General features: G+C 34.9%; 13 protein-coding genes across 18 annotated transcripts; 5 read left to right on the top strand and 8 right to left on the bottom strand.

The window, feature by feature from the left end:
* Positions 1-681: 681 nt before the first annotated feature.
* Positions 682-2,373, bottom strand: LOC147287073 (glyoxylase I 4-like). Its single transcript, XM_086240299.1, has 3 exons — positions 2,082-2,373; positions 1,863-1,968; positions 682-1,138 (listed from the first exon to the last, which is right to left on the bottom strand). The coding sequence occupies exons 1-3, from the start codon at positions 2,234-2,236 to the stop codon at positions 884-886; spliced, it is 516 nt and encodes a 171-aa protein (XP_086096425.1). The 5' UTR covers positions 2,237-2,373; the 3' UTR covers positions 682-883.
* A 12,999-nt stretch (positions 2,374-15,372) lies between these two features.
* On the top strand, positions 15,373-18,186 carry LOC147287072 (uncharacterized protein At2g34160-like). Its single transcript, XM_086240049.1, has 5 exons — positions 15,373-15,589; positions 15,889-15,937; positions 16,843-16,905; positions 16,990-17,054; positions 17,852-18,186. Exons 1-5 carry the CDS (start codon positions 15,467-15,469, stop codon positions 17,945-17,947), a joined length of 396 nt encoding a protein of 131 aa, XP_086096175.1. The 5' UTR covers positions 15,373-15,466; the 3' UTR covers positions 17,948-18,186.
* A 466-nt stretch (positions 18,187-18,652) lies between these two features.
* On the top strand, positions 18,653-20,512 carry LOC147287071 (Pentatricopeptide repeat (PPR) superfamily protein). Its single transcript, XM_086242219.1, has one exon. The coding sequence runs from the start codon at positions 18,676-18,678 to the stop codon at positions 20,254-20,256; it is 1,581 nt and encodes a 526-aa protein (XP_086098345.1). The 5' UTR covers positions 18,653-18,675; the 3' UTR covers positions 20,257-20,512.
* A 1,204-nt stretch (positions 20,513-21,716) lies between these two features.
* LOC147287070 (O-fucosyltransferase family protein) lies at positions 21,717-24,974 on the top strand. 2 transcript variants are annotated; one of them, XM_086241332.1, is made up of 6 exons: positions 21,717-21,978; positions 22,342-22,421; positions 22,824-22,894; positions 22,991-23,079; positions 23,380-23,601; positions 24,133-24,974. In XM_086241332.1, the coding sequence occupies exons 1-6, from the start codon at positions 21,851-21,853 to the stop codon at positions 24,863-24,865; spliced, it is 1,323 nt and encodes a 440-aa protein (XP_086097458.1). In that variant the 5' UTR covers positions 21,717-21,850; the 3' UTR covers positions 24,866-24,974. The 2 variants fall into 2 exon arrangements, with proteins under 2 accessions (XP_086097458.1, XP_086097459.1); XM_086241333.1 differs by lacking the exon at positions 21,717-21,978 and having other exon boundaries at positions 22,790-22,894.
* Positions 24,975-25,181: 207 nt separating this feature from the next.
* LOC147287069 (putative disease resistance protein RGA4) lies at positions 25,182-29,992 on the bottom strand. The gene is made up of 3 exons (XM_086241331.1): positions 27,635-29,992; positions 26,259-27,474; positions 25,182-25,771 (listed from the first exon to the last, which is right to left on the bottom strand). Exons 1-3 carry the CDS (start codon positions 29,876-29,878, stop codon positions 25,764-25,766), a joined length of 3,468 nt encoding a protein of 1,155 aa, XP_086097457.1. The 5' UTR covers positions 29,879-29,992; the 3' UTR covers positions 25,182-25,763.
* Positions 29,993-31,639: 1,647 nt separating this feature from the next.
* Positions 31,640-33,188, top strand: LOC147287068 (protein PHLOEM PROTEIN 2-LIKE A1-like). Its single transcript, XM_086242348.1, has 3 exons — positions 31,640-31,789; positions 32,298-32,422; positions 32,512-33,188. The coding sequence occupies exons 1-3, from the start codon at positions 31,745-31,747 to the stop codon at positions 32,876-32,878; spliced, it is 537 nt and encodes a 178-aa protein (XP_086098474.1). The 5' UTR covers positions 31,640-31,744; the 3' UTR covers positions 32,879-33,188.
* Positions 33,189-33,461: 273 nt separating this feature from the next.
* On the bottom strand, positions 33,462-36,766 carry LOC147287067 (Pentatricopeptide repeat (PPR) superfamily protein). Its single transcript, XM_086242410.1, has 3 exons — positions 34,016-36,766; positions 33,799-33,916; positions 33,462-33,644 (listed from the first exon to the last, which is right to left on the bottom strand). Exon 1 carries the CDS (start codon positions 36,643-36,645, stop codon positions 34,189-34,191), a length of 2,457 nt encoding a protein of 818 aa, XP_086098536.1. The 5' UTR covers positions 36,646-36,766; the 3' UTR covers positions 33,462-33,644; positions 33,799-33,916; positions 34,016-34,188.
* A 1,550-nt stretch (positions 36,767-38,316) lies between these two features.
* On the bottom strand, positions 38,317-41,863 carry LOC147287066 (Tetratricopeptide repeat (TPR)-like superfamily protein). Of its 5 annotated transcripts, none has more exons than XM_086241176.1 (4): positions 39,956-41,863; positions 39,772-39,858; positions 39,055-39,165; positions 38,317-38,901 (listed from the first exon to the last, which is right to left on the bottom strand). In XM_086241176.1, exon 1 carries the CDS (start codon positions 41,386-41,388, stop codon positions 40,189-40,191), a length of 1,200 nt encoding a protein of 399 aa, XP_086097302.1. In that variant the 5' UTR covers positions 41,389-41,863; the 3' UTR covers positions 38,317-38,901; positions 39,055-39,165; positions 39,772-39,858; positions 39,956-40,188. The 5 variants fall into 5 exon arrangements, with proteins under 5 accessions (XP_086097302.1, XP_086097303.1, XP_086097304.1 ...); XM_086241177.1 differs by having other exon boundaries at positions 38,317-38,833; XM_086241178.1 differs by having other exon boundaries at positions 38,317-39,165; positions 39,956-40,919; positions 41,043-41,863.
* Positions 41,864-46,034: 4,171 nt separating this feature from the next.
* LOC147287065 (Peptidase S24/S26A/S26B/S26C family protein) lies at positions 46,035-50,428 on the bottom strand. Its single transcript, XM_086240006.1, has 8 exons — positions 50,245-50,428; positions 49,641-49,753; positions 48,566-48,637; positions 48,024-48,059; positions 47,425-47,470; positions 47,100-47,187; positions 46,614-46,671; positions 46,035-46,515 (listed from the first exon to the last, which is right to left on the bottom strand). The coding sequence occupies exons 1-8, from the start codon at positions 50,321-50,323 to the stop codon at positions 46,465-46,467; spliced, it is 543 nt and encodes a 180-aa protein (XP_086096132.1). The 5' UTR covers positions 50,324-50,428; the 3' UTR covers positions 46,035-46,464.
* A 2,909-nt stretch (positions 50,429-53,337) lies between these two features.
* Positions 53,338-55,663, top strand: LOC147287064 (Putative thiol-disulfide oxidoreductase DCC). The gene is made up of 5 exons (XM_086241845.1): positions 53,338-53,597; positions 54,157-54,214; positions 54,823-54,930; positions 55,227-55,319; positions 55,431-55,663. Exons 1-5 carry the CDS (start codon positions 53,420-53,422, stop codon positions 55,510-55,512), a joined length of 519 nt encoding a protein of 172 aa, XP_086097971.1. The 5' UTR covers positions 53,338-53,419; the 3' UTR covers positions 55,513-55,663.
* Positions 55,664-56,588: 925 nt separating this feature from the next.
* Positions 56,589-59,010, bottom strand: LOC147287063 (RHOMBOID-like protein 5). The gene is made up of 5 exons (XM_086240070.1): positions 58,618-59,010; positions 57,998-58,158; positions 57,721-57,896; positions 57,158-57,414; positions 56,589-57,041 (listed from the first exon to the last, which is right to left on the bottom strand). The coding sequence occupies exons 1-5, from the start codon at positions 58,896-58,898 to the stop codon at positions 56,981-56,983; spliced, it is 936 nt and encodes a 311-aa protein (XP_086096196.1). The 5' UTR covers positions 58,899-59,010; the 3' UTR covers positions 56,589-56,980.
* Positions 59,011-60,871: 1,861 nt separating this feature from the next.
* On the bottom strand, positions 60,872-62,701 carry LOC147287062 (RHOMBOID-like protein 5). The gene is made up of 5 exons (XM_086240875.1): positions 62,490-62,701; positions 62,246-62,409; positions 61,806-61,990; positions 61,134-61,390; positions 60,872-61,011 (listed from the first exon to the last, which is right to left on the bottom strand). The coding sequence occupies exons 1-5, from the start codon at positions 62,699-62,701 to the stop codon at positions 60,933-60,935; spliced, it is 897 nt and encodes a 298-aa protein (XP_086097001.1). The 3' UTR covers positions 60,872-60,932.
* Positions 62,702-64,298: 1,597 nt separating this feature from the next.
* LOC147287061 (RHOMBOID-like protein 5) lies at positions 64,299-66,225 on the bottom strand. Its single transcript, XM_086242394.1, has 5 exons — positions 65,874-66,225; positions 65,291-65,451; positions 64,992-65,179; positions 64,529-64,785; positions 64,299-64,445 (listed from the first exon to the last, which is right to left on the bottom strand). The coding sequence occupies exons 1-5, from the start codon at positions 66,137-66,139 to the stop codon at positions 64,367-64,369; spliced, it is 951 nt and encodes a 316-aa protein (XP_086098520.1). The 5' UTR covers positions 66,140-66,225; the 3' UTR covers positions 64,299-64,366.
* Between the last annotated feature and the right edge of the window lie 1,566 nt (positions 66,226-67,791).

Genomic DNA, 67,791 nt, shown 5'->3' with positions numbered 1-67,791 from the left:
GACTAGGAGTCTAGAAATATTGATGGGTAAATGCTTGAGCTCTCTTACTTTTTGAGTTGGGGAGATTTTTTTTTTCTTTTTTGCCACTAGGGAGCTTTTTCTTACTTTTTGTAACATATGAAAAATGGATATAAAAAAAAAAAAAAAAAATTAGTTAGTAGGTATCAATAACATCACCTTTTTGGTACCCCTTTGAATCATTGTTTTTAATTTCTTTTTTTAAGAAAAGAAGTCTGAAGAATCAACTTGATTGGAATCCTTTTCATTTCTTCTAGCTGAACAAGAGTGTTGGAGTTGCAGTGATCAAGACCAAATTGAGCACCCGAAACTTACTATAAAAAATAATATAAACCAAGTACAAAACCTCAATCAAGTGCTAGCTACTACAAAAAAACAACATATGCGCGCCTTGATCAGCTCATGATGTAATCATCATCAAATATAAATATATAAGTATGCACTTCCAAACAACCTATATCCATCTGTAACACAACACATAATAAAAAGGACAAAATAAGACAAAGAAACAAAACAAGCAAAGAAACAAACAATGATTTCACAATCTATGTAGGCCAGCTCAGAAGATTCCCACACATAGAGTGCTACTAAAAGAACCATTTCCTTTTGAGTAATGCTTATAAATTAATGTGCAATGGCCACATCATCATGTGACAGCTCATGTGATAAAAAAAATTGTGATTCATTTGACATTTTCCTTTTGGATTTGGATGAAGATGATTTCTCTACATTATATATCAATGTCTTATTACAAAGCCTCACAATCACATAATGACACACAACACAAGTACTAGATCGAGCAGGTAGTAGTAGTAGTAGCAATTCTTCTTTCCTCACGATCATCTTATTGACACACACAATCCAACTACTGCTGGAGCACTCGTATCTGCGGCTGCGGATGCTGCAAAATCGGCAGGTTTATACGCGCACATGACCGAGCCATTTCGCCGGCGAGAGGGACAACAGGGAGGTTGTCGCAGTCGCATATTTCGATCATGAAGCCATCCGGGTCGTGAAAGAACAACTGATCCACGTGGATGCCGCCTTCCTCCACCATTGACCGTGCGTACTTCAGTCCCATCTCCTTCAGCTTCTTCTCCACAGCTCCCATGCTCTCACACTAGCCATCATGACCCATGAAAGAAAATAGTAGTCTTTAATTAGCAACCATATATCACAGGCTGATTAAGTAGTAGTAAAATGGAACACTACTAGAAATGCAAGCAACCAATTTGTCTTTTTCTTTCTCCCATTATACCCATCAAATCAAATGCAAGACAAAATCGTATGATTTAATTGTTAAAATAAAGCTAACAGTATGATGATTAATATTATCAAACTTTCAATTTAGACCCTATTATGATATGTGACATTGACAACGTGAGCATGTTATGCCCATTAAGTGTCAAATAAACTTTAACCAATCTATTTATTGATGAATTAGCATTCAAACATATTTCACACGTTAAATTATCATACTATCTCATATCCTTTTGTCTTTATTTATATATATTATCACAAAAGTAAAAAATAAAAAAATAAAAACTTGAGTGATTCATAAGGTACCATAGATTTTGGGCCCGTTTAACACTGTTTTGTTTTTACTTAATAGAAAAGTAGTTAGCAGTGCTAAGAAGAACATACAAATTTTTATAAAAATTTGTAGTGATTCGTTCAAAAACACTTGGAGTACTTTTCAAAACACTCTTTAAAAATACTTTTACAATCCAAAATCACTTTTGTTAAAAACAGTGTCAAACGGACTGTCAATCTCCACATTCAACATATCCAGAAGAAGGAGAGCATATTAAAAATATAACTGAAAATTAATTAAAATGAATTACCTGGAAAGAAATATGATTATCCTTGGGATTAATCTCACTTTTCTTGGGCATGTTCTCAGGGTCCTCCGATTGCAAAAGATGAATTCCAATTCCAAACCCAAATAGCCTAAAAAAAGCATTCAAACAAAATATAAAAAAAAATTAAGAATTCCCATCATTATATTCAAGTTGTGAATTTTCGGAGTTCATAAAAATTTTCCGGGAAAATTAATCAATTACCATGCCCCATCAAAATTAAAAGAACCAGGCCTCCTTATTGGGAAAAACCCAAGAACATTCTGGTAAAAATCAATGGATTCCTCAACTGATCTGCAGATAAGTGAGATGTGGTTCAGAGATTTCAGATGCAGAGGGTTTCCCATGATTTCCTTCATGATGATGAAATTATGATGAACTACGTTATGATCTTTAACACTCTCTCAAACAAAAAATGATGATAAGAAAATAAAACAGAGGCAAAGCCAAAGAAAAAAGGGGACGAATTCGGAGAAATAATAGAAAGTGGTTGAGGTTGTCACGGCAGAGGACGAAGTTTACCGAGTGAAATGGCAAGCTCTATATAGACGCCGTGACTGCGCTTCATGGCCGCCAAGTGTCCCTCCATGCAACGTGTCGGATAGCCATGACTGTGGCACGTAGATTCTACGTTGCTGATGAGCTGGATTGCGGGAGCACTGGGTAGCCACCAACAAGGTGGGCCCCGCACACGGAAGCAGCCTGCGTATTTTCTTATTTTTAGTGAAATATTGGGTGGGTTACTTTTTTATAAATTGAAAGTATCGGATTTATTTATTGCAATATCTGACTGATGTGAAAAATCTCAAAGAGTATCTAGAACTCCTGGCCAAAAAAAAAAGAAAAAAGAAAAAAGTATCTAGAGGTTAGAGCTTTCGATGATTTTTTTATTTTTTGGGGGTGAATTTTGAAGTGTGACAAAAGTTCACGTGAACAGGATAGTGCATATGCCAAACATGATCTTGTGGGGTTTGTTGGTCTGCCACTTTTTATCTTTTAATTTATTTTTTTTATATATAATTATTTATTTTCCTTGTTAGTGGAAGAGAAAGAGATTAGATTAAAACTATTAAAAAGTGGTGTTATTGCCATTCCCTTTTTTAACTCTCCTTATCATCTTTTCTCTAAAATTTGTATTTAAAAATTTATTCTTCTGTCAAATTACATGGGAGATCAAACATTAAAAAGTTGGGTTGTAATTCAAATTAAAGAGTAAAATTTCGGTTTCGATGAAAACTTCGACAGTAATTTCGATTAAAACTTTGATTTTGACAAAATTAGACAAAAAAAATGAAAATTGTTATTAAAATAGGAAAATTTTGAATGAAACTTGACCATATATTTATTTAACATATTATTTACTGCATTCATAAAAAAACATTGAAGAAACCAAATTATATAATATATAGGTTTCATGTGATATAAGGTGAATATAATACGTGTTGGAGACAAATACTGTTAAATAAAATTAGCATAATGAATATATGAAATTAGTATATTCTATAATCTATACATTAAACTCTAATACTAAACCCTATATATTCTATAATCTATACTCTATATTCTTTACGATATTGTATAAAATATTAGGGTTTATGCCCTTAAGGATATTTTTAATTATTTTTTATATAAAAATGTATTAGGATTTAGGGTTTAAAAACAACTAAACAAAATTCCAAAAGAGCCAAAGCAAACCCCAAACAAAACCTCAAACCCTTTATTTTCTTTCCAATTGTCCAAAGGCCCAAAACCCCGATCAACTCTAAACCCTTTTTTTTTCTCTTTTTTCTTTTCTTTTCTTTTCTTTTCTTTTTTTTTTCTTTCCTCCTTTTTTTTTTTTTTCTTTCCTTCCTTTTTCCTCCCGTGACCGTGACTCTCTCTTTTCTTTTTCTTTTTTTATTTCCTTCCTTTTTTTTTTCTTTCCTTCTTTTTTCCTCCTATGACTCCCTGCTCTTCGCCTCTTCTAGACTGCCCTCTTATTTCTCTCTCCCAATCCCACTGTCATCTCTTCTCTCTCCTCAATTTCCCTCCCTGATCTCTTCCTTCTTCCTCCTTCCCCGATCTCCCTCTCTTCCTCCTTTCCCTCCCCGATCTCTTCTCTCTCCTCCCTCCCCAATCACCCTCTGACTCTCTCTTCGATCTGCCGCCTCCGGCGACGGCTGGAGACGAGGCCAGCTCGCCTCTTCCTCCACTTTCCTTTTGGTCTCGGCCTCCCCGCCGAAAATTTCACTGAAATTTCAAGAATTTATGTAAATTTTTAAAATTTCTAGCGAAATTGTCGAATATGAACGAAAATTTGTTGGTTGTGTATTAAAATTTTCATACCCCTAAAAAACGAAATTTTACTCCTTGGTTCAAACCAAGGAATTAAATTTCGGATTTTGAGGATTCAAAAATATAGAAATTTGGATTTCATTGGAAATTTAAACTAAAACAATTGAAACTTTTAAGATAATTTTGTTTCGGTAATATTTCGAAATCTCAAAAAAATGGAAATTTTGAAGAAATTTTCAAAATTGAATTCCATGGTTCAAACATGGTGTTTGTCATGACGATTATCCTAAAAACAAAGAAGAGAAGAAAGAAGAAAAGCAGCTACAAAATAGCCATTCAAAACTTCGACAAAAAGAAAAATGTATGATAAAATTTTGGGGTATTTAAGGAATATGAATGAGTGTTTAACAAAAAATAAAAAAATGAATATGAACGAGTGAGTTGTCTGAAATGGGTTTTCCCTACAAATGTTTTGGGTGATAATATTGACATGTTTGCTAACCTGAAATGGATAGTATTAACTATTAAACGAACAATCTAATTGACCACATGATAGGGTGTGTGTTTGGTGTGTTAATTAGAAGTTTATCATATATATAAAGAAAATACATATATTAAGTAAAATATTCAAAATTTTAGGGTTCTTTTTTCTTTTTTTTTAAGTCGAGTTCATAAATAAGGCCGATAACTCAGCCCACTTGCTATAGAAAATCTCAACCTGGTCCACTTTAATAAAATGCACGCGACACGGAACCCACCAAGCGCTCGGCAATTGTCACTGTAGGACATAACTATTTGAAACTGCATAAAAATGATACTTGTTGATATTCTTTATGTCTTTTCTAACATAAACATGTCAAAAACTAATGAAACCAACATAAAACACAGAAAAGTTATAACGTGAATTTTATTTGTACAAAATGGGTCTATTTATCATTGCAACATTTTAAGTGAGTTTGTTTATCATTAACGGCTGTAAAATGGACTTTAGAGTAATTTACTTAAAATTTTATAAATTGTCCATAATTGATGAAAATATCAAATATAAAAAAAGGTAAATTTGTAACCAACTAATATGTAAAATAAAAAAAATTTGAAATAAAATAACAGCACCATTAAAAAAAAGTATATGCGCAAGAATAAAAAGCTAATTAGTGCGTGCGAAGTAGGGGTAGGCATATTGAACCGAAAAATCAACCGAACCAAACAAATCAATTCGAATTGATTTAGTTTGATTTTAATATTTTCATATTTCGGTCAGCATACCAACTAAAAAGGTCAAATTTGGTTTGGTTTCAGTTTGGCAGTGGTTTATGGGTATCAACATAAGTTACCGACCAGTGCCCACCTTTAGTGCGAAACCTGTGCCAAAAGGCTAGTAATAATTCTTGTAATACTATTCACACCACATTATTTAACCACATTTTGCTCATAGGGGTTTTTTTTTTCTCATTGAAAGGAGAAGGAGGTGAAAGGCTAAGAAAAAGTAAGTTAAATTCACTTTTGGAGATAGCCCAAGTGGTAAGAAATGGTGGGAAAATGAGAATAGGATATAGATGAAGGATTTATTCTCTTCAATGTAATAAAAATAAGAGATAATTAGGCTTTGGTTTTTCAGAAAAACAATTTTTAGATGGAGACCGAGGGTGTTTTAAAATTTATAAGAAAATTATTTTATTTCATAATAAAGTCCTTTAATTTATAATAATTTTTTTAATTCATAATAAACTCATTTTAATTTATAAGAAAATCTTTTTAATTCATAATAAAGTCATTCCCCGATTTGAAGGGTATTTCCCTTCCTAGGATGTAGAGTAGGCTTTGTAGAGGCTGCATGTTAGGTTTTAACTTCGGAATTTTGGGCAGAGCCCAAAATTTCGGAGTTAAAAGTAACATAAAGTCGTCAAAGAAGAAAAATAAAAGAACTTGATTAAAAACCGGTTTTAGCCTAAGAAAGACTCATGAAATGGACTAAACTTTAAGTCTCCCTAAAAATAATAATTAGGTATAGCTGACCACATTAATTGACATGTAATGCTATCACATAATGTAATTAGCTAAACATGGTCAAATAATGTGGTATGTATAATATTATTACTTTGAAGAAAAACAAATAGCATTACTCAATAAGCACGTCATCACCAACTAACTATTGGTTTACTAGTATTTCCCAAGTTCAAATTTCCCTACTATAGATAAAAAAAAAATAATAAAGTGAAGGAATCTAGACATCTATTCCAAAACCAATTAGCAATGGGAGAAGTAGCCCAAACCCTTATAAATCACTAGCAAGGCTCTCACATCTTCAATGTGAGATTTCTCTCAACACGCCCCCGCACGTGTGGCCTCATTTAAGCTTAACACATGGACAATTTATATTGGGTGACGTGGGTGCACGTGTGGCCGTTAGGCGCATCACATGGATAACATGCTCTGATACCATGAAGGAATCTAGACATCCATCCCAAAACCAATTGGCAATGGGAAGAGTAGCCCAAACCCTTATAAGTCATTAGCAAGGCCCTTACATCTTCAATGTGAGATTTCTCTCAACATAAAGCTCACTATCAATTGTAGCATTATGTGATTAGTTAACAAGATAAGAAAATATGATCTCGGGAAAACGTTATTCAAACTTGAGACCTCATTTAACAAAGTGGAGATTGAAAAATACTACTAAACTAGCTAATAATTTGTTGAACTCTAAATAGCTTTTCGCACATGAAAGGAATTCAACCTACAGTCAACAATATCATGTTTGGTGTACTGCAAAAACTTTATTGCTAATTAATCAAGACTCCTGCTAACTTGTAAACATGTCACATTCATTTCATTTGGATGTTAACTGGAATTAGATTCAGAACCTGATCATGAACACAGTCTCTTACTTGCGTTATTGCGTATATCCATTCCTTTTTGATACAACTATGAATGAAGTGTCAAAAATTTGACCAATAACTAGGTTTTCAGGATTTGTCCAAAAAAGAAAAACCTATGTTTTTAGGTTGAATTTTGATCGATCTTGGACATGTCGCTGAAACTTCCTAATAAGAGGGGTCCATGCCACCATAGAACTTTCACAATGAGTAAATTGATTGATAATAGGTACCAACCTAGCACGAAATAATTGTACGTATTGCCAACTTAATTAATGGAAATGTACATAACAATTTAATTTATTTATATCCAATGGAAGAAGAATAACTTATAATTATATAACAAAATATTAGGCATACACATTTTTAGCTCAAATGGTATTATTTGCAGGACTTGTCCAGTGACATAATAAAAATAGGGTTTTTTTTTTTTTTTTAAAGTCCATTATAGAAAATAGGTTTTTTTTAGGCCCACTATTAAAATGCAAATCTCAATGCAGTCTACTTTAATGAAAATTAATTGGAAAAATGTGTTGGGCACAGAGCCCAGCCCCGCCAGCCTTTTTTTTTTTTTTTCACGTCAGGAGCTAGAATTGCCATTGTCTAACAGTGGCAATTCCCAGCATGCCCAACCTTTTTGTTTTCATGTCAGGACAGTGGCAATTCTCACTGTGCAACAATACCCCAATAATTTTCATTGTCCAACAGTAACTATCTGAGATAGTTACAGATAGTTACTGTTTGACAGTAACAATCGCCCAACACTTCCAGATCGCACTCAAAACTTTCAAATCACACCCAACACTTTTTGATTGAAGGTCGCCTGGCCTCTTTCAAGGCTCCGATGGTGGGATATGGTGAAGAACAGAGAGAGAGAGAGAGAGATGGGAGTAGAGATGAGAGAGAGAGAGAGAGATTGGCGCAGAGATGAGAGAGAGCAGAGAGAGAACATAGAAAGAGATCATGAGGGGGAGGGGAGAGAGATCGCAAGGGAGAGGAGAGAGAGATCGCAGGGGGAAGGGGAGAGAGTGAGAATTTTTTTTTAATGTGGGTTTAAAACTAATTAAGTGGATCTTTTTATCATTTGGATAAAGTAGATGTGTTAGCTTATCATTAAGAGTCCAAAAGCAGATTTTATAATCATTATCTGATAAAAATAAGAGTCCATTTGATAACATTTTTCTTTGTAAGAAGAGATTCTGAATTTAAATATATTAATTGTTAATAATAACAACAATAATAATAATAAAAAAAACTCTAGGCTAAGATTAGTTTACAATGCATCCGCTAATGCATTTTTGTCTTTGTTAAGCTTTCTGCATAACATTCGTGAAATGTGATTAAAGTTTATTTATCAGCTCATAGAAAAAAAATAGTCTATTTATCCATTTCTTATTTCATGGTTTATATGAATTATTAATACATGTATAAATGACCTGTCCACCGTGGATTATTATTGCTTGAACCATTAAATCTCCAAATTATCACTTGTAATGTTTCTAGTTAAATTAATATGATTTTTTTTTTATCATGAGAGCTAGTAGGATGTTTTTTTTTATAAATAATTTCTTTATTTAAAAAATAATTTGATGTTCCTTTTTTTATTTTTTATCGTCAAAACAAGATTCTTTTAAAGAAAAAAGGATGATTATTACATTAAAAAATTAGGATTAAATACCAAATATCAATAGTTTTTCAGTAAAGCAGCAAGACACTAATTTTTTTTAGTTTAGATACTAACTTAGAGTAAGACATTTTGGATTAGGTCACAAATCAGTTTGTTATACAGTTGTGACTGTCGAACAGTTACAGTTGTAATTGTCGAACAGTCACAGTTGTGATTGTTTAAAATTTATAAAAAAATCAAAATTTTTAAGGGTTTCATACATTTGATTTAGGTTTGAGGGATGAAGTCCTATAACCCAAAGACTAAACATTAAAGTTTAAGCCTTGCAAATATTGAAAAAACAACAAATCAATAAAAAAGTTATGACTGTTAGATAGTCATAGCTCCATATAACCATGTTTTTTAAAGTTAGTACTTAAACTGAAATTTAGTACCTAAAGTGAAATTTCATAAATGTTTTTGTAGTTAAAATGAAAAAATATTACAATTTGATACCTAAAGTCAATAGACCTTTATTACATAGTATCATGGAGGAGTTAGAGGTTGCAAACAAGACGGAATTTGTCCTGTCAATAAAGATTATTGTTACAATTCAAAGCAAAACTAGCGGATGCAAGCACAACCTAATTATAATTGCAAGAAATATAACCAAATTGGTTCCTTATAATTAAACTATTTAGATTTTACTATTTTAGAGTGTATTGATATACTACGTCATAATTAATGAATCTTTCTCTAGCTAGCTAGGGCACACAAATTAAAGATACATATATAAGGCATGATGACATAATATAACCACTTAAACAGGAGATTTCACATTGAAAAGAATGTTAAAATTGATTTCAGCGCATATATGTTAAATTCTAATAAAATCATAAATACATATTGAATCACTTTACTTAATAACTTAAATTTTTAGGGTATGTATTGAATATATAATGAGTTAGAGAACCAATCTATTTTAAACGTGAAGAATGCTTTTAATATATGGCATGGACCCAAGGATGGGTCAAGTTGATTATAAAGACAACACTTTTCATCTACAAAGCTTTGGCTTGAATCATTACGACGAAATTTATGTGATTCATGTATCTTTGGTGGGCTTATATAGAGTATCTTGAGCCTATCCACTACACGTACACGATGTTCGACCCAATTCCATGTCAATATAAATATATTAATTTTTTTTTTGGTCAAATATAAATATATTAATTAGGTAACATGTGAAAGTGACTAACATGAATATTGTTACTGAAGAAAAAACATGTATAATGTTTTAGTGATTGAAGACATGGATTCGGTCCAGTAGAATGAGTCCTAACACTATCTTTTTAAAGTCTATCTCTGAGAAAAGTTTTCTCGTTATTTTAAAAATATTATATTTTTAAGGAAATTTCGTGTTACTAATTTAATTTTTAATAGACAATTCTACATTTTTTGTTTTGTTAGTGACAATTCTGCATTTTAAATTAAGTAAGCAATAATATGATGTTAAGAGAAAGATCTCAATATTAATATCTTGGGCTACTTATTTTATTGTCAATTAATTTTATACTAAATGCCTGAATTCTTTTTGATGCACGGTATTAAAACAAACTATCACAAATGTCACTGTAGAGAATATTTATATATATATAAATTAATTTCAAGAGGTCGCCACATGTCCAAAATACTCTAGTGCAGCAGGTGCGATGTCGAAAACCAACCAACATTATTCATGGTCAAGCTGTCCTTGGACTTTGTTAAGGTTTTTAAATCATCTAATTAATCACGGTTCGTACACATGATGAATCGATTTCTTTTTTCTTGAGCTATTTGGATTGTCTTTATTACTTTTATAAATTATAACATCCCTAATTTAAAAAAATTGGTTAGCACTGGTTTTTAAATTTGATGTGAACCCCCCCAATCCTTGTCAACCTCCACCGGTACTACTGAAGTGAAGTGATTGGAAGTACAAACTAAATTTTATAAGCAGCCAAACAAGCTACAAGATATTGCACCAACTGCATGCGCATACAATTATAAAAAAGAATTATAGAAGTGCGATCACTTAAAGAATTTAAATTAAAGTGAAATTTAGCGTTTAAATGTATTATTTTTCACTTATTTATTAAACTAATTAAATTTCTTACGTGAGCACAAACTTAAAAGAGCCATCTTTAATTCTTTGGTGCAAAACAGCTGCTAGATCAGTTCTCTTAAAATAATATATCAAATCAAAAAGACATAAAGAAAGATTGAAAGAAAAATCACAAACAAAAAGGTGTTTGGTATATGGTTGACAGTATGATTTTCACTATCAGGTGGTGCTCTCAAACTCAAAGGTACTTCTCTCTTTACACATAAGAAGGTAAGAGACATGCATGCATATAAATCACACTTTTTTTTTTTGGTCAAAAAAAATCACACTTGCCTAATGTGGTCAGCTATTTGTAAATGGACAAGCCAATGAAAGCAATGTGTTAAAAGCCTCAAATTTTCATATTAGAAGAAGAGTGATTGAGGCCCTTTCAGTCTTTGACAGCAACTTGAATTCAACCTAATTGGCCTACTAGCTGTCCATTAATTGGACATGAACTTACGCTGTACATTTGTTAGTGGCTTGGCTATGTTTCATAATCAAAATTTGTAGTGTTGTGCACAAAAATGTGCCAGAGAAAGTCTTACAAGCATGCATGTAGTGCTTTTTTTTCTTTCTCAGCGCATTAAGAATTCGATCACTTGGATTGGTCCCCGATAAGAAGTTCTGAGGTGGCAGCAGTGGTGGATTCAGTCATTTTTTATTATTAGCTAGTGAGATTAAAAATAAAAAAAACTCTCAAATATCCACACTTACGTGCTCTACTGCTTGCATTTTAATAATTTAGTTTATTAACTTTTTTGAGACATTTTATCAAATTGATTGCTTGAGTACTTCAAAAACAAAACTAAAAATTAAAGAGGGAAACATTTAAAGTCTATGCGGAGTTGCAGATTCAGAAATTTATCACTATAAGGATGCGATAAAAGAAAATTATGAAATTAAACCTGAACAACATGTACGTGTGCTTCAACCTTCCCTAGCTAGCTTATCAAATATCTCTGAGGCATTTCCTCAGACTTCATTGGGGTGAAACTGCATATTCACCTAAAACTAATGGAAGAAAAAATGTTAGGTTTAATTGACCCCATTAGACCCCTAAGGTTAAAGGAAGAAAATTGATTTCTTGGTGTCAATTGACCCCCTTTGCTCCTTAGTGGATCTGTCATTAAGCTTTATATAAACTCCACTCGGTTGCTCACAACTTACTGTAAATGAAAGGCGTATACTGCATTAAAGACTTCATTTGAGCTAACATAATAAGAAAGTGAAGAGATTAAAAGAATTGGCTGGTGTAGTTACCAAGTCTTATCCTTTGTCAATGTGTAGCTTTCAAGATATATTATTTTCAGAAAAACATATGAAAATTGGAAATGTCATTAGAAATTTAGAACTAAATATGGTTTATGATTGATATTTGCTATCAATAGAGAATAGAGAACAATGTTTGCGGATGAGTTACTAGCCTCTATTTAAGAGATATATAATTATCCATTGCATTTTTTGCAATGGTAAATAAACTTACTTTTATTGACTGAAAATGTGGTCAAGGTCAATAATGTTCGCATAAGTCTCACATTCATTAATGGAAAATGTGGTACATATTTAATTTAATATGGTACAAAAAGTTTTACTCAAATATAAAGTATAGTTCATGCATTCTTTGGCTAGCTTATCAACTACTCAACTACACCATTTCCTTGCAGCTTGATGGCAAGAAAGTTCTATGAGACATTGAGAGCCTCCCTATTTTGTGAGAACTGGAACAGTGGAACCTATTGGACCATTGGTGATTGGAGTTTTCAGTGATTTCAGAGCAAGCATATTGGATGGGTTGGAGTAACACATGACCAGTCCACATGCTGTCAGGACAAGCCCATTACCTAACTGTAAGAACAATCTTGTTTACAAGCCAACCCATGGGACATAAGCCAATGGGCCTTTGGTGGGCTATCCTTTGGATTGGTGGGTCATGCGTTGGCTCATCAATCCACTAATTTTTATAGTAATAAGATAAATAAATTCTTAACAAAAAATTAAAATAACTATATAGATTCAAAGTACTAAATGATTTAGCTTATGTCACGTCATGTAAATAGAGTGACAGAACAGTACAGGAGCTGAAAAACATGATATCAGTACATAGAGTGGCAAAACAGTATCGGTGATATCTTGATGTTAAAGATTAGGGCAATAACTTAAGTAATGTTATCAGCCACTTACAAATTAAAAGACTCAAAGTAAAAGAAATTTATAAGGATAAGAGATATAATTAAGGTGCTTATATTCTCTGTCTTATTTTCTCACCCACATTTTTATTAAAATAATAATGACAAATTTATCATTTTGTTAAAAGACTTTTAAGGACATGACTTAAAATAAATAAAAATAATAATCCTACTCTACCCACCAACTCCATACTCACCCACCTTCTACTAGGACTTAAACTCCATAAACCCCTAATATCATTTTCAATTCTTCTATTTCAATGAATGAAGAAAACAACTATAAATAAACTAGTGTTGTTGTTTTGGGCATTCAAATTTTCTTCAAAATTCACAATCATGCCTTGTATATACACCTCAAAACTGATGAAGATAGCTGCAACTATATTAATATAGCTGCAATATTATTGATGTTCTCAAGGAAATCTTGCCTTAGCTTCACGCAAATAAATAATTTGCAGCAGTGAATGAAAACTTATATATATATATATATATGCTATTCGGTCTTAATTACAAGCATACCATAAAACGATGGTTTGACTCCTAGCTACAATGGAAGCTTAGGCATCCTTCATCCCTAAACTTCAAATTAAATCCTCAAAATTAATATTCAATTTCTAAATCACAAAAAACATTAATAAAATAGAATAAATTCTTGATCTAAAACTATAAATAAATAAAAATGATTTAGAGTACAGAATAATCATACCTTTTAATAGGTATATGAGATTTTAAGTTTTGGTGACATAGTAGAATTAAGATTTATGGAAAAAGATGGATGAGTGAGAAGAGTGTTTAGTAAGTGAGTGTTTGAGTTGGTATATCAAAGGGTATTATAAGAATAATGAGGGGTGTAAAGAATGTTTTTATATTTTTTGTAAATTTAATGATAGGTGTAAAAATAAGGTGGGTAAGAAAATAAGACAAGGGGTGGAAATATAACCACTCTATAATTAATTGTACAATTTACCCATATTTGTAAAAGGGAGCTCATTCGTTATTATTTTTTGAATTTTTATTCAACTGTAGAAAGAAAAGTTGTAGAAATGCACTACTAATGTACACCAATGCTCAGTGACGTGGTTAAATACAAACTTAGTGATAATTAATGTTTGATGACCCAACAGTGGTATATTGCTCTTTTATCAATTACATAATTGGAAACAAAACTTGAGCAAAAATAATTGAAGGCACGAATTTCGGTTCCATTGCCGTGTGATATCATTTTAGTTGAAATGACCAACTATTAATTTCATGATATTTTTTTACATAATGTTGGAAAATTTTCAAATTTAAATCCTCCATTTGTCAGATATTAAAAAACAAAAGATGTTATAGGGTTGGCAGTCTGAGAGGTGTAGTGTAGTGTAGTATCCTTGCCCAAAAAAAGAAAACAAAAGATGAATTTCAAATATTAAAACAAACGAGTTTGGTGAGAAATTGAGAATTGAGATTGAAATTTACACTGTTCAGAAAAATGTTATTTTAAATACAAAATAATAATAAATAACTCATTCGGTTCACGTATGCTTTAAGATATTATACTTATATAACGCTTGTATATTTAGATTTTAGGGTGTGTTAGATGTGAAATTTGAAGATAGAATTTGTGGTCAACTTGAGATTTACAAATCCCTTTTGCTAAAGTACATTGTTTCAAAACTAAATGATGAGATTTGTCAAATTCTAGTGGAATTTAAAGATGAGATTTGAGAGTCCAAGATCTCATCTCAAAGTTTCACATAAATAAGAGTCATTTCAAGTTGCCTTCTATTGTAATTCTATCAAAACTTAAACAAAATTACATGAGACTCGAGACCCAAAACAGGGACTCTGCACCAAGGCTCAAGACCTAGATTTGACACTTAAGACTCGGGACCCAGGACTCAAATTCGGCTCTTGAGACTTGGGTGTTGGGACCTAGACCCTACACTTCAAACCTAGACCTAGGACTCGGACCATCACTCAAGACCCCCCGACACTTGGCACCCAAGATCCAAGACTCAAGACTCGAACCTATACTTGATCTCAAATGCCGTCATTTTCAAATTTCAAAATTAACTTAACCAAACAAGTTATTTTGCAAATCTCATAACTTTAAAATTCTTTAGAATTTCAAAGTTTTTTGTCCAAATTATAGAATCAAATTTCAAAAAATTTCTCGAATTTTGTTTTTTTTGAGGTTTTGAAATATTTTCAAATCAAAATTGTCGTTGTTTCATTTTAAATTTTCAACGAAATTAAAATTCTTTTAAAATTTTTCATATTTTTGAATTTTTTAAATTTCATCGAAATTTGAAATTTAATTCTTTGGTCGAAACACAACTGTATTATTTTGGGACTGGAGGACTTTTTGGTACTTTAGCCTATAGGCCCATAAATTCGAGAAATCAATTTTACAGAGAGAGAAGATAAAAGAAAGAGAGAGAGAGAGCAATAAAAAGGGGATTTAGGGTTAGGGTTTTTGGAAGGTATTCACTATCTCACTTAATTGGTTCACTGCAATGGAGGAGATTACCGAGGGTGTGAACAATATCACCATCAACAACGCAGATGTACCCAAGAAGAACCGAATTCAGGTCTCCAATACCAAAAAGCCCCTCTTTTTCTATGTTAATCTCGCCAAGGTAAACCCTGTTCTTCATTCTCTTCATATATACGACATTTACGGACGTATACATATGTATATTTGCTTGTAGTTCTAAATTGGTTTTCTTTTGTTTCTTTTTATAATGCTTTGTTTCTGTTAAAGTTTGAGTTGGTTGGTTAATTTGGTATAAAATTAGGCTTTGCCTGGAAATAAAATGAATTTGGTTGAAATAAATGAAGCAGTATTTTCCTTTCTTTAATGGTTTCGAATAATAGTTCGTTGTTTCAAATTTTGTATTTTTATTAATCATGTTTCTGGCATTTGATTGTTTTTCAGAGGTATATGCAACAGTACAATGAGGTCGAGCTCTCTGCTTTGGGAATGGGTATTACATCATTCAGCTGTTTTATCTCATACTAAGCTCTGCAACTAATGACTCTGTGTGTGTGTGTGTGTGTGTGTGTGTGTGTGTGTGTGTGCAAGTGCGTGCTGTATTAATGGATATGGTTATACATTATGCTAGAATCACGGAAATGCTGACATGCTTGACTAAGTTCTGAAAAATTTGTGAAACTTAAAAGTAGGTCATTTGTATAGGTGTCGATTGGCTTCATTGTACACTGTTTAACAAAGTGAGCTTTATAATTGTGGATATTGCACTTAGCAGCCTTGTAAAGAGAAAAATTTATAATTTATTGAGCCATTGTGTCATAATAACCTTCTTTCTAGTAGTGAGAAATTGGATAAAATGTTGGTGTGTTTCACAGTCCTTAAATTGTAGTCTCTGCAGACTATAGATGTTCCAATGCACTCGAATCTAGAATTCTCTTCTTGGAGAGGGAGCTTAATCCTTCCTTAGCAGGTCTTTATCTGGAAAAGAAGCCTTTTGTTGGACCTTCCAGTTTGGTGATTGCTTAGGTTTCCTTTCTCCAATTTAACATTATGATTGTTAAGACTATCAAGGAAATAACTCCTTACCATCCCAATATATTACTCCTTGTAGAAAGAGAACTAATTTTCAATTGCAATACTAGACAAGGATTTTAGTATAATATAGTGAATTGGTAGTTGGAAGGGACAGATGGACAAGTGTTTTTCAGTGAACAAGTATGTGAAGTAAAATAAGGTAAGATAAACTAGAAGGGTTCCTCTAAGATTATTGGAATTAAGGCAATTCCATAATTTGAGGGAGAAAAATTGCACTGAGTATTGTAGTTCTTGACTATAGGTTTGATTCCTTTAAGTATTAATGCCATATGCACAGATTAATTACTCATTGTACTTCTGCAGCTATTGCCACAGTTGTCACAATTGCCGAAATTCTGAAAAACAATGGGCTGGCTGTTGAGAAAAGTAAGGCTTATATTTTTCTTTTCTGTCTTTCTGCAAAGCAATTATCTAATTTTTAATTTTATTCATTCTCGAATATCAATGCAGAAATCATGACGTCAACTGTTGACATAAAGGATGATTCAAGAGGGAGACCTGTCCAAAAAGCCAAGGTATGTGAATATGATATCCTATTTGGAAAATTGTTAGGCATGCTTGTTAGATATCTAGAACGTGTTTATCTCATCCTGAAATATGCCCAGTTTAGGTGTTAGTTAAAAATAAGGTGAATGTTTATTCTGGTGAAACAATGGAGTTTTGAGTGAGAGATCCCATTTATTCTTGATTTTTCCTTTGCAATTATTGATGCCCTTGTAGATTGGTCCGATTTATTAACATAAGTGTGTATTCTTATATTGGACTATCTGTTCTGGTAAGGGTTCCAACATGAAGCTAAAATGTTTGTTCAAGCCAGACTGCATTTGTTCTTAGAAAACAGATATGTGGTATGAATTGTGAAATTATGCTCCTTACAAATTGATGCCTTGTTTTTTTTATTGGAGATAGCTGATTTGAAAAGAAATGCTACTTATGTTATTGATCTTATCTGTAGTGTTTCTATGGTGGCAGTGTGCCATTAAATGAGATTTAAAGGAACAAATTGCATTTCATGGTTGCTCCACAGAAATTGATCCTAAATGTATTTTGAGTTTCAGTGTACTAATAATCATTAGCATTTCGTATGAGCTCTATGTTTATTTGCATTTAATATAAAGATTAATTGCTGATTTAAGCTATGTTTATTTGCATTTATAGTTATTTTCTTGGACCCGGTAGTGAAAAACCTGGGGTTATTCTCAAATTTATTTAGCATATAACTTTTAGGGTATAAGGTTGTTCTCTGACTTCTCAATAGGAGTATTCCTTTTTTATTTTTATTGATTCATTTATTATTATTCTTGGGTTGCAGATTGAGATATTACTTGGGAAGACAGAAAACTTTGATGATTTGATGGCCGCTGCAGCTGAGGAGAGGGAACTTGTAGGTGCTGAGGAGCAAAGCTGAAGTTCTTTGTTTTGAAACTCCTTTTAGGCTTTTACTGTGTTTGGCTTGAATTATGCACTCTAAAATTTGTTATGGAAATAAATTTTGCCAAAATATATTATTGAAGTATGGAATATGTTATGGAAAAGGCATTTGTTGTATGCTTATAAATTCTATTTGTTGTTGTGCTGGTGTTCTTTTTGCCTTTGGGCTTCATGAATCTATTTAGACCACAAAATAAATATAACTTTTTTCTCTTCTGTATTTGTGTTGGGGGTGGGTGGGGACACCATGTTAAGGATTTCACTTACTCATACTACGTTGGAATATTCAACTATATGATCCGAGAACCATATAAAGTTTTTTCCCTGTTATTTTCAAAACAAAGGTGGAATTCACACTATAAGTACTTAGAGGAGAAAAATAAAAACTTGAAAATATTTTACGTCTCGTAATATTAAATATCTTGCATGCATAAACATTAATATGGTTCATTTTAAATTGAGATTGAGTGAATTGTGCTCCTAGCTGTGCTAAAATTGAAGGGACCAAGCATTTACAATTACACCCCCCTTTGATTCTCAAAACAAATCTTTTTGAGTTCTTGACACATCTCTGATGGTATAAGCTTTCTTTCTGAACAGTTCGATGCTAGCATATATTGAAGTGTGCCAAGTGATGTTTGAGTTTAAGAGCCCAAGTGAAATATTGTTTCTGAAACCAGAAGCCACACTTGCCAACTCTCCAAAATGTCCCTTTGGTCTCTCACCTCTAAACCCAAAACCCTCCACTCTATCTTCCACTCTCTTCTCTCACACTCCAAGTCCCGCTACCCTCACTACCACCTCTTCTCTTCTCTCACCCACCAAAACTCACCACCTCCACCATCACCACACCTAGTCAACGAGATCTCACGCATTCTCAGCGACCACAGAGACCCCCACCACGACTTGGAGCCTTCCCTGAACGCTTTGTCTACCCAAATATCCACAAACTTGGTCGAACAGGTTCTCAAACGGTGCAAAAATCTTGGGTTTTCTGCCCACAGGTTTTTTCTTTGGGCTAAAACGATTCCGGGTTTTCAACACAGTGTTGAAAGCTACCACATTTTGATTGATATTTTAGGAAGTAGCAAGCAATATGCTATTTTGTGGGACTTCCTCATAGAAGTGAGAGAGTCCAAGTGTTGTGAGATTGGCCCAGAAATTTTCTGGGTTGTTTTTAGAGTTTACAGTAGAGCTAATTTGCCTCGTGATGCTATTCGAGCTTTTAACAGAATGGTTGAGTTTGGGATTAAGCCCAGTGTTCATGATCTTGATCAGCTTCTCTACACACTGTGCAAAAGAAAGCATGTCAAGCATGCCCATGAATTTTTTGATAAAGTTAAGATTGGGTTTGAGTTGAGTGCTAAGAATTATAGTATTTTGATGAGGGGTTGGGGCGACATTGGCGATTCGGATGAGGCACGTAAGTTGTTCGATGAAATGATTGAAAAAGGATGTTTGATGGATGTGCCTGCATATAATAGTTATTTGGAGGCTTTGTGCAAAGGTGGGAATGTGGATGAAGCGTATAAGATATTTCGGGAGATGGGGTCAAAGGGAGTTGAACCAGATGCTTGTACATACGCGATTTTCATTCGTGCATATTGTGAAGCGAATGATATTCATTCGGTTTTTAGGGTGCTTGATAGGATGAGGAGATATAATCTTTTGCCTAACGTGTATTCTTACAATTGTATCATCAAGAAACTGTGTAAGAATGAAAAGGTGGAAGAGGCTTACCATCTTTTGGATGAAATGATTGAGAGGGGAGTTAGACCGGATATGTGGAGTTACAATGCAATCCAAGCTTATCATTGTGATCATTGTGAAGTTAACATGGCTCTTAGGTTGTTATCTAGAATGGAAAAAGATAACTGCATGCCGGATCGGCATACTTATAATATGGTGCTCAAGTTGCTGATAAGGATAGGAAGATTCGATAGGGCAACTGAAGTTTGGGAGAGTATGGGGGAGAGAGGATTTTATCCCTCTGTTTCAACATATTCTGTCATGGTTCATGGTTTGTGTAAGAAGAAACGTAAACTAGAGGAGGCTTGTAAATACTTTGAGATAATGATCGATGAAGGCATACCACCATACTCTACTACTGTTCAGATGTTGAGGAACCGGCTTTTGGGTTTAGGGATCCTTGATCATATTGAGATACTTGCAAGTAAGATGGAGCAAAGCACTTCTTGCTCAATACAAGAGTTGGCAAAGTTGATGAAAGGTAAAAAAACTTCTGTAAAATCGAGAAGTGAAGTGACTGACACTGAAAGTGATTGACAAAATGTTGTGTGCATCTTGGACTGGCGGGATCTGCATGAAGAAGTTACATGAGTCTGAAGAGAGATCTGTGGATGAATTGTCAGGTGTAGCTCCTTCTTCTACCTGCCACATTTCTATTTGGCTATTGTAAACTGTAGATATTTTACGCTTGCATGTTTAGGCATGCTCAATGAAAAGTTGAGATCAATTTATAAATACCCCTGTTACTTAATTAAGGATTATATTATTGGAATCTATAATCAGGTGGTGTGAAACAGTACTTGGAGAAGAGAAATCTAGGTATGCATGCCTCTGTTGATACTGGTTACTATTTATACTACTTGTATGCTTTTTCTGGGTAAAGAGGAAAACCCTCATGAGTCACGACTTATAAGGTAAACCCTGGATATGTGGTAAATGAGAAACGTTTCCAACTTCCGATTCTCTGTTATTTAAAGTGTTGATTAATGCATTGCTTCATTATTGCAATTTCTGCATATGATTGTTCTCCCAACTTGTACTTTGAAGTGTTTTCACAGTTGCACCTATTATTTAGTTTTTTTGTGAGTTGCTAATTGATGTGTTCATAGAAGCAATATCCTGTTGGAAGTTTGATATGTTGCTTCCATTAATCAACAAGATGTGCTGAGCATCAAAAGTGTCATGTGTTGTTGGTGTTGGTTCGAATTACCTTGATTACCGGATCAATTGACATCAAAACTAGCATTGATCAACTTCAAAACCAAGCTAAGATAGCTAATATATCTTATTCTCCTCAACTTGAAAACCACTTGAAACACTACCTGATTAGAGTTGAAACGCCATGTAAGTAAAATAGAGATGAAAGATGGAAAAGTTTTCCAGTACTCCTTTGTGAAATTACAATCAGAATGAATCAATTCACATTGTACATAAATAACTGGTCATGCATGTCTCTATCCGGCCCTAAATTTGCTCAATCTACCTCTTTTCTTTTTTGTAAAATTTTAAAGTCACATTTACCCCTGACAGAACAAAGAGTAAACAAAGTTTTTTCATCTTCTCCACCCGTTCTCTACGCTCTCCCCATCCACTCCTTGCCATTTTCCGATGCCTCTAATGGTGGCCATGGTAGCGTCACCATGGTGATACCATGGCCATTGACTTTTAATGGCCAAAAAAAGTTGTTTACTCTAAGGATAAAATTGTAATTCCAAGAGAAAAAAAAATTATAAGTAAGTTAATTTTGAGAGACGAATAGATGAAAAATTTGTGTGTGACGATAAAATCGAATATCCTATGATGTTACAAAATCACTCAAATTATAACACCCTAAATGTACCACATATTACATTGTTAACTTGTTACCGATTCATAAAATGATACAAATATTTTCTCCAAATGAAAATTCCAAAACCCAAAAAAAACCCGGACTTATCCATTGAAAAACCGGTGTCCAATCCGGTCCGGTCCACGTTCCATTCATCTACCCTCCAAACCACCGTTTCTCTCATAATTTCTCGATCTTATAGCAACAGAACAATCCACAGTCAGCTTCTTCTTCTCTGCTGATACTTGTGAGGTCCATCAATCAAACAAAGATTCAGATCAAATTGGGCAACTAAGAAATGAAATGGTGGCGATTTCAGTGAAGCCCCTGTTCAGCATAGTGGTTGTCACTCTCTCCCTCATCCTCGCCGTGCTTCTCTTCTCGCCTACTTCGCCTTTCTACCAATCCCCACTCTCTCGCACTTCGCCCATGTATGTTCTCATAAGCTCTTACTCTGCTTCTCATTGTTGCTATTCTTTTTTAGTTTAGTTTTTTTTAATTTTTCTAATAGTTGTTTTTTGGTAAAGAAATAGGAGGAAATCTTAGATCTTGAAAAGTTTTATTGTATGTGTATATATATGTACACTTCATTAGACATGGGCACCAATTGGATTCCAAAGTCTTCCATTTTCTTTAATAAAGATGTGTTTTTTCCTTTTTCGCTTTGTTTTGTCCATGTTTGGTTGCTGTTAATATTAGAATGGAATCTGGGCCAAGTTTGAAGTGGCTTTGCCATTATTTGGGAACCGAAACAGCCTAAAATATGATTTTTTTGATTGACATTGCGGATGCAGAAAAAAATTGGATATATGGAGTGTTGGGAGGATGGTAGAGTGGAGACCTTGCAAGTGGTGGCTACAAGGGAATCTCACAGGTAATTTCCAACTTATTGTGTTTCCTTGCCTGTCTTCTTTAGCAAATATTGGATAACTTGGCAAACTGTGGAGTGTGGAGAATAATTTCGTTAAATTAACAGTGAGAGACTAGAGTAATCATAGTAATATTTGCATGATGAAATTCTAATATTTGAATGTTACCCCAGAACGATTTGGGGTATTTGGAACTGTTTCATTTTGAAGAATGCATTTGGGTTTTGTTTGTTATGTGAAAATGTGGACACAAAGCAGGATTTAAAAAAAAAAATTGGTATTTGTTTGTGATGGGAATAGAATTAGGAATGAGGTGAGGTTGCTGAATAATTTTTTGATATTCTGAGTCAATCTTAATTGACTATCATTGCAGACAATTGCATTGGTTTTTTGTTGAAATGCTGCAGCTCTGCCATCAAAGAGTAATGGATTCATTCGAGTGGATTGCTATGGTGGCCTTAATCAGATGAGAAGAGATGTGAGTGATTGAAGCATCTTTGTAATTGTTTGTAAAACTGCTCGATTTTGAGTTGCCACTTTGCTAAGCATGGGAAATTATTTATGTGGAGTGCAGTTGTGTGATGGTGTTGGTATTGCCCGTCTTTTAAATGCAACCCTGGTTTTGCCAAAGTTTGAGGTGGCTGCTTATTGGAATGAATCAAGGTAATTGCTGGTTTATATATCATTTACCATGGGATTTCTGAAATACCACCTCTTGTGATTTTCAAAATTTTGATTAACTGTGGGGACTCCTTTAATGTTTCAAGGCAGAGACAATTTACTACTTTACCTATGGAATCGAATAGAATGCCTCTTGCTGTACCTAAATTATTTTGACGATTCTGGTTTATATGACCTCATATGGAGACTAAATGGCTACTCCACTCATTTAGGTTAATAACATTTTTTTATTTGTTTATTTTGCTAGCAATATCCTCTTGTAACTCTATGGTGTCACCTCAGTGGTTTTGCAGATGTCTTTGATGTCGACTACTTCATTCAACGAATGAATGGCTTTATTAAAGTTGTTAAAGAGTTTCCGTCCGAGATTGCAACGAAAGAACCCTTCCATGTAGATTGTAGCAAACGCAAAGGCCAATTTGATTACATTGAAAGTGTTCTTCCTGCCCTATTAGAACATCATTATATTTCAATCACGCCAGCAATGAGCCAAAGAAGGGATAGGTATTTCACTACCATTTTTTCCTTCTTTTTGGGTGTTTTGCGATGACATAGGAATACTTGTCACTATGAATACGTACCTCCTTTTGGGTGAAGGTCAATAACTGTGGCATAAATTTTTCATTAAGGTTTAAAAGTCAAATACAAAAATGTAGGTTAGTTTGTTATCATACCGACTTTTAGCTTATCAGAAAGTTAGGTTTTCTTGTTGAATATGTAGGATGCTTTGTGGTTCTGAGATTAGAATTGCAATTTGTTACATTATGAGTTTTTTAGAGTCTGTTTGGTTCAGCCTGGACTCAGAGTCTCAGACTCGAGGTCCGGGTTAGATACCAAGGATGTGGGGCTCGGAACTTCAGAGTCCCGAGCATTCGGGGCTTGGATCTCTAGAGTCCAAGGTCACCAATTTTGGGTACAGCTGCATAAACAAGCCTTTGAAGTTTGGTGACTGAAAAGAACATACTTAGTGTTCTGATCTTACAATTTCTAATCTTTTAAGTTCAACAATAGTCTTCTGTTTTCTGCACTATGTAGGTATCCTCAGTATGCAAAAGCTGCCCTTTGTCAAGCTTGTTACAGTGCATTACGCCTCACTAAAACCTTGGAGAAGAAAGCCTCTGAGCTTCTTGAAGCCATACCTAAACCTTTTCTCTCACTTCACCTCCGTTTTGAGCCTGATATGGTAGCTTACAGTCAATGCGAATACCCATACCTTTCTCCTTCCTCCATTGAAGCCATTGATGCAGCACGGGGAGATAGAAAACCATGGACTGGAGAGCTTGCAAACATTTGGAGGAAACGAGGGAAATGTCCTCTTACGCCTAATGAGACGGCCTTCATACTTCAAGTGCTTTCCATCCCAACGAACACAAACATTTATCTGGCAGCTGGGGATGGTCTGATGGAAATTGAAGGATTAACATCTATTTACACCAAGGTAGTTACCAAGTCTAGCCTTCTAAGTGGTGAGGATTTCAAAAGCATGCATGGGAACACAAAAGCTGCATTGGATTATTACGTGTCTATTAACAGTGATTCATATGTAGCAACATATTTTGGAAATATGGATAAGATGGTTGCAGCAATGCGAGCTTTTAATGGCTTGTACAAGACTCTTTTCTTAAGCAGAAGAGCTTTTGCAGAATTCACTTCTCAGGGTTTGAGAGGGAAGGAATTGATGCAAGCTCTATGGAAGGCCCATAGAGGTGATTTTGTCATGGGCAGAGGATCTGCTTTGCCTGATTGCTTTTGTGAGTTCAAATTGTAATTTCAGATGCCAATTTGATCTTCTGTCCTTGCTGCTGTATGTGCTTTTCTTGAATTCTTTTTGTGTTAGTGCTATTACTAATGTAATATCCTAGAACTCTTCTTATGGCTGTCTTTACTACCTAAGAATTTCGTTTCATCTGTTAGTGAGTTCTTATATGCTTGTGCTGACTTTATAGTTTGTACCTTCTTTTCCCATCCATCTGTCCAAGTTGGCAAATGGGGGTCTTGAAATCATATGGAACTGAAAGCATTCTGTTTTGCAGTCATTTGGTTGTGTAAATGAGTTCAAATCAATTACTCTTGTTCAGTCAGAAGATTGAAATTCAGGCAATCCCCCTTTAACATGGATGTAGGAAGGTTGCTTATTATTACACATTAAAGAGAAAAAAATTTACCACCCTGTCAAACAAAGATACATCACCCCCTTCCAACATGGATGTAGGAAGGTTGCTTATTATTACATATTAAAGAGAAAAAAAAAATTACCTCCATGGCCAAAAAAAAGAGAAAAAAAAAAATTACCACCCTGTCGAACAAGATACATCACCCCCTTCCAACATGGATGTAGGAAGGTTGCTTATTATTACACATTAAAGAGAAAAAAAAATTACCACCCTGTCGAACAAGATACATCACCCCCTTCCAACAAGGATGTCGAAAGGCTGCTTATTATTTTACATTAAAGAGAAAAAACAATAAGCATGCTACCCTGTGGAACAGGGTAAATCAATCATCAGGGAAATCAAAAGGCAAAAAATAGAAAATAGAAAAGAGGGTTTTTATTTTAGGTTAGAATGCAAGGCATTCCAATCTGTCTCCCCCTTCAATAGGTATCCTCTTTCAGCATCATGCATGATTACATATAAAAACATTGTCTCAAGGCTTTCCATCCAGCTTCACTTTCCTGCAAAGCCATTATATAGCATTTAACAAACTTATAGCTGAAAGTGATATTACATTATTACTTGAGATGCAGATCAATTTTACTTTCTTAATATTTAAGCATTAAAGCCATCTCAAGCGAAGTGCTGATAAGCCATAAGCTTGGCATCATTTCAAAACCATATTTCCTTTTGAATTATGTCCTGCAAATTTAGACACAGAAAATGATGTACTGATCACACTCAGCATCTTAAAAAGATCCAAAATTCTAAAGTTCTGTATACCGAAGGAAATGATGTTGTTAACCAATATAGTCTGATGTTTAGAAGTCTTTGTATTCTTTTTGTGATGTTGAATAAGCAAAAGGTTGAAATATTAGCGAATTGGGCCTGAATTTTATATCCAAGCACGTTAACTTGCATGGTTTTCTTCCATAGGCTTTGTACCAAGTAAATCATATTAATTAACCACTGAGTAGAAGAAAATAAATTAAATTTAGATACACATACCTCTGCGGCTCCTAGGAAGACGGTACCAAGATGTTGAAGATGATGAGGCTGGAGTTCCAGTAGATGGTGTCTCAATTTCCAGATCAGGGATGTCTCTGATCTTCGGTAAATCACCGTCTTCCTTTCCACATCGTTCTATCAGTGAGGGACACTGTTGGATAGACAGATGGTGGAGGGAGGTTGACAGTCCATCCTCTGGCAAGGACTGGAGTTTAGGGCAATCTTCAATGTAAAGATCATTGAGGGAGGTGAGTTTCTTGAGTACGTCAGGGGGGCCATATGACCAAAGCCTTGGGCATGAGACAATACTCAAATATTCAAGAGAGGTTGGGAGTCCTTCAAGTGGCAGTGTCACAAGCTTAGGACAGTCCTTGATGGAGAGTACTTTCAGAGAGGTGAAGCCTTGGAACTTGTCTTCTTGGTTGGATAGATACTTGAGATTTTCGCAGCCACGGATATGCAGTGAGGAGAGGCTGGGGAGACTGGGCCATTTTGGAAGACATATGAGCTTTGAGATATTTGAAATCACCAAGAAAGTTAAACTGCTGGTACTGGGTATGCTAGCCACTAATGTTTTATCATGACATGCATCCAATACTAAAAGATGAAGCCTTCTTGCGTGACGTTCGTCTGGGAGGGCGCTCAATGACCTGCATTCACTTATTTCCAATTTCTGTGGAGAGAGGTATGTTGGCAACGCATGCAGCTCAGGGCACTTGGTAATTTTCATTTCCAGCATTTCCCAAGTCCATGGAACTTTAGCTTTCTGTCTGCCGTCATCGGAATCTATTTCTATTTCTAATTGTCCTCCAGTCCAGTGCTTCAGTACAGGATTTTCAATGAGTGTTACAAACATCACTGGGCCAGATGGAATTGTATCCAATGATGCACACCTTTTGATCTTCAGAGAACGTAGGGTGGGAAAGAACCAGGGCAATTTTGTCAGCTTCGGGCAGCCACTTATCTCTAGTCTGATGAGGAATAGGTACTCCTCTTCCTGCCATTCCTCCAACGCTTGCATATTTTTGAGACGGCATTCTCTCAGGTTGGGTAGCTTGCCAAGAGAGAGGATTCTGGATCTTGTGCAACGATTCAAATAAATACTAACCAGATTCTGGAGCCGTCCGCCTTGCATCCAAATTGGAAATTCATTGCCCCTGTAGCCACAGATTTGGAGCTCTTTGACTTTTGGTTGAGGTTGCAGGTCTTCAAGAACCTGAAATGATTTTATTCATCTCATTCAGAGCCTCAGAGGTATACATAACATTTACAAGAATCAATTACAGCCTAATTGTAAGAGAATCACATGTAATTACAAGCTAACTATAAGCTAATTGCAATCAGTCAAAGCTAAACATAAGGAGGTATAACAGCACCTGCTTTCCAGTGGCTTCATTTTGCAAATTAAGATCTCCATTGCTCCATTCATACACCACTTTATGAATCATGTCCTTTGCTTTCAAGTTAGCCTTCCCTGCATCCACTGCATTTTCCAGCTTTGAGATGTGGAGTGTTCTTGTAAGGTACGCCATGTTCTGCAATTCTTCAAGTTTGTACCCAGTAGTGCAGCCAACCTCAAATTTGTGCAAGTTGTGCAGACCGGTTAGACTCCCGATGCTTCGTGGAAATGTCGAGACCTTGTACCAGAACATGTCATCTAGCTCCAGATGTCTCAAGTTGACAAGATTACTCAGATTCGCGGGCAAACTGAAAAGCCAAGGGCAGCCCAAAAGTTTCAGCGTCTGCAAATTGTAGAGGTTGCACATTGAGTCAGGAAGCCTTTTGATTTCAGTTTTTGATAAATCAAGGTAGTGCAAAAGCTTCAATTTTTCAATTGAGTCTGGCAGTATCTGAAGTGTGCTTGAACTCATGTCTAGCACGCGCATATACTCAAGTGATTCGAATATTTTATTCTGTGCTTTTCCAAAGGCTCTCAAGTGTTGAACTGGAAATAGAAGTGTGCGCAGCCCCTTCAATTCGCTGATTATCTCTAACGTAGGCTGCTCAACTTCTTTCGAAAGCAATGATACATGACGAGGTTTTCCATCAAACCTTCGTGGTTGTCCTGGTGGATCAGTATCTTTCACTTGGCAATAAAAGGGATGGGAAATTGATTGTGCCAAGTCATGGATAAGATCATGCATCAGATACTTTGTCTTGTCGTCTTCGCTTGAGGATTCAAAGAAGAACCTGTCCGACAACTCCTTGAAGTATCCACTCCCTGTTTCTTCAGTCCTCTGTCTGTTTTTAGGTTGAATAAATGCTTCTGCCATCCACAATTTGACCGATTCATTCACATCATATACATAACCTTTTGGAAACAGGGAACAGTATGCAAAGCATTGCTTGAGATGTGAAGACAGTTGATTGTAACTCAATCGCAGAGCAGGCAACACTCCATCGTCTTTTACTTCCCATATTTCACTTGTGGCGATCTTCCTCCATTCATTTGCATCAGTATTCCCACGTAATACACCTCCCATTTGTTTTGCTGCCAAAGGTAACCCTATGCACTTTTTCACAATTTCTTTTCCAAGTTCTTGTAAATTGTTTGGTACACTAGCCGCGTTAACAAATGCAACTGCTTTTAACAATGACCATAATGCATCATCTTCCAAGCCCTGCAAAGGATGGGAGGATTTTGCACCAATCGTTTTTGAAACTTGATCGACCCGACTAGTCACCAGAACCCTACTTCCCCTGGCCCCTCGACTTAAGACTTTTGCTAGTTCTTCCCATTTTGGATAATTGTCATTCCATAAATCGTCTAGAACAAATAAATTTCGATTTTTACTCACCTCCTCAAGAACACGAGTTTCTAGTAGGTCATTAGAGAGAAGGTCAATATTTTGACGAGTTAGAGCCACCAGCAATTCTTTCAAAATCTTGGGGACGTCAAAATTTGTCACACAAATCCAAATTTTGTTTTTGAAACAACCTTTAACCCTGTCATCTCTAAATACACGTTGAGCAAGAGTTGTTTTGCCCACTCCTCCCATCCCTAAAATAGGAATGAAAGAAACGTTTTCCCCATCACTGGCTTCTTCATCTGATATTAGCTCTTGTATTATCTTCTCTTTAACTTCATCCCTACCGAAAAATGAATCGTGTGAATCTGGGAGGGAGGTAGGTCCCTGTGAATTAGGAATTTCAGTCCCATGCATCGAATTGCCAGTGATGTTTCTATAGCGTTCTCCATGGCGATTTCCTTCTTCTAAAAGTTTATTTAGTTCGGCTACAATTTCTCTTAACTTGCGCGATTGGCCATGCTTGAAGATAGACTTTGAAGCACTAAATGGAAGATGAAGTCTATGTACCTTGCTTTTCATGTCCCAGAGATGATATTCTGTTGACCAAATGGAGATCAAATCGTCTGCATCGTGAGCTGCTGCTTGGAGCCTTTCAGACCAACCCTTCATGTGGTGTCGATCAGCAGATATCAGTTGTTTGTTTTCAAAATCTGTAAGCAGATGTTGAATTTCTTGTAAAGAGTTTTTCAGCGTATCTATGTCCTTCTTGAAATTTCGAAATGCAAGAAACTCCGCGGTGGTAAAAGAAATCAATTTTTCCAGCGCAAGCCGAACAACAGGACGTGCAAGGGTCATAACAATTTCAGCCATGCTGCGATTGTCTTCCAAAGTAGAAAATCCAACACACCGAGGAAGAAGACTGTTTTTTGTTTGAGAAGAGATGAAGAAGATTGAAAGAAAGTAAACACCAATCTAGTAAATAGACGTATGATAAACTCTAAATGGCCAAACTAAGTACTTGACTTTTTGCAAAAATAGTTCTTTAATAATAAAATCACATTGCGTAGTGGAAAAAAAATATGATAAATGTCATGTTAAGTTACACACCAGTATATTTATATATATAGAGCTTTCATTATTTCAGTAGATTACTAACATCACAAATGATTTTTCACAAACAATAAATGTAATATAATGTTATTTTCACAAACAATAATTTTTCAGGATTAAGACATTTTCAAATGATTGGCTAGGGGTTGATAATGATTAGCCTATGAGGATCCATGCATGTGAGTAATTTTTTGATGTGACTATAATATTGTCATTTATTATTACTAATCCACTTATTTTATAATATGTGTACATTTATTAACACTGTACTCTAAAATTATAAACTTATCATTCCTCAAAAAAACATGTTATAACAGGTTAATTGATAACATTACTATTACAGTTACACTAAATCTCCATTAATGCATGTTGCAGTCTCCACTACAAGAAGCATCCTTGTAATTACAAGATTAGTTGGCTGAATGAAAGTTTATAATATCTCCATTGGGTCGAGTTTAATAATGCATAAAAAATTCAAGAAAAAATGGGTTAACTACTGATTGACTAAGACTGACCATGATTAACAACTAACCTACGAGGGCCCCATGCATGCGTGTTGCGATCTCAACTACTGTAAAATACATTGTTGTGCATTGACTATCAAAAACATGGAAGAATTGGTCATTATTATCATACCCACTCCAGAGACAATAAACTTTTCAGTAGTCCTTCCATGCTTTCAATGTACAATAATTTATAGTGGCCAAATAAAAAAATGTACAATAATGTATCTTCAGTAGTGAAAAAATTGAATATTATGCTTCTTGATGTTATAAACTTCTGAATGGTCGAACAATTCATTTCTCAACTTATCAAATAACAACTTAATTCCTCAACATCAAACCACCTTACAGCTCATCACTATATTATTACAAACAGATGAGTTAGAGTTTTTACTGTGATTATATAAATTTCGGAAAAAATTATAAAAGAGCTGCAATTTTTGCAGTGGAAAAGTTAATTGACATGCGCTAATTCATGTGTCGAGAGACTAATTATTATAAAGCAAAATACACTCTTTGGTGTTATAAGCTTTACCAAATAAAAAATCAAATAAAATTAGAGTATAGTTGTAACCATAAAACCCCAAAATTAGGAAATTAAAAATAAAAAATAAAAAAAACACCCCACCATCTTATTAGAGCATTAAAGTTTCAAATGTGGAGAGAAGGAAGAATTATAAAACTGCTAGGACGTAGTTCTCACTTTTTTAAAAAATAACTGGAAGCTAAAAATAAATAAATAAGTCCACATTGCATTAGCGTGTGTAAAGAAATTAGTAATAAAATATGCAGTCGGCATTTTCCATAAAATATCAACATAGCGGACAAGCTCAATGACATCACATACCCACTTCACCTTGACATTCTAGATGGTACCAAAATATGAGATTAAAAGATGATTCCTCGACTCGAAATAATGCACACCAACCACATTAATCAAATTGCATAAAGTCAACATATTAAGTTGAAGTAGTCAAAGGATACTGGTCGAAGAGCATTTTTGACCAGAATTAAAAGTATGAGTTAGGTTAATTGCTCCTTCCAAAGTGGTAGGTTTTAAAATGTTTAAAGAAGCCTAAGAACCAGGTTCTCTGCTCTTGCATTGTGGTGAAACAATCTAATCATGGCGGATTCTACAAATGGCGAATACCGGGAATTCAAGAAAATGGTCAGTCTGATCGATTCTGATATGAAATTCATTTTGACCTTTTAGTTGCTGTTATTTTTTACCAGACTACTAGGGAACTGTAGTTTAATGTTTGCACACCAATTCATCATCTTTAATGGCTTTTCTGCAGCTTATAAAAGTTAAACTATATATTGTTCATATATTCTTTTTACTCCATTGCTTTCTTATGAGAACAAAATGCTACTAATACAGAATCACCCATCAGTCTGGTGAATACCCGAAAAAAAAAAAAAAATGGTATTGGAATTTGGAAAAACACATTCAGATCATCATAGCCTGTGAATTAGCGTATGTATAACGAGACATAAATAATTGTTATACAGTCTGTTGAAATGTAAAGAAACATAAGTCATAACTCAAGTGACATGAGATGGATGGAATGAGAGTAGAGATCTAAGTTAAAACCTCCATATATACTTAGATAATAACATATTAGACAAATGCTGCTGATCGATCGTTTTTTTCCTTTCGATTGTTGAGTATGCAGAAAATATGGGAAGAGAAGAAATCTAGAAACAAATCCATTATGTTATATGCAAGGATGGTGAATATCTATTTGGCTTATCCTCCTCATCCTAATTATTGGGTTTGGGATTGTTATAAAGAAACAAGGTATGATAAACTTCACAAGCGCAATAATATTACCCTTCTTTCAGGCACCATATTATATGATAGATTTTTTGAAATTTGCTTTCATGCAGTAAAGAGAACATCGAGGTAGCCAAACTAAAGTATGTATGCTGGCTAAATATGAGAGGACGATTTAAGACGTCAGAGCTCACACTAGGAGTTGTTTATGAGATTGCATACGTAGTTAAATTAACTAATGGAGCATATGGATGGGAACTCCCTATTAAACTCTACCTCAAACTCCCAAATGGAAAAGAACAAAGGCGCCAATACAGTCTACTCGATTTGCCCAGAGGAGAGTGGATAGAGCTTAGTGGCGGCAGTTTTAAGGCCAAGGAAGGAGAAACTGGAGAAGGGTGGCTTGATCTTGATGAACATGGCGGACACTGGAAAGGTGGACTTATCATCAAAGGTATCATTATCAGGCCAAAAGGTTGAGAAAAATCATAATTGTTTATATATGTTAGTAATCAGAATGAATGTACAAATATCCATATGTATGCTTGGGATCTCAAATAAGCTTATAAAGACTGATGAACTTTTGTTGCTCATTATTAATTATGTTGGGTGCTATTCTTAATTCGGTTTCTCTAGCTAGACATGGATATTGATCTATAGCTCAACACTTTCTCTAGCTAGACGGGCATTTGGTGTACATGAAATTGTATTACTCTTTCTTTTTTCTTTTTCTTTTTGCTTTCTAAGCATTATTAAAAAATGAGCAAACCCTATGGGATTTTCTTGGTAATTATCTGATGCATGCGTGATGGAGAAACTACAAATACCCCATGAATTGCTAGGTGCTTTAGGAGGCCTACATACTTCATGCATGAAATCAAACGGGGAGGAAGTGTGTTGTATATTGACTATTAATTTGTAAACGAGTGTTAACTGAAACATCCATTACTCATATGCATAAGAAATAGAGAGCCTCTTCTCCCTTTGAATTATGTAATGACCAACTATATCAGCACAAATGAATGATTTAACCAAAATTCCTAAGCATTAATGAATTTAATAGCTTACATAATGCGATTGTTTATATACCATTTTGCTTATCTGGACAAGTAACAAGTTAGCATATTCGAAAGGTCAGAGCTATTCAGGTCATGCTATATGAAACTGATGAAGAAACTAACCTATGTAACCACTTCCTTCACGGCTTCACCACCCTGCAGTAAAATTGATTATAATTTTTCCTCGCCTGGCAACCAAAAAAGAGGAGCACACTGTTAACACTATTATTCTCAACTACAGTCACATTTTTGTTTTCACAAAAATGGATAAATAAATAAAAAAGAAAAAGAAAGAAAGAAAATGCCACAATTAACAGACAAACTACATCATCCCTTACATACCTCAAAAGCAAACTCACATTTGCTCCAAAATCCTGCTCACATGTATGATTGCTTTTGTACAAAATAATTACAGCTAATCTACAAGTATATGAACTATTTGTACTTGAGCGGCACCAAACTGCATGCACAAACACCATAAGGTAAGATTAATCTATGATCAAAGGAAACAACCTTCAGCTATCAAATCCCAAATTTGTAATCTGTGTAGAAATTTTACCTGCGAAGAGACTTATACAAAGAGTCGCAGAAACTCATTCGCATCCTTGAGAGATGGATTTATCAAGTCACACAACTAGTTGAAAGCATGTCCAAAAGAGTACCTCATTCATGATATAGTAACCATTCAAGGTATGCTGGAGTGGCAAATTAACCACTCATTGTAGCACTAACCTACCTCAACTGTTCTTGATCTTGAGACTTAAAGTCTTCAAACAACGACTGCAAAATAAGTGTAGCTTCAGATGTTCTTCCTTGATGTAAGTAATCATCTATTATATGCGAGTATTTGACGGCATAATGGAGTTCCCGTTCCTTCACGTTAAAAGAGATGATATTCTTCCATTCTTCTGATCTTCCTTCCACACAAATACCATGTAGCAGACCAGCAAAAGAAACAGAATCTAGAAGGATGCCTTTATTTATAAGTTTATCACACAACTGTAATGCGGTTTTAACCATTCCATAATGGCAAAGGCAAATGATAATGGAATTATTAGCAGCAGCCTTTTGAAGCCATCCATCTGATATCATCCTTCCAAAAAAATCCAGAAACAGAGATTTCTCATATTCTTGAGACTCATTCACTTGCTTTGAAATTCCACCAGGTGCATTATTTGTGAACCCATTAACCAGATAATGGAAGGCGGCATCATTAGGAATGCACTTGTTCTTCAGCATTAGTTCAAAAAAGGAGGCCGCCTTTGCAAGTTTACCTTCTCTGCAAAAGCTCCCAATAAGTATGCTGTATGTGACTACATTTGGCTCCAAACCACAAGATTGCATCTCTCTGAAAGTTTGTACAGCTCCACTGGAATCTCCCTTTTGGCAAAACCCATAGATCAAGGAGGTGTATGTGACCACATTTGGCTTGCATCTCCGTTTCACCATCAATCCAAAAAAATTTAGTGCAGCCTCCAAGTTATGCTGCTTGACATATCCATCGATTATTGTGGAATAAGTGAACTCATCAGGATGATGATTCCCTTTCCTCATTTTTTTAAAGCATGACAGTGCATCCTTCATCATTCCAAACTTGCAGAAACCTTTAACCATAGCATTGTACCCCACAACACCAGGGTCTAGACCCTTTTCAATTGTTAACTCAAAGATTTTTTTTGCCTCGTCAAGGTTCCCATATCTGATTAATCCATCCACCAGAGTGGCATAAACAAATGCATCAGGTGTTATATTTTGGTCAAGCATCTGAGCAAGCAGCAGCTTGGCAGTAGGAAGCCTCCCTTTCTTGCAAAGGCCACTCATCAAAATATTGTAAATGACAGCATCAGGCACAACTCCATTTGCCATCATTCTGTCTCGGACTGCCAATGCAACATTGACTTCCCCAGAAACAACAAGTCCATGGATGAGAGCCCCATAAGAAACCAAATCAGGTTTGTGTCCTCTTTCTGTTATTCTAATAAGCAAATCCAAGGCCCTACAGTGTTCCCCTTGTCTGCAATAGACATGAAAAAGAGGAGTATAACTAAGCGCATTTGGCACCAATCCCCTCTCCATTGCATGTTTCAAAAACTGCTCGGCTTCCTCAACCTTCCCATCTTTACATGAACTATGCATCAAAATATTATAGGTTGTAATATCAGGCTCACAACCACTCTCAATCATCATTTTTACAGTCTCCACTGCTTTAACCAAGTTACCATGCTTACATCTAGCATCAACAACATTGTTATGTACTTGAACATTGATATTCAAACCTCTCTCCTTCATTTCCATTAAAAGCCGGTCAATCGCTTCAAACTTTCCTTCTTTGCAATACCCATTTATCATAGCTCCAAAAGTTTCCAAGGTGGGCAAAAACCCCTTCAATTTCAACTCTTTAAAAATCCCATTAGCATTTGCAACATCACCTTTCTTGCAATATCCATCAATAAGTGTATTGTAAAACACAACATTCGGCACACAACTCTCTCCCCATCTATCCTCTATCAACTTTCTACCTTCCTCAATCTTCCCTTCCCTACACAAACCCCTCACCATGATACAAGTACTATAGTTATCCATAGATACATGCTCACCATCACCTTTCTCAGCCATTTCATCATACACCCGGCGTGCAACATCAAGTCTCCGATTCTTCACAAGCAAGCTTAGCAATGAATTGCACGCCAAAACACTCGGAACACAACCATACAACTTCACCACAAAATTGTACAATTCAAGAGCCTTATCAACCAACCCAGAATCTGCATATGCGCGAATTACAACACTCAACGCCTCACGGGTCGGCTTTACTTCTTCCAATTTCATACTCTCCATCGCCAATTCAATTTCCGAAAGCACCCTAAACCTCCCCAAAAGCTTCAAAAGTGAAGAGTACGCAAACCCATTTGGAGAGCAACAGTAGGGTCGCTTAAAAGCCCAATCAAAGAACTTCAAACCCAGTTCTACATCATGTATTCGGTCTAAAACCAAATGGGCAACGTCCGAAACAACCGTTTCCGTTTCGGAGAATTGGTTTTCGAGAGATTGCTCCCACTGATCGTCGGTCCTGAGGATTTGGATGGTGTCATTTACTATTTGCTTGATGTGGGGTGGTGAGTAAGAAGATACAAAAATGGGTTTGGGGTGGTGACGGGGTTTGATGCGAGAGAGAAGGGTCTTAGACATGTGATTGTGAGAGTGTGAGAAGGTTTGGCTTCTTTGAGGCTTTGTGTGAGTTTCAGAGGTTTGGAAATGGAGGTGTTATTGCAGTCAAAGCAGGGGTTTGCTTCACAGAAGAAGGCGCTAAAATTGATTTTGCATTTTCAAATATTATGCAGCATAATTTATGCTCATCGGTTTTAATGTCCCTGTATTTGCTAAATTGCTATTTTGCTATCATCCGTAAACGACACTATTCTTTTGCCGTTCTTGCTCTATGCAACGACAACGGTTCACTTTTATGAGTATTTTTCTTTGGTAAGTTAATTACATTTCCTCCTCAGATTTATCGTCTTTTCACATATACCTTCTGAGATTTCAAAAATTACACATACACCCCCTGAAATTTTAAAACTATTGCATATAATCCCCTACAAGAGAAAAAAAATAAATAAACAAAAAAAAATATTTGTATTGAGGTTGGACCTTACACCTTGAGTAATCTTATTAGGTCATTTCACCCTTTAGCATGCCTTTTTGCATAATTTCTCATCATTTATCGTCTCACTATAGAAAGTTATATGCAACAGTTTTGAAATCTCAGGGGGTGTATATGTAATTATTAAAATCCCAGGAGGTGTATGTGAAAAGACGATAAACCTCTGGAGTGTAAATGTAATTAACTCTTTCTTTGGTACAATAACATACAAGTGAAGAGGGTCAATTCGACCAAAAAAAAAGAGGGTCAATTCTTATTGGGAGACAAGTTTAATTATTTGGCAAAAAGACCTAATGAGATATTCAATGTCAAATCTTCCTATGATCATAGTTGTTTTACAATATATATAATAATATATAAAATCTTGAATTATTTACTCATTACCAATTAATTTGGTAATAATGAGTTGAATGCTCTAAATTTCAAGCAAAAGATCTGCCTAACTTAAGATATGGACCTGCCTATGGTATTTGAAAGGTGCCTCTAAAAATCACAATCTTCTTATGGCTGTTGTTGATACAAAGCAAGTTGCTCATGCACCAATGAACAGAGGGTTAAAAGGCTAATGACTGATGATTCTTCCTGCGGTATAGAGCTGACACTGCCACAGAAAGGGTCACTTTGGGCATATTTGAGCTGAGGTTTGCCATCAGGGGTCATAGAAATGGTGACCGGATGTGTGGTTTTGCTACTAACTTTGGCAGTGGTTAAGGATTAAGTGTGAAAAGTTGAGTTATGGGTTTATTTATGGGGCTCAAATAGCCAAATTGACTTGGGACAAAGGCTACTCTGCAATCCTTGTTGGGGTTGATTCTGCCATGACCATCACTCTAGTAACTTAAAAGTCCATTGAAGACTACCAAGTCTACTATTCCTTTCTAGAATCATCCTGGGCTTCAACAGTGTTGTAAACAAGTTAGAATCGCAATCTCTGTCGTCTATAGAAAGAAAAATAAAGTGGCAATGGCAAGCTAGGATTACCCTTGGATTTGAATGGACGAATATTTATTTTTATCTTACTATATATATGTTCAGACTGATACATATCTTCTATGCTTTGGTTTTTATGAATTCCAGTAGGGTGCTTTCATGGACAAAGAGAGAGCATCCAGTGCAAGTCAATAGAATTCTATAGATTGCTATATGGTTAACAATTCTGAACCTGAAACATGTATAATGTTTAACAGAAGCGTGTATAATGCCATACCAGAAACGAGTATTTACAACATTTCAACAATGTGATGTATTCTCCAACATGGCCAATACTGAACTGGCAAAGGCTAGACCCAAGTCAGCATGAGGGAGCGAGATTCATGTTGGTTAAAATTTACAATTTAATGCAGAAAAGGGGGTGCAGCCATGTTGCATTTGAAAGCATACAGAAATAATCTTCTCATAGACAAAACACTACTTAACTTCCAAAGCCAGTGCAACTGTAATAAGAACAAGAGTCAAGCAGCCAATAGCAAATTAGCAACCCGTCTGAAAGTGCAGGAGCGATCACAAATCTCCTCTGATACCAAATATCCAAGAGCTGAAGAAAGATCTGCGACTTAATGTGAAGCAAATAATCGCACAAAAATCAACATGGGAACAACAAGCTCCAGCTCATGATGCAGCAACTCAACTTCTTCAGACTTCCATCTTTTAATTTTCCTCTGAATCCACCAAATCAAGTGTGATGAAATCACTCCCCGGCTTGCTGCAGTTCCCTTGCTACAGAACAGTTCAAGCCAACATTCTGATCAAAGACATAATCCACTCATCTAGAGATCACTTTGCTTCTACATGTAACACCAATTCTCAATAAAATGGCGCACTTAATAAAAGTTGTCGCTTAGAACAGTTCTCCACAAAAATACAAAAAGGAAAAACACACAACACGAAATCAGAAAAACCAAGGAAAGCTATAGATCAAAGACATATAGTCATGCCACCTATTATAAAAAAAAGGTCTTGAGGTTCATCCCACTGACAGATTTATTATCCTTCTACCTGAAGAAACTTTGATTCACCTTGAAGCAGGGTGAAGGTTGTTGTGTATTTTTCTGTAAAACAAAATCATAGACGAACAAATATTGATTATATAGGGGGAAGGAGAGAAAAATATTATAGTTAAAAAAAAGAAATCAGACTTTTATATCCAGCAAAAGGTCTATCTAGTTAGCCCTGTGAAATTCTTTTATGGATAAATATTAGCACAAAGAGAAATATCGCAAAAGGAACATCAGTTTATGCTTTCATCAGGTCCCTCTTTTTTTTTTTTTGATTATGTTTTTATATAAGTTTTTACCCAGTTCCTCCCATGAAAGACACATGCTAAAATGATATGGTTGACTCTTTCAAAACACTCAACAATTTATAGACCTTTTTCTAGGGACTACCCAAAAAGTGTCCATGAGAACTTGGATAGTAGGACTTTAGAAATTCCCTAAAGCGTAATAGTTATGCAAGCATTAAAACATCTCGAGAAAGAAAAACCCCAGCCATAAAATTAACCATCGGTCATTTTATATCCACATGTGTTACTTTTAAATAACAAGTTTCATGCTTATAATGTAAGACACAACAATAATAATCAAAGGAGTCTGAATATTTATGTAATATTAATGAAGAATACTTATTTCATCATAATTCAAAATATTTCAAATTACCAATATAAGCATTTAATGATATCTAATGGGGATGACTTTGCCATTATTCGCTGACCATTCTGTTCTTCACCACCAAAGCTGAAAGCACTGAAGAGAATCAAAATCAGAGAAGCAAACTACCCGACAGTTAAAAAGAAGAGGATGACTACGACATTGAAGGAGAGCCATTGTGCAATGAACTTACAACGAATTTGGGGGACGGCTGTCCATTCAGAACTCCATTTAATCATGGACTTTATTGAGGAAGTACAACAAATAATTGAAGAAATGAGGGTGTGCCTTTCGTATGAGTAAAAAATTCATGTCCAATTAGTTCTGCAAATTTACAAATGAGTTGAGAAAAAAGAATAGCAGCTCTTTTTGAGCTCTCTGTTACATAATCAACCAGTTTCTAGTTTTCCAGTTCCTCAGATTAATTCACTTTTTGGTCAGAATGGTTTGCAAAGCACCCAATTGTTTTGAAGTAAATGGAGGCACCCTTCTTCGAACCAACGTCATGATTGCCTTAGCCTTACCAAGCTGCTTATTCTTCTTTAGGCCTTCAAACAATGCATGAATGGTATCCACATTTGGATACCAATTTTGTTGCATGCAGTCTTTACACATAGTATATGCCAAATCAAAATCCCCTCCTTTACAAAGATAATGAATCATGGTCTGATAAATTTTAATATTGGGCTTGTACCCCTTGCCATGTAGAGCAGAGTACACTCTTTTGGCCATTTCAAGATACCCAGCCTGGCAAAACCCTTTGATCACCAAATTATATGTAACCTCATCAGGTGTCATCCCAATATTCTGCATCAAACCCATCAATCTGTTAGCTTCCCATGCTCGTCTCCTATAAACCAGATACTGGATTCTAACATTGAAAGTTGCAAGATTAGGCAAACACCTCTTAAGAACCATAAGATTCCACAAACCATTACCAATCTCCCACCGGTTTTCTTTATAAAATGCTGATATCAGTGTTGTATACGTAATGACATCTGGCCTTATTCCATTTTTTTCCATCTCTAACATGATCAGATATGCTTTAATCAAAATACCCATTTCACAAAAAGCCTTGACAACAATATTAACTGAAAATATGTCCAATGCAATGTCAAACTTCTCTGGAACCTCGTCCAAAAATTCCTCAATGGCTCCTAAATCACGGGTTTGAGTCAAAACCTTAAGTGCAGCATTGAAAGATTTAACTGTCCTACAACAACCATATAAATGCATATCACAAAAAGTATCAATAGCATGCTTAGTCATCCCAGCCTTACCATACAATGTTATAATCCTCATAATGAACCCTTCTCGCCGACCTTGGGGAAGAGTCTTCTGATGCTCAAGCAAATGCTCAATGTAATCAAACCGGCGAGCTCCAGCAAGCCGAGAGACCGTGTCTTCAAATGCAAAACGGTTCTCAATGACAAGCCTATTGTGAGCATTGGCATTAAATAGGTGGAATAGCTTTTCAGGGTCTCTCTCAGCTTTAAGCTTAACAAGGGCAGGTTCTTCTAAGGGTTTGGTATTGAAAAATTGATTGGACACAGCTGCACGACACTCACTCGAAACTACAGCACCCGAGGCATGACAAAATCTGCGACTGGTTCGCAGAGAGAGCATGTTTTAGGAGTTTTCTCAGATTGAAACATACCCATCCATCAACATCCAGATTCCACACAAACCATTATGAAAAAATTTCCACTGCCCACTTCACAAATCGGCAAAACCAGAAGTATAAACACCCAATAACCAAGAATCAGACTTTATCAGATGTTGTTCTTCAAATTTTCCCAAAGTGGAACATACTCATTAGCAGAAATTAATATTCTAGGCACCAACCTGAGAAAAGCTTTACTACCCATGCGCCAAAACGAAGACCCAGAAACGTAAACACCGAAAGTGAATCATATACCATAATCAAATTAAATTACCAGAAGACATTAAAGCATATAACTTTCTTTTTGTCTTTGATGGCTGTTTTTGAATGGGTGGAGACTAAGAATGAAAGCTTGGAATGTAGCAGATAGAGAGAATGAAGATTGGAAAAGAGAGGAGTTTAACATGGTGGATCTGAGCGAGAGCTCATTATGTTAATAGTAATAGTTCGTTTGGGCTTCGGGGGGTTTTTGGGGGTTTAGGTTTTGTGGACTGTGATGGTACAGCGAGGGGGTCCATGGTAAGGAATCGTGGACTGCTTTATTATTACTATTATTTTTTTTTTTTTTTTTGAGAAAAAGAATCGTGGACGGCCGAGCAGCTGAGGTATAAATGTATAATATTAGTTAGCTACTTAGCTCACGGGATCAGAGTTTTTTTTATTGGCTTTTTTATCCAAATATTAGCTGCAGTTAAGAAATAAAATTTCGGGTTTCGAGAAAATTTTAATAAAAATTTCGACGGAAATTTTGAAGATTTTTAAATTTTAACAGAAATTAGATGGAAATAACGGAAATTGCTATCAAAATACGAAAATTTTGAATTAAACTTTACTATATGTTTATTTAACATATTATCTATTAAATTAATAAAAAACATTGAAGAAATCAAATTATATAGTAGGTTTCATGTAATATAAGGTGAATATAATGCGCGCTAGAGCAAATACTGTTAAGTAAAATTAGTATAATGAATAAACAAAATTAGTATATTCTTTATACTGTATAATTTAATTATACACTAAAATCTAAACCCTAATACTCTATATATTTTATATACCCTAATACTCTTTATACTCTATAATCTATACATTAAACCCTATATATTCTATATTTTTTAGGATATTAGGTTTTAAGCCATTTAGGATACTTTTAATTATTTTTTTATATATAAATGTATTAAAGTTTATAGAAAATTAGGATTAAATACCAAATTCCAATAATTTTTTGGTATAGCATGAAGACCATATAATATTTCAATTGAACTACCAAATTTAAATGTAGTTTTTTAGATTATGTCACAAATATGTTGACCCCTTTGATTTGAGCCTTTTCCATTTGACATTTTTATTCTTTGGCCCACATATGATGAGTGTTAGTTAAAATTTATAAGGTTTTGACAAAATTGCCCTTGAGATTTTTATATTATCTTGAAAATTTGCTAATGTAGTCTCAACTTCACATTTAGTTGTGACTGTACGACACTCACAACTTCAAATTTAGTTGTGACTGAACAACAGTCACATCTAAGTTGTGAGACAGTTACAGTTAAGTTGTGACTTAATTGTTTTTTTAGAGAAATTATACTACAATATAGTATAAATAGAGGTCAAAACAATACTTTTACTCAAAATAATATATAGTATAGTGGTGTGAGTTATCTTTTTCAATTTACCAAGACAGTCACAGTTAAGTTGTGACTGTATTGATTTTTTATTTTTTTAATACAATATAGTATAAATTAATGTAATATTTGTGATGTAATATTATTTTTATTTTTTTTGTTGTAGTAGCATGTGATGTAATATTTGTAAATTCTAATATCTTTTATTTTATTAATTTGTTTGACTTTTCAACTAGTAGCTAATCTAAAATGCTATTTAATTTTGATACCTAAACTAAAAAGTTATTAAAATTTAGTAGTTAAAATCAATGGACCTTAAAGTTTAAGGTTTAAAATAACTAAAAGAAATCTCAAACCTTTTTTTTTTTCTTTCCAATTGCCCAAAGGCCCCAAACCCCTCCTCATTTTTATTTTTTTTGTTTCCTTACTTTTTTTCCCCATGTCTCTCTCTTCACTTTTTTTTTTTTTTTTTTTTTTTTAATCTTTCCTTCCTTTTTTCTCATGTCTCTTACTTAGACAAGCTTTATCTCCACTAAGTATAACAACCCAAATTTTGGCTTATGTTAATTTTGCTACTTAAATTTTTCAAATTTGTTTTAAGGTTTGTTTAAAGGAATTAGAAATTTCTTTAAATTTATTTTAACTAACTTAGACCTTTGGTTGTGGTTTTAGAGCTTAATTTTGTGGAAATGAATTTTATAAAATGAAAATTCAAGAATTTGACGATTATTATTTTTTTCAGAATTAAATTATAAGAGTAGGATTTTTCATAATTGTTTTGAAAGCAATTTGACTATTTTGAGGTTATAAGAAATTAGTACTTATCAATACAAGTCCGTAGAATTTTTCGGTGAATTATTTGGAGTCTCGAGCTATTTTTGGTGAATTTCTGAAGTTGGAGAAAATAGAAAATATGAAAAATTTCGATAAATTTCAGTAAATTTCGATAAATTTCAATCAATTTCGATCAATTTCACTGAAATTTCAAAAATTTCGGCGAAATCTTCCCAAAAAATTATTAAACATGTGTTTCGATTTCGACACTCTGCCGAAAATTTCGAAATTTTATTCCTTGGTTATACCATCCAAATTTTTTTTCTTGCCAAAGTTATCAATACGTCCCAATTTGCCACTTAGACATCCATTTTTCTGTTAAATCATCAAAAAATTTTCCACACTTTTCATTTTGTCCATTAATACAATAAAAAAATATTTTTAAAATATAATTATTAAAAAAAAAACTTAAAAAAAAAAACCATTAAAGTCTTTTTTTTTCTAGTGGGTTAGAATTTTTTTTTCAATCTTTCAAATGCTTTTATCATATTAATTGACGAAAATACCCTTAAAATAAAGAGAAAATTTAACTGAAGTGACGTTAGGTGGTAGATTGGCCAATATGTGAAAGTTCAGGTGGTAAATTAACAAAAAAAAAAATTTGAGTGTTATTTGAGCACACCCCTTATAATTCAGGTGGTGTTTGAGTAAAAAAGCTTTTTTATTTTCTTTGCGTTGGGTACTTCTGTACTTGTCTAAAAAAAAAACCAAACATAAAAATTACTATGAAAAATTTGAAAAATATCCACAATTTGTACTTCCATTTAAACACTGTTATCCATTTTAAAAGAATTTATAAATATAACATTCAAATAAATTTTTTTTTGTTATATCGGAATTTGAACCCTGAACCAAATCTAATCCTAACATTTATCTCACTCACTCTCACCACTTGAGATAACCCCAAAAGCATAACATTCAAATAATATTTAAACTGTTATCAAGGAGTACTCGAATACTGCTCGAGTAGTGTTTGAAATCTGTCAAATAATGCTCTAATACTCTTGGGAGATTCGAGCAGGCCTTGATGGAAGCTCAAACATTGTCTGAGGATTAGATTCTAAAATTTTTAAAAAATAATTAATAGTCTTTAATGAAAACAAAAAAAAAAAGTTTAATTTTAAAATTTTCTCAATTATAGTTTGAAATAGAGGAAAAAACCGAGAAAAGAAAAAGTACTTTTATGTAGAATGTTGCAGACCATTACCAATGGTTGATCCTGTTGATTATCTTCTTACGATCTATACAATATTTTTTGTATTAATCTAGAAAATGAAGATTCGAACTTGCAACCTATTTTACATTACAAATAAAAATTTTTACTAAACCAATAGTAAGTTGGTATGTTTAATTTTAATCAACACTTCATATTTTTACACAAGAATTTCATATAGAAGAAATTATCATAAATATTCTGAGTTAATTACACTTACACCCCTTGAAGTTTCAAAATTGTTGCATATAACCCTTATAGTGAGATGAAAAATGATGAGAAATTATGTAAAAAGACATATTAAGGGGTTAAATGGTCTAATAAAATTACTCAAGGTGTAAGGTCCAACCTCAATACAAATATTTTCTTTTTTGTTTATTTATTTTTTTCTTTTGTAGGGGTTATATGCAATAGTTTTGAAATCTCAGGAGATGTATGTGTACTTTTTGAAACCCCAAGGGATATATGTGAAAAGATGATAAATCTCAGGGGGTGTAAGTGTAATTAACTCTAAATATTCCATGTAGCAAATCCATTTTGTTTAATTTGTATGTATATGTGGCGAAGGAAAAAAAAAATCCCATAAGAAACCCAAATTTTGTTCTTAAGCCTACATTTATCTGAAATACTTTTTTTTTTAACTTAAAAGTAATCGTAAGCCAATATCTAAAGAACAATACGAATCAGAAAATGTGATCATTTAATATGAATGATAAAAGGGGATTACTTCTAATATAAAGTCGTTAGATGTTCAAACATTTCATCAACAAAATAAAACGAAACATACTTCAACAAACTGTTAATTTTATCCAAATGAAATCAAATTAGTGGAGTTTTTTTTCTAATAAAATTAGTGGTGTGACATGAAGTTTGCTAGTAAAGTAAGGTGGGGCTTTGAATTGGGTGAAGCACATGGTATAGAGTCTATAGATCCAACAAGTTATATTATGGGCATGCAATTTGGAGTGAGCAAAATGCCTGGTTCCTTCCCATTCATAGGGCCACTTAGCCGGTGAGCCCAAAGAGACTTCTTCATACGCCAATCCCTTTGGATTAAAAAAGCAAAGATATATCTCCCACTCCCAGTCCTTGTTTTCTAACATTTCTCTGGCAGAGAAATGAAGAAAACAAGACAGGGAAACAGTACCCAAGTCGAATAGCCAAGTTCTCAGCCAAATTTGGTTCCAAAAAAGAGAAATTTTAAATGAAAGTTAAAATTTTAAACATTAACCAACTATTCTGCTGTAATCTATCATATATAAATGTTGGTCATACAATGAGAAATTTAGCAGATTCAAGGCAAGGATCAGAGCCACTGGCAACGATGAATGGGTCCTTTTGGGATTTACCACGCCCAGAATTTGCTTCATCTAGTCCTTTGAAGTTATAACAAGCAGCCCCAATGCGCCAATTAGAATATACTGGACAAATGAAACAGAAGGAATTACTTCCTGATATGAATATGTCATCTACATGCTTGTGCATGTTTTGTCAAGCCTTTTCTGGAAGAGAGACGTACCTTAATAATAGGCTTTTCAGTCATAATAATTGTGACCCAGCCAACATAAGGTAAAAACCTGAAAATGATAGCAAGTGATAAAATTTGTGAACAAAAGGCATGCAACTTCCTTTTTCTCAGCCATGATATGTCTTGATTTTTTGAAAGAAAAAACAGCGATAAGAATCAATATAATAGATTTAAATATTGATTAATGTTCTCAAATCATTTAAGATGATTTTCTTTGCAATGCAGTGAAAAGAAGAAATTACAGTTGAATATAACATGTACAGCTACAAAGGTTGGGAAGAAAACAGGAATAAAAAAAAAAAGGAAACTTTCAAAATCTCGGATCATTGAAATGTGCCTTCAAGATTAACCTTGAAATCTTGACCCAGTAGCACAACATGATAAGTTCCCCAAGTCCCATTGGTGGAAAGATGCCCAAAAAAGAAGGAAATGCTTTCTTTTGTAAGAAACGAAAAAGGAGGCAACAAGAGGTCTTACCCTACAGCTCTGCCCATGATATGATGCCGTTGAAGCCACAGCTGACCCTGAGCATACAGAAGTCTGTCGTCCCCATAATTGTTATCTCCTGAGAAAATAACATAGATAAGGGGTGACCATGTGAGTAAAGTAGGCACGTAGCAGGAAACCAACACAAATATCAGACAACATGTTTTGAAACTGCAGAAATGCTGAGGTAAAAGCAAAAATATGAATTATGACACATGTCCACAGGTTTTTATTGACCCAGATTCGGGGGGGGGGGGGGGGGGGGATGATTATATCAAGCAAACCAACTATTTACATATATTCAAGAAACAGGCACCTTTTGTAAGGACATCAACTTCTCCAGTATCTTCTCGTTCATGAACCTGCAAAAATCATTGATCATCAGTACTCAATGGACAATGGGATGGCAATTATCCACTGACTATGAAATAAGGAAAAGAAAAGAAATAATGGCAGGTAATTCTGGCAACCATCTAATAGACTAAATCTACATCAGGGATGTATGTGAAACTTACTCCTGATTTAGTATGACCCTTTTGAGGAATATCTCAATCTCTTTAGGTTCCTTTACAACTAACCCAATAGGTCCAAGGTGTATGCCATGAAAGAACGATTCTATGGCCATAATTTAAACAAAAATGTGATGGAGGAACAACCAGATATGTGAGCTTAATTTTCATACTTTTGATGCCACAAAGTCTTCTTGGAGATATAGAGCATCAAATGATTATAAACATATGCCTAATCTTGTTCTCTCAGAATCTAAAATAGAGTACCATCCCCCCCCCCCCCCCCCCCCCCACCTGAAAAAACCATTATTCTTTTCATGAAGGTCAAAAGTAAGAGACATCACCATCTCATTTCAAAAACCACTAGTCAAAATTATTTAGCAACCCCAAAATGCATATTCTTTACCTTAATGACCCGATGGACAATTGGAATTTCACGGCCCTGGAGAAAATAGACAAAGGAGAACGTATTAGCATTTACTTCTCAAAAAGGAGAGCACATTATCATAGATAGTGGCACTCTATTGCTATCTTAGGTTTATCTATAACATGAATGCTTAATCAATAATTTGAAAAAAAAAAAAAAAAAAAAAAAAAAACAATAGTGCTAGTGAAAATATATGTACACTACCTAATGGATGAGACAAATCCCATTCATAATATTAATAATTTACAGCGTTGGGTCAAAATTATTGGAAAGAAGAAAATTCCAATGTTTGCTATTGGGACACAGAAAAGAAAAAAGTTGAATAATATTAAAATTAATCATTAAATAATGCCTTACTAGTATATACCCTTTATTATTAAGACTAAAAGCAAGATATGATGATGGATCAAGAATATTTGGAAAAGAAATCAGAATGAATACTGAAACAACCCTGACGAATACCAAACATAAAAATATGAAATAAAAATTAAGAACAAATAAAAAGAATCAAAATCCCTTACATCAACATTGAAGACAACAATTTCTCCTGCACGAATGGGATCTTTACTCATGTGCAAGAACAAAATGTCCCCCTAAAAACCATATCAGTTGTTATCATTAGTTAAGCAGCACAAGAAAAGTAGATACAGAATGAATTAAAATTTCCAAACAAGACATCAATTTTTCTTCACCAGAAAAAGACCTTAGACAAAAGTTCTTGAATAAAATAGGCACCAAATTTTCACTTAGAACGATAACTATTCACAGATATGCTTACTGAAACAACCTGGAAAAGAATTTATAAATTTATTCATGGAAACAACCTATCGCCAAACATTATCAGACAAATAAAGATGCATTAGCTGATGAAAAGTTATAGAAGGGTGCATTCAGGTCAAAGCAGTAGTTGAAAAGGAGAGAGAATTTCAAACTGCACGGATCTTTAAGACAGAAGAACAATAAGCTTTTCTATGTGTGCTGCTTAAAGTTGAAGTTTAATCTGGTAAGGGTGCCAGTTCTTAGAAAGCATAACCTCCCACCCACATCAATTCAGGCTACTGGTAGGAAAAATTTAGAGAATTGTAGAAATGTAAGGAGGTTGACCTAAGAGGGAGAGAGAAAAAGAGAAATAAATAGAGCTCAGAGCTCAGAGCTCAGAAGAAACACCAGAAATGACCATGTGGAGGACTATATGATGTCCTAATGAAGTACATTCTACAAATTAGAACCTTCTCCAGAAGAAGGAGGCCCTTGTACCTAGGGGGTTCCTCCGCAGTTAACAACTTGGTTCAGTACATTTCTAAAGAGAATAATCGAGTTACAACAAAGAGGAGTATCAAGCATCACTTCCTCAAAGACAGATACTCTAAAATAAGAAAAAGGATAATTTTTTTCTCCTTCTATTGATATTGTAGAGCATGCACATGCACAATCCCTCTTTTCCAATAAAATTAGCTCTACATATGAAATCAATTAGCCAAAATGAATTAAACTAACAGTTTAAGACTTAAAATCAGAAGACAAGCCAAAACTACAGTGATCAAAATATTATATGGTACCAAGCCATTGAAGCATTCATGCATTACACTATCTCACCCTCTTGAAGCCAGGCTCCATACTTCCAGACAAAACAACAACAACAGGAGATTCACTGCCGGTAACGCACATCAATGCCTTCCATATTATAAGCGCAGATGTGACAATCATTCCTGAAACAGAATTCAGACCACACATAACATAGTATTAACAGACGATTTTACGAAACCACAACATTAATCACTGTTGCAAAACCCAAGTATGATAACACAGTGAGATTTAAAAATATGCAACCAAAGTTTAAAATTATTACTAAGTAACTAAATTGAAACAAAATAAAAGGTACAAGACTCAGCATTTAATGATTGAATCAAACCCACAACTACTTTCTTCGAATCATTGATAGTTTATTAATACCATTTTAATTATTGTAAAGCTCAGTTCAGTGTGAAGCTTTACTCTCCTAAGCTCCCAGAAGAAAAAAAAAGAAAAAAAGTAAACGTTGAAAACATCAAATTCTGATGACAACCCACATTTTCTAATAACCCAAATGGAGAATAGATGGTATGAATTCCTCACAATAAGACCCAGGACGAGAAAAATGGATAGAGAGAGAGAGAGAGAGAGGGAGAGAGGCATAAAGAGGGTTTAAGAGTTTACGAACCGAGACTGACAGCCTGGGTGAGGACCTGCCGGATCTGAAGGGATTTGATGGAGTCCACGGTCTCACCGATCCACCCCATTTTCTTTCTCTTTGCCTTTTACCACCGTTCTTCTTCTTCTTCTCCCTTTGTTTTTGTCTGATAGAGCTACAAAAAGCCGTACTTATGGGCCGTTTCTTCGTGTTCAACAGAAGCCGTTTCTTTTAGTCTTTGGTACCTTTAAGAAAAAAAAAAGTATTTTTCTTAGAAAAAGAAAACAATTACAAGAGTAATATGTCATTGAAATTACTGAAAAGAATTAGAACCAATGTTACCAATGAGGACGTGCCATATTAGCAAAATGATGTGGCAAGCTTTGTAGATTTGCTATACTATACCCTTCTAAATATGGTAACTAATAAAGACAGATTCTGATTTGTGAGAGTCATGATTTTTTTCAGATGTGATTTTATTGTTGGACTACTACGAGTCTATGACATAGTATTCATTCATTGGTTGGTTTATTTTTGGTTAAATTATATTTAGGGTCCTTGTAGTTTGGACTTCAAACCAAGTTTTACTAAGACTTTTGTAGTTGTTTTTTTTGTCATTTTTGTTAGTTTTTGGGCTTTTGTAGTTTGATTGAACAAATTTTTAATTTCATTAATTTGGTAAAATCATAAATTTGAAAAAAAAATCAAGGCTTTGTATAACCGTTACAATGGTATAACCAACCTATATGTATGAGTGAATATTATTAATATAAAAAATTTTAACAAAATAACTTCATTTATACCTTATTTCACAATTAAGAATACGATTTTCATTTTATTTCAATTGAAGACTTCAAATTATTATTTGTCTCAATTAAAGATTTTTTGTCAAATTCGTTAAAAATCGATCACGTGATTAACTTTTAGATGCAAATTTGTCCTCTCAATCACCATTAAAAAATAATTCTAAATTTTAAAAAAAAAATTAAAGGAATTAAAGAAAAAAAGCAGGCCAGCCCCGACCTTCCTCACCTCCACCCAAGCTCCCTTCTCCTCTCCGGCCACCGACTGCCGACCCCTTCTTCTGCGCCGGTGACTCATTTCCCGCCTGCGCCGGTCTATCCCCTCTGCCACATATCTTTCTTCCTCTCTCTCTCTTCTACTACATCTCACAGCCTTTTACCAAACGACGCCGTCTTGGAGGACCCTGCTGATTTCTCTGCTGCCACTGGGTCTTGATCAGATGTCCTTCTTAAAGGTGGTGCCACAGTCTGCAGCCTCGATGGCCTCGTAGACAGTGTTCTAGGCCTCCCTTATCATATTCTCAAAGCGGGCTCAGATCGAGGTAGGCAATGAGGACTCCAAGAGTAAAGTCTCTGGCCGGTGGACCTCCAAGGTCTCTTTCTTGATGATAGCGCATCATAGAGTTAAGGAGGGAGTGGTGAAGTAGGTTGGGTTTGGTTTAGGGAAAGGAGTGGGTTTTGGGTGAGAAAGGAGAGAGCTTTGGTTTTGAAGAGAGAAGAGTGAAGGAAGAAGAAGAAGAAGTTGAGATAGTGGCTGCTAATAGTGGCATTATGGTGGGTTTTGGAAGGAATTTTAAGCCCAATTCAGTGTCTTTTTCTTTCCCACATAGCAATCACAGAAGCAGAACAAGGAAATGAAGAATAAGAGAGAAAGATATAGATGAAGAGAGAGGTTGTGGCAGAGAGAGAAACCGACGCAGACGGGAAGGGAGGGATTGGCAGTTGGTGGTCGGAGAGGGGGAGGGAGTTGGGTGGAGGTGATGAGGGTTGGGGCTAGGGGTAAGGAGGGTTCTACCCTCCCTGTCTTTTTTTTTTTTTTCTTTAATTCCTTTATTTTTTTGGATTATTTTTTAATAATGATAAGAGGACAAATTTGCCCCTAAAAGTTAATCACGTGCAGGTCACATGATCAATTTTAAAAGATGTTTTGACGGTTTTGACGAAAAACCCTTATTTGAAACAAACAGTAATTTGGAGTCCTAAATTGGAACAAAGTGAAAGTGGCATCCTCAATTATAAAATAGGGTATAAGTATAGTTCTTTTGCTAAAATTTTTCTTTATTAATACTATACCCTAAAAATATAAACATGTTTTCTAATAATATCCTTATACGTTAGATTGGTTACACCACGTAACGATATATCAGTTATACTCAATAATTTTTCCTGATCAGGGCACAAATTTGAAATCAAAATAGCCAATCTAGCTAGCCTATAGGCCACACCATTAACTTGGTGAGAAATATGAGACAAAGAAATCGCCTTATAGAATCAACAAGGAAACCAGTATCATCAAAAAACCACAAGTTGTGGTATTTTAGATAATGACAATAAAGTTAAACCACCGAAGAAGTCTAAATTAAACACCTCACATGTGCCATTTTTGTTGAGCAATTTGATGGAAAAGGATGTTGCAAAAGTTATAAAATTGCAAGGAAAATATTGGCCCAATTGAAACCATAAGGACCTTAGTGAAACATCGCTTAAACTACAAGGATCACATGGTTTTGGACTGGTTTTGATATGGTGACATCTTAGCTTTGTGACATTTTCGTAGGCCTATAGAAATGGCTCATACAAGACCATACAAGTATAAACCCGTCGTCCACTAATATCATAAGACGGGGATTGGTTACGCTACGTAATTATATATTGGTTATACATAATATATTTCGTTTCAAACTTTATCTCAATTAATTTAATTTTTTAATTAATCAAAGAGAGGCCAAAATAAGCCAAACAAACCTCGATTAATAGCCTGAAGGTTTTTAGGCCCCTGGTTACGGCCTGGACCTAGCTTATTTAGCATAAGGCTCGCCCAGTCCGAACCATCCGACATTCCAACCCGAACGGCCCATTTTGCATGCCTATTTCCAAATATAAAACAATAAATAAAAGAAGTGAGTTTATTGGTATCTGAACTTCCACGTGGTACCCAACTTCTGAAGCCACGTAAACGGAGTGCAAATTTAGAGACACATTTCCTATTTGACCCATGCCACAACACGAACCCATTCAATCTAGCCAAGGGCATTTTATGTAATTACCAAGAACTCCAAGGTGACTCTTACTACTAATTATTTCATCATTGCTTTCTATTTTTCTTTTTGGTCTGAATTCCTTGCTTCCAAAATTCTGGTTTCAATAACAGTCATTGGCGGCGAAGCTAACTAACAGTTTTCATGGCGCTTCTTGTTCCTGGTGGGTGCGTACGACTCAGCTTGTCACGGCCGGCGCACGTTAGACGAAGACTCACTACCTTTGCTACTGTGTCCCCAACCCGAGGCGATAGTGTGGACTGGGTCGAAGCGACTTCGGGCTTCTTTGAACATGACACGAGGCCCATCATGTTATTTGACGGTAAGATGATCATTTTAGCACATAATCTCTACGTTATGCTAGCTTGCGCTTGGTATAAGAGTAACCCTTTTAATCTTATGTTTTGTACTTTCAATTAGAAGTTGCATTATCTGAGTCTTGCATTGAAATGGAAACACATATTCATGTTTAAAATAAATTTAAAAGGAAAATACTAAAACTTATTACCATCTTATACTATTTACTTCATGGAAGATATTAAATCATGTGACCGCAGGATCATGTTTAAGTTTATGTAATAATTATGGAAGATGATTTTGTTGTGTGATGTTTAATGGGTGCAGCCAATAAAGAGTTAATATGTTTGTCTTATGTTTTGTGTTATACCCTTTATTATGTTTTAATGTTATGTTCTACTCTTTTAATTTTATGTTTTGTATTCTTCACATTATTATGTTTGTCTTATGAGAAGATATTCAGAAATAGAAGATAAATTTCTGCTGAAATAAATGAGGATTAATGTCACATTTTGTGGTGCTTGAATTGCACCTGTATTACAGACGTAATGAGTAAACATGATTGCCAAACTTTTGTTTTACAGGTGTTTGCAACTTATGTAATGGAGGTGTAAAGTTCGTGCGTGATAACGATCGAAATAGGTTAGATTTTCATCTTTCTTTTATTTTTCTGGACTCCCAAGTATGATGATCCCTAAACCAAAGAATTGAAACGGGTCCTGCTGGACTTCCTCCACAAAACTTGTGCCATATGTTGGCATACAAGGATATGAAAAGCCATGCTTAGGATCAATTGTTTCAATATGGAGATTTTGTTATAAGATTCTTATGGTTTTCCTGATATTCTTCTTGATGTATAAGAGTAGTTTATATCTTAAGCTTAGAGTTAAGAATTTCCCAAAGAATATGAAATGTTCTGATTTGTGGAAAATTTAATTACAAATGTTGATTACAGTGATGCAATCACCATTCAACAGTGTTTCCCTTCTTTTGCTTACAGAGGACTTCTAGCTGGTTAAAATTCCTTGTAGCAGTTTAAATCTTTTATCTGGGTGCTACTATATAGCACATCCCTAGTAAGGCTACATATATTGAACTTCCAGAGATAGATAGCTATGTAATAAGAATATTACGGTAAGAGCAAAAAGAAAATGAAATCTTTGCTTCATGACTTCCATATTTTCATGAGTGCGAATTATTTAATATCAGTACGTTTATTCCTGTTTAATGGTTGAACCCACTATTAACAGATCGATAAGGTTTGAAGCTCTCCAGAGTGAAGCAGGGAAGAAACTGCTAAGAAGGTCGGGAAGAGCTCCTGATGATATTTCAAGTGTTGTGCTTGTCGAAAAGGATAGGTATATACAATGACTTCAGTGTTAATCAAGAGCAGTTTTGAATAAGCTTTAAGCATAGTGGTACAAGTTGAGTTTTCAATCATCAAGTTTTCTGATGAATGATTTAATTTGTTTTGAAGAACAAGTGGTGGAAGAGATGAACTTTTCTTATTTAAATTATTCTTTTAGTAAAACAGTTTCTGAAGTGGACGATTCCAACTAGTGCCATTCTAAATATATTATAACTTAGGATGTAGCTGATAAATTTGTAAAATGATTATGTGACAAAAGTTGAGAGATGTGATGGTGGATTTCAGATCATTTATCAAGTCAGAAGCTGTTCTGAAGATAATGGAATACATAGACTTACCCTTCCCACAGCTAGCATTCTTTCTACAATTTGTGCCTTTGTAAGTCCTCCCCTGTTTGTTACTTTATAATATTTGTCTATCAAGATTTGAAACTGATGGAAGAATTAGTAGATAATATAATCCATGGGTTTTTCTTCTGGATGGTGGCAGGTTAATACGGGATTTTGCATATGACAATGTTGCAAACAACCGCTACACAGTTTTTGGTCGCTCAGAGTCATGTGAGATATAGAAATTAGAATACTTAATTTCCTGCTAAGGAATGGTATGTATATTGGTCAGTGCAGATCTGATGATCTTGATTTTGCACCTAAGTTTTACTTTTCAGTTTTCATTGAAATAGAATGAAATTGGCTTCATAGTTATCCTATGAACATTCTCAAGTTAATTACTATATAGCTTAGTATTAACAAGAGATCTAGAAATACAGTTTGCATGTGAATTAGGAGGCTAACTCGTCATTAATAATGCTTGGGTTGTTTAATAGAAAATGCAGAAAAATTCTGAAACAGAAATTACAGAACTCATCAATATTGCTACCTTGGCTACAATATAGCATTGCCTTCATCTACTCCCTCTTATCTTAGAAGATTCCCTGCTGTCTTAGCTCATAGTCTAGCTGTTCCTCTTCCATCATGCTAAAATCACTTTTTTGTGGTCAACTTTCTGTGTGTGCGCGAATGCACATCCGCAAGTTTGTTTTGAGTATTTCATGTCTATTTGGGGTGATAGCAGATTATGTCTTTCTCACAGCCTGTTTAGTGTTTACCATCTTGATGTTTAGGGTAAAACTCATTTTGATACTTTTTGGGAAAAAAAAAGGGAAATTTTAATCAAAGGCCGTTAGCAATGAAGGTCTTATAATTTGCAAATTTCATATTTTACTTATCATTGGCATGATGAGCATAAGCCATCATCTTGTAAAGTTACTGTAAAAACTTTACAGATACAGATAAGATAGAAAGAACAATTCTTCATTAGTAACTTGGAATATATATAAATACATACATACATATATATATCTATATATATCTATATATGTATGTATATATATATATATATCCATATATGTATGTATATATATATATATATATATATACACACACACATATGTTTAGGGTAATGTCTTCTTGCCAAATTTTTGACATGTTTTGTTATCAGACTTTCAATCTAAACTATGTCTTTATTACAGTTTGACAACATAACATGCTAGGTTGTCTGATAACATACTAGACTATCTGATAAGAAAACATTTCCTTATATTTACATATATGTGGTATACTCTACAAGTTCTGCTAATTACAGAAAGAAAAAAAATTCGAATAAATGATTCTGAAATAATGTTTGAGTCATATATAACCTTGAGTATAAAGTGGTCATTCAAGTATTTTGATTTCCTATATCTTTTGGACCAATATGTACTTGAGTATAGCAAGTGAAACCATATTCGAATCTGTAGTGGCTTCTGGTTGTCTGGTTTTCAAGATACATGCATGTATAGTGTACACATATATACTTATATCTGAACATCCACAAGTATAAATCCATACATCAGCAATAAATTTAGATGCAAGTTAGATATACATGTTGTTTCATGCATCTTTTTTGCTTTGCTGATATAAGGAAGTATAGTTTGTGGTGTTATACCTGCAATTCTTGAAGAATAGGCAATTGAACTGTGAAGAGTATTCATTTGATTTCTAGAAATTAAGATTTTTCACTTCCTTAACACCATATAGTTTACCGAAGGCATATGCAAATCTGAAAAAAGGAAAAAGAAAAGAAGAGAGAAATTTATCAGACTGGAGATAATTAGATTTCATTTTGTATCCTTCACAAAATTGTAAGAAGGAAAGAAAACAAAGTTAGAACCTTACCCAAGAACTAAGATAACCAGAGAAACAATCCCTAGCACATACTGATAGGTTTTGTGCCTAGATTTACGTAAACCTTCATAGGTTGATGGAATGTACTTGCGGTTTACATATCCAAACTGAGGACGAACAAGAAGAACAAAGCCAAGGAAAAATCCTGCTAGGAATCCTCCTATGTGAGCTGAATTGTCCACTTTCGGTATAAACCCGAGGGCCAAATTCGCGGCAATGATGACGATGAGCATCAGGAGCGTTGTGCACTGAATAGGAAAGTTAGATCTTAGACGCGTCCCTCATCAATCTGAAATAGGATTCTCTGCTCATGTTTATGTGCTGATATGATGCTTTTGTACAAACAATGTTGTTTTGAGTATAGTATTTAAAGTTTGTATTGCAAAGATAATGAAATGAAAGTTTGAAAAGACGGTTTTGGATATAAGTCCAATATCATCATATAAGCAAATGTTCCGGACTCGACCTGAAATGGGATGATAGCTGAGGGTTTCTTGAATTACCAGTTAATTAGAGTTATTGAAAACAAGGGAATAAGAGGAAAGAAGGGTTACCTTATTTGTATAGATTGTCCAGTTTGTTAGAAGCTCAGAAAGCATGCCTCCCAACAATCCAAAAAGTGCCCCAGATGCACCAACTGATATAGTTGGCTTATCAGTGTTTCTAAGATGAATAGAAGATGATACACTTCCACCTAATCCAGAAAGCACATACAAGAGTCCTATTCTGACTGCAAAATCCAAACAGTAAAAAACAGTTGGCATGCTTAATTATTTATGATCATCATGTGAAAACTGAGTTGATATATCCTGAATGATCTTAAGTACTTACTAAATCCGAATTCCTGCTCAAGCCGGAATCCGATGAACAAAAGGCTCAGCATATTGGCAAGTAAATGAACGACTCCAGCATGAAGCCACATGCAAGACAAGAGGCGCCATCCTTCTCCTTCCTCCACAAATTCCCGTTCGAGGGCTCCTAGGTTTCTCAGACTGCAAACAGAAGCAATTGGATTAAGGTTTTGCATGGATTCGACCAGCTCGACTATGTGCAATAAGTTGTAGCTAATTAAAGTAAGGCCTAATTGGGTTAGGAATGTATGAAAATTGGCGGAGCAACCCGACTCATTGCCTAAACGCCGGCGTATGTGTGATTTGGGGGATTAAAGGGGGTTGTTCCCTGCGCTATGGGATAACATGGATCTACAAGTAGGTAATGGTTGTGTCCCTCATTGAGAAAGACTCGACCTTCTGATGCCCCAAAATATCTTACCTCGGTTTTATGGGTCTAAGGTACGTACTTAAATAAGGTCTAGGAATCCAAATGATATAAATTGAATTCAATGATCTTTTGCAAAACCATCCGAATTTTGTAATCCAGTTAGCAGAAAAGTTAAAAAGAAAAGAACAGAAAATAGAAATCATTGAGAGAGAGGGGGAGGAAGTTGTTACGTGATTGCTGTAGGACCAAGGAGGGGGTTTTCTTTCAAGGGTTGGAAAGAGAACCTCTTCAAAAAGGGCAAAACACAGTAGTCCCCTACGGGTGTGGATGGGCAATCATTGACATACATGGAGTAGATGAACATGGCGATGTTAGTCATGAGATTGAGTGGCACCAGCCACGGGAACCATGGCTTTTGGGGTGGAGGGCAAAAATGTGGCGGGGGCGGGGGCGGTTTAGACTTGTGACGATGGCCCTTTTCAACATCGGAGGATAGTGGTCTCTTCCCCATATCGTCTGCGGGAGGAAGAGGTGCGCACTGCAACCGGTGCTATCGAGGCAACGGATGCTAATTTGCACCAAGTTGTCAGGAAGAGAGAGAGATGAGAGAGATATTGGCTCTGGGTGGCAAGGAATGAGTTTGGCTGGGATGGTAGTTAAGTTAGGTAATTTTCCTGATAATAGATAGGAGAATATTACTTAATGGTCCTTTCACCTCATAGCCTTCCATTCTAAAAGAAAAAGAGAACAAAAAGATCGGATAACAAAATTGGTTTTCATCGGTTTTATGCTTCACAAAATTAGCACAGTTACAAACTTAATGAAACTATATACTAAAAGTTAAAAATAATTCATATAACTTATAAGTACATAAATTCATCCCACCAATCTTTAAAAAACCTCATAAAAGTACATAAATTTATGATTATTGATTCGGTTTAATTGGTTTTGTAACCTTTCAAATCCAATTTAATCTACAACTTCTAAAAATCAAAACCAACATAATTAACTCTCGACAGATCTTATGCAATAACATTGGGGTGGCTGGGATGTCTTATTTGGGGCTCAAGCAAGGCCAGCTTGGAGCAGTTTTGTATTTGTTACAAGACTCAGCACATAAGCTACTTCTACCATAACTTTCAACTTCCCAAACCACAAAGAGCTTGATGAGCAGTTGATTACCAGGTATAATGACTTGTTCCAAACATCTAAAGTTTAATTTACCTTCAAATATAAGTCATGATCATCATAAGGTGTTGGCACCAGGCAGTCAGCCTATGAGCATTAGCCCTTATAGGTATGCCTTATTTCAGAAAAAACTGAAATTGAGAATGTTAAGGAGTTAGTTAGAAGGTGGATTAATAAGGCCAAGCAATAGCCCTTTTTCATTTCCGGTTCTTTTAGTACGAAATAAAAATGGAACTTGGAGACTGTGTATTGATGTGAATTGCATAGGGTTAAGTATTTTTCTAAGCCGGGATTTGAGGTCTGGCTATCACCAGATTAGGATATATAGTGACAATAATGAAAAGACTGCTTTTAGGACCCATGATGGCTGTTATAAATTTTTTGTGATGCCATTTGGTTTAACCAATGCCCCAGCCACATTTCAGAGTCTTAATTATGAATGAGATTTTCAGACCCCATTTGAGGTAGTTCATTTTGTTACTTTTGGATGGTATATATTAATCCGAAGTAGCATTTCATCTCCAGCATCTGCAACATACAATACTTGCTATTCTGCAGCAACACCAACTGCTTGTCAAGAAGTCAAGAAGTGCTTTATTTTGGACATCATCAAAACATCTTGGTCTTGTGATTACAAGAGAGCTAGGGAGTAACTACTGATCCCAGTAAAATTCAGGCCATACTTGAATGGCCTACTCCTACAAACATAAAAGAGTTTAAGGGGGATTCATTGATCTTGCATAGACTTAACCTTCCCAAGTTTGCATTTGTTTCTATAATTTGTACCTCTGTAAGTCCTCCCCTGTTTGTTATATTACAAGTTTTGTCTGTCAAGATTTGAAACTGATGCCGTAAAGCAATAGATGATATGCTGTTTGCACAATTCTTTTCTTCTCGACGGTTGCAGGTTCCTACGAGAGATTCTCAATCATTTGAGACGCATAGAATTTGTTCCTACTAAATGTGTGCTATGCATACTGGCAAGTGCAGATATGATCATGTATCTTGATTTTGCAGCCTAAGTTTTGCTTTCATTGAAATAAAACGAAACTGACTTCACATTATCCAATGAACTTTCTCAAGTTGATTAATTACCATAGCTTCTATGAACAATGCCTGGTTTGTTTAATCCAAAAAATGCAGAAAAATTCTGAAACTGAAACAATATGTCAAAAAAGAAAATTTCTGATTAAGAAAAATTCCCAAAACCAAGCATCTCTCTCACAATATCCCCACAACCATATATCCCCCTCATATACACGAATATCAGAACATTCACAAGTATGCATCCACACCCTGGTATGTTTTTCCTATACAAACAAGTATAGTTTGCCTATTACTCAAAACTATTACAAGCTCAATAGTTGTTGGCGGTGTCGGAAAAATCCTGTTTGATTTCCTTGACATTAAATAGCTTATCGAAGCCAACTCCATATCTGTAAATTAAGATAAGAAAGAAAAAAGATGAACAATTTATCAGAGACTGGTTGATTGGTTTTCATTGTGTATTTTTCAATAAATGGTCAAGAGAGAGAAGCAAGAATTAGGGAACACTTACAAAGCAACTAAGGCAACTAAACCAACGATCCCTAAAATATATTGACAGAGGTTGTGCCTTGCTGTACTTTTGACATTAGTGTCTGATGAAATGTACTTACTGCTTACATATCCAAGCTGAGGCTTTACAAGAAAAACAAAACCAAGGAAAAATCCGGCGATGAGTCCTCCCACATGAACTGACATGTCAATTTTCAGAATAAAGAATAGGACCAAGAACAGGGCACCACTGAGGACGATTGTCATGAAGGATGAGATCTGAATAGGAAACTTACTTGTTAGATGCATATATATCGATCCTCATGGATTAATTTAATATTAGCTGTGCAAAATAATATTGTGCTTGTGTCCAAATTTAAGGTAAAGCGTTTTGGGTTTAGAGTTTATATTGAAAAATTAATTAAATTGGTAGTCCTTCTCTAGAACTTAAAATTTGCAGATATGTATAGGATGACTTGATTCAAACATGAAATATCAAGTCTATCCTACATGAATATACAAATTTTAACAGTCATCATCTCTAGAAAACCACTAATTGAATAGAAGTCTAAAACAACATAGTTTTAGACATAAGCAAGACATAACACAGAAAACAAACAAGCAGAGGATCCAAGTTTTAGCTGTGGGTTCTTTGATTTATTGAAAGTAATAAGGGAAAGAAAAGAAAGGTTACCTTAGCCTCGGTGACAGTCCAGTTTGTGATAATCTCAGAAAGGGAGGCTCCCATCAGTCCAAAAATTGCCCCAACTGGGCCAACAGATGATAGAGGACTGCCATTCTGGGGGTGTTTAAGAATGTTAAGACAATTCGCTAGAGCTCCACCTAATCCGGAAAGAAAAAACACCAATCCAAATCTGACTGCGAAATCCAAACCGCACGAACTTTCAGTTAGCTAACCAAAGCTAGCATTGATCATGTAAAAACTAATAAGTCAGTTGAATAGTTGATAGAGAAAAAACTTCTATGAGATGGACGTGTGTATATATATATATTTTATGTGTCTATCACTCTCATTAGGTGAGGTGGAGACATGTTGGGCGTGTACATACACTGATCCCATCCCATGGAAGTTTATTTTGCCAATTGACATGTCTTGCATCTAAAATTCCTTACGAAATCCGAACTCGTGCTCCATCTTGAGTCCTATCATGGCATTAAGGACGAACACATTGACAGTCAACTGAATGACTCCAGCATGAAGCCACATGTACGAAAAGAGGCGCCATGCTTCACCGTGCAACACTAGTTTCCTATCAAGGGCTCCTAGTTTTGTAAGGCTGAAAGCAAATAGCAGCAATTAGATTTAAGTTATCTGTGTGCAATAACTAGTTAGAGACAGATATAAAGAGGAAATTACGTTTCTGGGGCAGGACCAAGCATGGCGTTTTCACTTCTGGGTTGGAAAGAGAACCTATCCAAAAATTTGTGTCCCAAACACAAATCTTTTGGGATTTGGGATGGGCAATTGTTTTCATACATGATGTATATGAACATCCCGATTTCAACCAAACTTATGAGTGGCACCAGCCATGGAAAGTGTCGCTTTGGCCTTGGGGGTGGTGCCGCCATTAACTGTGTTGACGGGGGCGGGGAGCAACACGGCGGAGGTTGATGCCTCTTTTGATATATTCCGTCTACCCGTCTGCGTGGGGCTGGCGGCAGTGAGGACGAAGAGGTACTCACTGCACCACGCCTGTTTGGCAGATGCAATGTGCACCAAGTTGCAAGAGAGAGAGAGAGAGAGAGAGAGAAAGGTGTCTGGGTGTTCAAGGAACGGGTCTTTCTGGGTTGGTAGTTAAGTTAGGTACTTTTCCCGCTAATAGATGTAAGGATATTACTATTCTTAGAGGAAATGAAAAACAGAAAGAGGAAGAAAAGAGAACTCTTTAGGGTGTTGAGAGGGCCATTTTTCTAGTTGGTTCCTACCTATAGCCATAACCTCTTTGACAAAGTGTAGGTGATGAATCACAACACGTACACACACAAACCCTAGACTTGTTGATTCTCTATATATATTGGGAATACCAAGGACAAGGGGTTCTATAACTTGTTGATCCGAAGATTACCTTGATAGAGGGTTTAGAGAAAAGTTCTATTTTCATTAATTTTTCAAAAAATTGAGATTACAGTTGGTAAAAATGTTTAAATACCATCAAACCCTAAGTAACTACCAAAAGGACATAAATAGTAAGTTTAATGGCTAAATTAAATACTAAAAGCAATAAAAGACAATTAAAATATCCAAAAATTCGGAAAAAACTTTAAATGCGATTTTTGCCTAGCAAACGGCTTTATTTGGCTAAAATTTGGCTTAGCTTGGCAAGTGATTTGGATTCGCCTCATCATTCCCTTTCCAAAAAGGTATTCTGCTCAAAAATCGGACACCGAAAACCTAATGGCTAGATTTGGGATCACTTCAGAGTCAATAATCATGTGCGATGTATGTTGCATCATCGGTGCTTAAAATCTTCATGAATCGATATGAATTTAATCATGTTTCAAAAAATAAGTGTCACTAAATTTCCTTGAGATGACGCTTCTAAAATTGAATGTAGTATATAAACAAGCATTAAAAGTCTTTGTTCTAAATCAATAAGGGAGGCGATATTTACACTCCATTTTCTCCACTTACACTCCTCTATTTTTTTTTTTCTTTAAAATGCTATGACATATTTTCATTAGCTAAAATCCCAAATTTACCCTTATACTTTCCGTCCTAAAAAACTACATCTTCTTTATAGATAAATCTATTCCGTTCATTGCCTCTGATTTATCTTCCTTATTCAACTTTTTTTTTTCTCCTTGTTACATGGATTAACTAGTATTTTTTGGTCAGTGACAATGGAGATAGATCTATGTCCAATGACAATAGCTCGTTTCTAAAGGTTAGTACCTGAATTAAATATGAGCAATTAAAGGCATTAACACCCAAATTTTGTTGTGCTTGGATTTGTAGCAGTAAGGATAGAATAAAAATTATTCGTAACATATTTTTTTAACCACATTGGTACCACATCGATCTATAATGGAGTTGAATATCACTATTATTGGCGATTGTCTAGCTGTCTATTAGAAATGTGGTACCAATCTAGTGTACAAGTAGGTCTCAACTGTATTAGAGATATTGTACCAATGGATTGTAAGAAAAAGAAAGAGAGTTATTTGTACAAAGAACAGGCCAGGGGTTCAAGAAATAGTAATTTGTCTATTACTTAAAGACATATACAAGCTAGCTCAATAGTTGTTGACATTGTCAGGCAAATGCTCTTTAATTTCCTTGATATTAAATAGCTTACCGAAGCCAGCTCCAAATCTGTAAAGAAAGAAAAAAGAGAGTAAAACAAGAATTTATCAGAGACTGGATGATTTACAAAGCAACAAAAACTAGTAACTTACAAAGCAACAGAGGCCACCAAACCAGCGATCCCTAGAAAGTATTGACAGAAGTTGTGTCTTGCTGTACGGTTCACATTATGGTATGTTGGCATGTACTTGCTACTTACATATCCAAACTGAGGCTTAACAAAAAAAACAAAACCAAGGAAAAATCCGGCGAGGAGTCCTCCCACATGAGCCGAATTGTCAAGATGAAATATAAACCCGAAGGCCAAATTCACACTGGCATTGAGGATGAGCGTCATGATCGCTGAGCACTGAATCAGAAAGTTAGATGTTAGATGAACATCCCTCATGCTTATGTTTATGTGACGATATATTGTGCTTGTGTCCAACTTTAAGGTCATGCGTTTTGAGTTTAGAGTATATAGTAAGAAGAAAATTAGATGAAAGTTTAAAACGATAATCGATATGGTTTTAGTTATAAATAAAATATAGCCAGAAAACACAAGCAGAGGATTACCTTATCGTCGTAAATTGTCCAATTTGTGATAATCTCAGAAAGCGAAGCTCCCAACAATCCAAAGATTGCCCCAGATGCCCCAACCGATACAATCTTGACATTACTGTCAGTATGTGCTTTAATAATTTGAAGACAAGACGCTAAACTTGCACCTAATCCAGAAAGCACATACACAAATCCGAATCGATCTGCCAAATCCAAGCAGCAAGAACGTACAGTTAGATAAGCTAGCTAGCTAGCATTGATCATGTAAAAACTGAGTTCATATGTCTTGAAAAAAATCTTAATTAGGTTCTTACGAAATCCGAACTCCCGCTCCATCCGGAGTCCTACCAAATCAAGACTCAGCACGTTGACAACTAAATGAACGAGTCCAGCATGAAGCCACATGCAAGAGAAGAGTCGCCATGCTTCACCATCCACCACTAGTTTCTTATCAAGAGCTCCTAGTTTATGAAGACTGCAAGAAAACAGAAGCAATTACATTTAGGTTTTGGGTGTATATATTCAGCGTGTGCGTGACTATATGTAATAACTAGTTGTAGCTTAAAGTTGGCCTAATTTTAAGTTTGGGATGCTTCCTAAATTGGATTTTTCTACAAAACTGCACAGGCAGAGTGCATGTATGCAACTACAGAACAAAACAGAGTATTAAAAGACATGGGCTTGAGCAAGCCAATAATATTATTAGACATGTAATTTCTTTTTCAATATTTTGGGTTAGTAAAATTAATTAGGAAGAGAAAGTTTTGGGGGTTGCTTAATTGTTTAAAAAGACAAGTTAAAAGAAACGACACGCAGTAATATTATTGGACTACATGAATTAGAAATCAATGAGAGAGCCACTCAAAAAATAAAGACAGGTAGGGGGGAAATTCTTACGTTTCTTGGTGAGGACCAATCATTCCGTTGTCTTTGTAGGGTTGGAAAGAGAACCTATCCAAAAAATCGCTTCCTAGACACTCATCCTTTGGGATTCTGGATGGGCAGTTGTTCTCATACATGATGTATACAAACATCCCGATATTAGTCATACATATGACAGGCACCAACCAAGGCGAGTATCGCCTTGGGGGTGGGGGCATATATGGTAGTGGGGCGTAATAATGTGGTGGGGGAGGGGGATAGTACGGCGGGGGTGGATACATCTTTTGATATTCTGTCTGTTCCAATGTCGGCCTGGTGGGAGGACGGAGGGGTAACACACTGCACCGGCGCGGTTTTGGCGATGGTGGCAGATGCAAATGTGCACCAAGTTGTAAGGAAGGCAGGGGAGGGAGGGATATAGGATTTGGGTGGCAAGGAACGCGTCTTGTTTGGTTGGTAGTTAAGTTAGGTACTTTCCCGCTAATAGATTTATGGATATTGCTTAATGGCCATTTTATGGTATAAGTATAACCTTTTATTCTTACAAAAATTATTCTTATAAAAAAAAAGGGAAAAAATATTTTTATGGTTTTTCTATCTGCAGGAGAATTCAAATTTGGGACATTGATCTTCTACAAGTGGAGAGGAATACTACTAAAATATAGCTAGTTGATCACTTTAAGGTGTTTAAGGGGTCACTGTTAAAATTGGTTTATATGTACTTATAACAACCATATATAACCTTTGGTACGTCTTTTGAGATTTTGATTTGGTGTGAAAATGGTCATTGTTCTAATATTTTAATCAAAGTATTCACAACATTCTTTCTAGGTAGGATCACACATTTTTATTCAGTAGAAGAGTTATTGTTAAAAAAACATCATTAAATTTTGTGAGAATGTGGAGTGTTATACCACGTTAGAAAATTATAACCTTGCATAATGACTTATAAAAGTTTGAGCTATTCTTCACATTGCCAATTAATTTTAAGATAAATACATAGATTCTTTCAAATTCCATTTAAAATCCAAATACTTATTACATATTCACTTTATTTATGTCTATTATAGGCAAATATTGTCAAAAGCTTTAGATATACAACATGGGCTAATTGTTTGAAACCCAAATTTGGTCTTTTGTTTAGATGAGCTATTTTATTTTGGGCTTTTCAATAATAGTTTGTTTGTTTTGGGTCTCTGGGCTGTTAGCTTTGTACTTTGTTTGCGGGCTTATTTAATACATGGCTGATTCGACTAAAAAAAAAAAAAAACTTGGTGTCAACTTCTTTTTCGGGTTGATATTTAGGTCACTTGATCCTCCATTTCCAATTTTTTCTGTTCAATCACTATAGCCTGTTTTGAAAGGGTAAGTGAAAGATAGTAATTAATATTTAATTAACACCGAAATTTGTTGTAATTGGTTTTGTATAGCTGTAAGGAAAAGAAAGATGGGGAGAATTTTATTTCTCTTTCAATATATTCCCATTGCCAATAATAGGAACGTAACTGAGTCAACTGACCATGTTAAAAATTATTAATTGTATGCTAATTTGGCACAATCGACAGAGGGAACTATTGGACCAGCGGTTAATTAACTTAATTTCATAGGCATTGAAACAGTAAGATTGTAAGAACTAGTGGTGTTTCCTCGATATGTGGAAACTATTTTGGTATAACTAAGCACAATGTTGGTGCAAGCAATGCTTTGGCTGCATTTTAATTTGACTACCTCATCTGTACGTGCTTGTTGGGCCATGCACTCACTGAAATAAATATCACTCAAACTGCCGAAGCCTGTAACATATGAATTTAAATTACATCAATCTAATTGATATATAGTTAGTAACTTCAATGTGATATATTGTCAACAAGAATGTGTTATTTTTGTGTGATTTTCATTGATTGTTCAATTTGTTGTTGAGTTTGAATGTTTC

This window comes from Dryas octopetala, chromosome 4, assembly GCF_963921425.1.
Source record: "Dryas octopetala chromosome 4, drDryOcto1.1, whole genome shotgun sequence".
Lineage (NCBI taxonomy): Eukaryota > Viridiplantae > Streptophyta > Magnoliopsida > Rosales > Rosaceae > Dryas > Dryas octopetala.
The sequence above is the reverse complement of the archived record's forward strand: the minus strand, read 5'-3'. Positions and strand labels throughout refer to the sequence as shown.

Coding starts and splice junctions, on each gene's coding strand:
- LOC147287064 (XM_086241845.1), top strand. CDS start 53,420: ATGGCGCTTCTTGTTCCTGGTGGGTGCGTACGACTCAGCTTGTCACGG. Junction 54,215..54,822: donor CGTGATAACGATCGAAATAG/GTTAGATTTTCA, acceptor CACTATTAACAG/ATCGATAAGGTTTGAAGCTC. Junction 55,320..55,430: donor TTTCTACAATTTGTGCCTTT/GTAAGTCCTCCC, acceptor GGATGGTGGCAG/GTTAATACGGGATTTTGCAT.
- LOC147287067 (XM_086242410.1), bottom strand. CDS start 36,645: ATGTCTAAGACCCTTCTCTCTCGCATCAAACCCCGTCACCACCCCAAA.
- LOC147287073 (XM_086240299.1), bottom strand. CDS start 2,236: ATGAAGGAAATCATGGGAAACCCTCTGCATCTGAAATCTCTGAACCAC. Junction 1,969..2,081: donor TTTAATTTTGATGGGGCATG/GTAATTGATTAA, acceptor TGCTTTTTTTAG/GCTATTTGGGTTTGGAATTG. Junction 1,139..1,862: donor ATAATCATATTTCTTTCCAG/GTAATTCATTTT, acceptor CATGATGGCTAG/TGTGAGAGCATGGGAGCTGT.
- LOC147287065 (XM_086240006.1), bottom strand. CDS start 50,323: ATGGGGTGGATCGGTGAGACCGTGGACTCCATCAAATCCCTTCAGATC. Junction 47,471..48,023: donor TTGTCCATCGGGTCATTAAG/GTAAAGAATATG, acceptor TGATTTTTGCAG/GTTCATGAACGAGAAGATAC. Junction 47,188..47,424: donor AGTTGATGTCCTTACAAAAG/GTGCCTGTTTCT, acceptor TTATTTTCTCAG/GAGATAACAATTATGGGGAC.
- LOC147287062 (XM_086240875.1), bottom strand. CDS start 62,701: ATGGCGGCACCACCCCCAAGGCCAAAGCGACACTTTCCATGGCTGGTG. Junction 61,991..62,245: donor GGAGCACGAGTTCGGATTTC/GTAAGGAATTTT, acceptor TGGATTTCGCAG/TCAGATTTGGATTGGTGTTT. Junction 61,391..61,805: donor GGACTGTCACCGAGGCTAAG/GTAACCTTTCTT, acceptor TTTCCTATTCAG/ATCTCATCCTTCATGACAAT.
- LOC147287069 (XM_086241331.1), bottom strand. CDS start 29,878: ATGGCTGAAATTGTTATGACCCTTGCACGTCCTGTTGTTCGGCTTGCG. Junction 27,475..27,634: donor ATGAAGCCACTGGAAAGCAG/GTGCTGTTATAC, acceptor AAATCATTTCAG/GTTCTTGAAGACCTGCAACC.
- LOC147287063 (XM_086240070.1), bottom strand. CDS start 58,898: ATGGGGAAGAGACCACTATCCTCCGATGTTGAAAAGGGCCATCGTCAC. Junction 57,897..57,997: donor TGAGCAGGAATTCGGATTTA/GTAAGTACTTAA, acceptor TGGATTTTGCAG/TCAGAATAGGACTCTTGTAT. Junction 57,415..57,720: donor GGACAATCTATACAAATAAG/GTAACCCTTCTT, acceptor TTTCCTATTCAG/TGCACAACGCTCCTGATGCT.
- LOC147287071 (XM_086242219.1), top strand. CDS start 18,676: ATGTCCCTTTGGTCTCTCACCTCTAAACCCAAAACCCTCCACTCTATC.
- LOC147287066 (XM_086241174.1), bottom strand. CDS start 41,388: ATGCTCTCTCTGCGAACCAGTCGCAGATTTTGTCATGCCTCGGGTGCT.
- LOC147287070 (XM_086241332.1), top strand. CDS start 21,851: ATGGTGGCGATTTCAGTGAAGCCCCTGTTCAGCATAGTGGTTGTCACT. Junction 22,895..22,990: donor TTAATCAGATGAGAAGAGAT/GTGAGTGATTGA, acceptor TGTGGAGTGCAG/TTGTGTGATGGTGTTGGTAT. Junction 23,080..23,379: donor GCTTATTGGAATGAATCAAG/GTAATTGCTGGT, acceptor GTGTCACCTCAG/TGGTTTTGCAGATGTCTTTG.
- LOC147287068 (XM_086242348.1), top strand. CDS start 31,745: ATGGCGGATTCTACAAATGGCGAATACCGGGAATTCAAGAAAATG. Junction 31,790..32,297: donor ACCGGGAATTCAAGAAAATG/GTCAGTCTGATC, acceptor TTGAGTATGCAG/AAAATATGGGAAGAGAAGAA. Junction 32,423..32,511: donor GATTGTTATAAAGAAACAAG/GTATGATAAACT, acceptor GCTTTCATGCAG/TAAAGAGAACATCGAGGTAG.
- LOC147287072 (XM_086240049.1), top strand. CDS start 15,467: ATGGAGGAGATTACCGAGGGTGTGAACAATATCACCATCAACAACGCA. Junction 15,590..15,888: donor TCTATGTTAATCTCGCCAAG/GTAAACCCTGTT, acceptor ATTGTTTTTCAG/AGGTATATGCAACAGTACAA. Junction 17,055..17,851: donor GACCTGTCCAAAAAGCCAAG/GTATGTGAATAT, acceptor CTTGGGTTGCAG/ATTGAGATATTACTTGGGAA.
- LOC147287061 (XM_086242394.1), bottom strand. CDS start 66,139: ATGTATCCACCCCCGCCGTACTATCCCCCTCCCCCACCACATTATTAC. Junction 65,452..65,873: donor ATTGGTCCTCACCAAGAAAC/GTAAGAATTTCC, acceptor GTTTTCTTGCAG/TCTTCATAAACTAGGAGCTC. Junction 64,786..64,991: donor GGACAATTTACGACGATAAG/GTAATCCTCTGC, acceptor TTTCTGATTCAG/TGCTCAGCGATCATGACGCT.